General features: G+C 37.3%; 1 non-coding gene and 1 pseudogene across 1 annotated transcript; both read right to left on the reverse strand.

Annotated features, from left to right (window-relative positions):
• Positions 1 to 22,455: 22,455 nt before the first annotated feature.
• Positions 22,456 to 33,772, reverse strand: LOC104845722 (serine/threonine-protein kinase PRP4 homolog; annotated as a pseudogene).
• On the reverse strand, positions 23,418 to 23,524 carry LOC111750017 (U6 spliceosomal RNA). Its single transcript, XR_002785166.1, has one exon. It is a non-coding gene; the product is annotated as a U6 spliceosomal RNA (small nuclear RNA).
• Positions 33,773 to 72,089: the final 38,317 nt, after the last annotated feature.

Here is a 72,089-nt window from a genome sequence, read left to right on the forward strand (position 1 = left end):
CCTCCACTATAGTGAATCATGTCTACTACTACTAATGCTTTTGTGTTGTTCCCGTTCAAATTAAATCTCTGCTAACTCTGTGTAACTAATAGAGTTTTATGGAAGAAACATTGCTTGCCCTCTGAGACTGGGTCATCAGAAGCATTACAGCTGCTGCCTTGGTCTCGGCACCCTTGGGAAACTTCGTTTTAAAACCTAACCATCACGTTGTGAGATGACTAAGGTCACATGGAGAAGCTCCATAGACAACTAAGAGCAAAACTGAGAGTTACTCTTAATTGTGATTCATGTGAGCTTGGTCAACTTCAGATACTTCAGCCCCAGTTGAGATATGCATTTGCATGATAGACCCCAAGTAGACCCACACACCAAAATCTTTTTACCTTATTCACAGATGTTATTGCTGAGACTGCAGTAGATACCTTGTAGCCAAGAGGTGGAGAGCACCAAGGCAGAAACAAATATAATAAGAAAGGCAGAATTAAAATACAGCATAAGTAACTGAATCAAGAAGCAATATTCTAATTATGGACTTTCTTGTTACATCAAAAAGATAGTTTATATTCATTTAAGATTTTGTTACATGCAGCTAAACCTGTCCCTAGCTGATTAAATTTCAAAAGGATATACCCAGACTCCTTGGTATGGCAAGTGAACACTTTCATGGGCCACTGTTACCTATATTTCAAGCTTTATGTTTCAAAATTCCCTGATTGCCTTTCCTTTAACTGAACTGTTTTCTAAATTGTGTAACAACATATAATCAGAATGTTCTTTTTAAAATATAGTTTTGTGTAAGTTAGGAAAATTCTGATTTCTTTATATCCCTCTTGAAATCCAGAGTATACATTGGCATGCAGACTCCGAGAAGTCCTTTGGTAACAAAATCTGCTTGAATGTATTGAGCTCAATGTTTCCCAAATGCATGTAATCATATAATTCTTATTCAAGTAACACCTTGTAACACTATTCAGCATGAGTATTATATGAGAAATGCATTATGAAATGCTGTGTGAAATCTCTCACAGTACCCTAAACATGCACTTTCTTTCACTTCAGTGCTTTGCTTAAAGGGTTGCTATTATCTTAAAATAAATTTTTATTTTTATTTCATCCAGATAACTGCTTCTTATGTATAAGGTCAAATGCTACTGGCCTTATGCAAGCTCCTCTGACTTGTATGACAAAGACTGATTCAATGGCAAAAGGGCTGATTCTGTCCTCAAGAGTCAAGCCTATTTTTAAAAATAATCTTGGAATTGTCTCAAGTATGGATTGCTTTGCAGAACATGACATAAATGCTGGTTATAATTACAAAGTCCTGAAACCGTACAAGGCTAAGCAGCAAATTGAAGTTTTACATAAATGGCATTACTTAAATCATAAATCTCCCACGAGAACTTTTTCTCTCAGTCCATTAATCCCCAGTCAAGAAGATCCATAGTTCTTTATCTGATAATAGTCTGGACATCATAAACACCATCATCATTGAACCAGTTACAGCACAATTACTCTGCTTTAGGATTAATGTTTAGTTCAGGCTTAATGTTGAATTTAGGCTTAATGTTGAAATGGTCACTCTTGGGTTTTTCATCTCATTTCACCTGCTCAAAAAGAGAACAATGTGTACCTACTGAGAAAAATCAGCCTATGCAGTTTTGTTGCTTGTCTTACTTAATTCTTGCCTCAAACCTGTACACAACATCACAATCCGTATGTGATGAGCTCTATAATATTTGATACTAAATTCGATTTGTTATGGCATTGAAGACTGCTGTAATTTTCTTTTAGGAAGATAATTTGTAAATTATCTAGAGACCTAGTAATTCTGTGCTACTTAGTTTTGGAATGAACTGATCATATCATTTCATATTATTCAGTTCATTTTTATTTACATACTCCCACACACCAACAGTACTATTAATCTATTTTATCGATGAAATGTCTGAAAACCAGATGGATCAAGTGTCTTTAAAAACCACAGTTAATAACTATGAATTCACTATTTGATTGCATACCTGTGATAAACTCAATCAACTATGATCTTAACTCAAATTCTCTTCTCTATCGTAATGAGTCAAGAGTCACCAAAATATGGTTTATTAGCATTAATGCCATATTATTTAGGATTATACTAGCTATTGTTGAGCTTTCATCATGTTCAGGTATTCCATTAAGTATGCAGTACCTGCAATTCATGTATCTACCCTGGAATGATAGTTTCATAAATTAGCAAGCTGATACTGTGGTTTCTTCAGGGTCAACCGCTGGTAAGAGGTAGAGTTGGGTTGAACTCTAGTGTCTGTGGCCTTTGTCCTATTTCACATTAATTTTTATTTTTCCACTAATTATTATTAATTGCTGTAGAAAAGAGAAACATTTCTCACTGCTACTGAAATAATCAAAATGAGTTTCTATTAACATATTTTTTCTTCATGTTGCTCTTTACAATTCATTTCACAGTCCTTCTACATGGATTTGATTTCTGGCACAGAAGACAATTTTCTCATAGGTTTGCACATTTCTGGTTTTCTTACCTGTTCCAATTGCTTTGTCTTTCCAATTTTTTTTTTTTTATTTCTGTACTTTTATCTCTTGCTATGATTTCTCCTGTCCCATTTCTCTCACCATGTTTTTTCCTTCAATTTCTTGGATTTATAGGTTAATATTTTACATTGCCCTGTGAATATTTTCCTCTCAATGTGGACAACTTAATATATAATCTTATCAGGATTTAAAACAACCACTCACAACAGATAGAAATTCAGTACAGCCTAGAGATGTTGGTTTTGTGTCTTGATCCTCACATGAAAACATACATGTAGCAAAGAAGATTATGTAGCTGCTAGTAATGGCAGGATTGGGTCTCTTCCTGCAGTCTAAAATCCAGAAAATTCTCTAGAAATATAGAGCCTGAAGGTGAATTAAAGTGAAAAAAAACAAATGGGAGCAGGGCAAATTAGGTAGATCACTGCCAGGTAAGGAAAAAAAGAAAAAGACTATTCTGTAGTCATGAATTAATGGCAGAATCGGGAAAAAAAAAAATTGTTGCGGGGCAACTGTCTGGATCATTTCTATTCAGTAGGCAAATTCCTCAAGGTTTCCAAATACATTATAGCCCACTCCAAATGCTGGACAAACTACTTATCACCATTGATCAAAGATGACTTTGAGGATGTCCTTCAAGTGCCTCCGAGAGCAATTTGAAACAAGTGCCACTTCCTGGTTCCCTTGTGTTTCTTATGGCTGTGAGTGAACATCCATAATATGAATTCCATTTTAATTTTTCTGTAAGGGATCTTATTTATAGGGCAATTTCCAGTATAGTGTCTTGTCTCTATGAAATGATTGCCAACTCAGGCAGCCGTTAAAGTTTACTGCTTAGGCCTTCCTTCAAGGTACAATATGAATATTACTTTCAAAAGTAATTTGGAATACAGAGGGAGAAGTGCATGTTAACTCTTTACCAACATCCTAACTTTGACAAGGAAATTCTCACCTTTTAAGCTGGTGTTGTGATTTTCTAAGGTAACATAAAATGCAGCATTAAAATTGTTTTTTTACTGACCTTATTTATAATTTAATGATGGTCTCACCTTCAAGTGAGCACTACCTCACAGAACCTTAGTTATTAATTGAGGGAAATGATCATTTCATTTCAATTCAGCTTCAGTGCCACTATGGTAGCCCTCACCACACACTGGGATAAACTACATAAGCTGTCACATTTTAAGTGCTGGCTCTTCTTTGAGAAAGGCGTATAGCCACTGGCCAGCCTGTCTCCAAACTCCTACACACAATTAAATGATGTGATTCCCCATCTCTAACCTCGTTAGTAAAAAGATTGTATTCAGAATGGAAACTGATCTTTTAAAGTTCAAACCTTTTCATCTAAAAGTTTCAGGGAATATCTCACTATATTGCAATATTGCCTTAGATCCTGAACATGATTTCCCATGTAATGCTAGTTGCATATGCCTCATTGTTCCTGTTATAAATATGTGACTGATAGAAATACAGTTTTTTCGTACAGCCACCTAACAAATCTGGCTCGATCTTTTCCTAGATGAAGAAAGGTCTTCTATCACTATTCTAACTGGAGAAGAAGAAAGCTCACTGGGATGACAGTTTCATTGTAGGGCACATGGTGTTCCAGTTTTTGTTTTGTTAAATAAAACACCCCACCTTGTTAAACTTGCATCCTGTGTTGCTTGCTATGAACTCTGGATTTGCATGGACTATATACAATTGTAATTTTATCTCATAGCCCTTAAAGATATATTTAGACAGTATCTCTTATTAATTGTGTCAAGAGTCCACATGTTGGTGGCTCAAAAAAAGGATTGCAGTGGTATATGTGATGCGATTTAGAGCTCTTTGGAAATAGACCTTAAAAAGACTTTCTGGTGAATTGGATGCGGTGTATATGGATGAGACGTGTCACACAAATGAATAAGATTTTTGGCCTGAGTATGTGAAGAGATTGTGGTTCTACCAACTGTAAGTAGTTTTTTTTTCTTCTTCTTCTTTTCCCCCTACTGGAGAAGTGGTATATGTATAAGAATAATACGTAAATGATATTGTCATTTATTTAGGTATCGGTCAGTGAAAACACCTTTTTGTTTGAATCTTAGGCAATACGATACACACCTTTCACTATAAAATGCCAAATAATCAACTTCCCTGGCTAACTTGAACCAGCATTGTGGGCACTGAACTAAAATTTTTGCGATCAGGAAAACATGCCCTGGACTTTAATTCAAGAGCTTATAGCCAAAAGAATCATTAGTATCGGTAGTAGATTATCGTTTCTGCCAACAGTGGCAACTGTATTGAGTTTAAATTCTTAAAGCAACAGTAAAAGAGAACCCTGGGCCATGCAAGCAGTTTACAATCAGTTGCTCACCTAAAGGTTGGTGGTTAAAATCTACCCAGAAGCGAGAAGGCTGGTGATCTCCTTCCATAAAGATTACAACCAAGAAAAACCTATGGAGCATTTCCAGTCTGTAATACATGGGGTTGCCATGAGTCAGAATAGACTTAATGGACACAGGTTTGTTTGTTTTTCGCTAAGCAACAGTAGAAATAGTCTTAGCAGCAACTTCCAGGTTAAAGGGCTAATTGTGTCATCAGTACAGTGACAGTAGTAGTTGCTGGGTGCCATAGAGTTGATTCTGATTCATAGCAACTCCATGTGACACAGTAGAAATGCACCATAGGATTTTATTGGCTGTAATCTTTATAGGAAGAGATTGCAAGGTCTTCTCTTCTGCAAATGCTGAATGGGTTCAAACCGCCAACCTTTCGGTTAACACTTGTGTTATCACTGGTCCTTCTGACAGTGGAAGAAGCTACAATATCTAGAGCTCTGGCACCTTGGCCAGGGTTTTCCTGCTAAGCCAATGCTTTGGTGATTTTGGTCATGACCCCAGGCTGTGTAGGTTCCAAGAATAGTTCTCTAGATATCCCAGCAATTACGAAAGTCATCCAAAATACTTTTATTGTTACTTTTTTGTATGCTTTAATCCACTAGAGACAACTTTAGTTGTTTACAATTAGAAACTTGGGCTAACACAAAAATTGGAATCAGGGTTAAAGAGCCTAAGGTAAGTAAGAGAAACCTACAATTATTATCTACCCTGTTGACACTGATGGTAATGATGACCAGCTACTATATTAAGGGATAGCCCCCTGAGTAGTGAATACTAATATTCTCAAATGGTACCCCGTGAGGTAAGACAGGGCCAAGATGGCAGAGTAATAAGACACATCCTAAGGTCCCTCTTACGCACCCCCCCCCGCAAAATAAGTGAATTGATTATATATGACAATCGAGGAGTCCTGAACATCAAAGGCAAAGTTGAGGAATTGGACTGAGCGGCAGTTAGAGGGAGAGATGGTTCAGAAGCAATGAGGAGTTGTCAGACCTGACCTGGTGGGAACTGGTGACCCACAGACTGGCTACATTGGTACGAGTGCAGTGAGGCAAGCAATCACATTCTGGATTCACTTTCCACATCAGGAGAGACCTAGTGGTGAAGGGTCCACTCATATCTCCAGAATCAGTGAAAAATTGCTTACAATTGGCAAAAGATAAGTACTTGCATCTAATCTACCCCTTGGAGCAAAAAAACACCCCTTTGGAAAAAAACTCTCATTTACCTGACTCCTCCCCATTTCAGCGATAGCCGCTTTCCCTGGGCCGGAAGTAGGACCTGTCCTGTACTCTGAGCCATTCTTCCAGCCTTGGAGGAGGAACAAATTAACGAAAGGTGAAAAAATAATCTGCTGGCTCCCATAAACTGGGAACTCAGGGTAGAAATAGGTCCTTTGCCTACGCACAGGCATAAGGGGTTGAAGCAGAAAATAGACATTTAGTGATGTCGTAGGAAGTCCCTGGCTTTTAGTTCATTTAGTTCATTTCTTGATGCAACAAAATATATATATCTACACATATATGTAAACCAAAAAGCCAAACTCGTTGCCGTCAAGTCGATTCCGACTCATAGCAACCCTACAGGAGAGAGTAGAACTGCCGCGTAGAGTTTCCAAGGAGCGCCTGGTGGATTAGAACGGCCAACCTTTTGGTTAGCAGCTGTAGTACTTAACCACGTATCTTATGGCTGTCAAGCCAATCCTGACTCATGGTAACTAACCCTATGCGCTACAGAGTAGAATTTCTCCATATGGTTTTCTTGACTGCAATTTTTTTTTTTTAATAATTTTTATTGTGCTTTAAGTGAAAGTTTACAAATCCAGTCAGTCTGTCACATATAAGCTTATATACACCTTACTCCATACTCCCACTTACTCTCCCCCTAATGAGTCAGCCCACTCCCTCCTTCCAGTCTCTCCTTTCGTGACGATTTTGCCAGTTTCAAACCCTCTCTACCCTCCTATCTCTCCTCTACACAGGAGATGCCAATACAGTCTCAAGTGTCCACCTGATACAAGTAGCTCACTCTTTGTCAGCATCTCTCTCCAACCCATTGTCTAGTCCCTTCCATGTCTGATGAGTTGTCTTCGGGAATGGTTCCTGTCCTGGGCCAACAGAAGGTTTGGGGACCATGACCACCGGGATTCCTCTAGTCTCAGTCAGACCATTAAGTCTGGTCTTTTTATGAGAATTTGGGGTCTGCATCCCACTGTTCTCCTGCTCCCTCAGGGGTTCTCTGTTGTGTTCCCTGTCAGGGCAGTCATCGGTTGCGGCTGGGCACCATCTAGTTCTTCCGGTCTCAGGATGATGTAAGTCTCTGGTTCATGTGGCCCTTTCTGTCTCTTGGGCTCATAGTTATCATGTGACCTTGGTGTTCTTCATTCTCCTTTGATCCAGGTGGGTTGAGACCAATTGATGCATCTTAGATGGCCACCTGTTAGCATTTAAGACCCCAGACGCCACACTTCAAAGTGGGATGCAGAATGTTTTCATAATGGAATTATTTTGCCAATTGACATAGAAGTCCCCTTAAGCCATAGTCCCCAAACCCCTGCCCTTGCTCCGCTGACCTTTGAAGCATTCAGTTTATCCTGGAAACTTCTTTGCTTTTGGTCCAGTCCAGTTGAGCTGACCTTCCGTGTATTGAGTATTGTCCTTCTCTTCACCTAAAGTAGTTCTTATCTACTAACTAATCAGTAAATAACCCTCTCCCACCCTTCCCCCCTCTTAACCACAAAAGAATGTGTTCTCAGTTTATACTATTTCTCAAGATCTTATAATAGTGGTCTTATACAATATTTGTCCTTTTGCCTCTGATTAATTTCACTCAGCATAATGCCTTCCAGGTTCCTCCATGTTATGAAATGTTTCACAGATTCGACACTGTTCTTTATCGATGCGTAGTATTCCATTGTGTGAATATACCATAATTTATTTAACCATGCATCCATTGATGGACACCTTGGTTGCTTCCAGCTTTTTGCTATTGTAAACAGAGCTGCAATAAACATGGGTGTGCATATATCTGTTCGTGTAAAGTCTCTTATTTCTCTAGGGCATATTCCGAGGAGTGGGATTTCTGGGTTGTATGGTAGTTCTATTTCTAACTTTTTAAGAAAACGCCAGAGAGATTTCCAAAGTGGTTGTACCATTTTACATTCCCATCAGCAGTGTGTAAGAGTTCCCATCTCTCCCCAGCCTCTCCAACATTTATTATTTTGTGTTTTTTGGATTAATGCCAGCCTTGTTGGTGTGAGATGGAATCTCATCGTAGTTTTAATTTGCATTTCTCTAATGGCTAATGATCGAGAGCATTTTCTCATGTATCTGTTAGCTGCCTGAATATCTTCTTTAGTGAAGTGCATGTTCATATCCTTTGCCCACTTCTTGATTGGGTTGTTTGCCTTTTTCTGGTTGAGTTTTAACAAAATCATATAGATTTTAGAGATGAGGCGCTGGTCGGAGATGTCATAGCTGAAAATTCTTTCATAATCTGTAGGTGGTATTTGTACTCTTTTGGTGAAGTCTTTAGATGAGCATAGATGTTTGATTTTTAGGAGCTCCCAGTTATCTGGTTTCTCTTCGTCATTTTTGGTAATGTTTTGTATTCTGTTTATGCCTTGTATTAGGGCTCCTAACATTGTCCCTATTTTTTCTTCCATGATCTTTATAGTTTTAGACTTTATGTTTAGGTCTTTGATCCACTTGGAGTTAGTTTTTGTGCATGGTGTGAGGTATGGGTCCTGTTTCATTTTTTTGCAAATGGATACCCAGTTATGCCAGCACCATTTGTTAAAAAGACTATCTTTTCCCCTATTAACTGACACTAGGCCTTTGTCAAATATCAGCTGCTCATACGTGGATGGATTTATATCTGGGTTCTCAATTCTGTTCCATTGGTCTATGTGCCTGTTGTTGTACCAGTACCAGGCTGTTTTGACTACTGTGGCTGTCTAATATGTGCTAAAATCAGGTAGAGTGAGACCTCCCACTTTTTTCTTCTTTTTCAGTAACGCTTTACTTATTCGGGGCTTCTTTCCCTTCCTTATGAAGTTGGTCATTTGTTTCTCCACCACATTAAAAAATGTCATTGGAATATGGATCGGAAGTATATTGTATGTATAGATGTATTTTGGTAGAGTAGATATTTTTATTATGTTAAGTGTTCCTATCCATGAGCAAGGTATGTTTTTACACTTACGTAGGTCCTTTTTAGTTTCTTGCACTAGTACTTTGTAGTTTTCTTTGTATAGGTCTTTTACATCTTTGGTAAGATTTATTCCTAAGTATTTTATCTTCTTGGGGGCTACTGTGAATGGTACTGATTTGGTTATTTCCTGTTCGATGTTCTTTTTGTTGATGTAGAGGAATCCAAGTGATTTTTGTATGTTTATCTTATAACCTGAGACTCTGCCAAACTCTTCTATTAGTTTCAGTAGTTTTCTGGAGGATTCCTTAGGGTTTTCTGTGTATAAGATCATGTCATCTGCAAATAGAGATAATTTTACTTCTTCTTTGCCAATCCGGATGCCCTTTATTTCTTTGTCTAGCCTAATTGCTCTGGCTAGGACTTCCAGCACAATGTTGAATAAGAGTGGTGATAAAGGGCATCCTTGTCTGGTTCCCGTTCTCAAGGGAAAGGCTTTCATGCTCTCTCCTTTTAGAATGATGTTGGCTGTTGGCTTTGTATAGATGCCCTTTATTATGTTGAGGAATTTTCCTTCAATCCCTATTTTGCTGAGAGTTTTTATCATAAATGGGTGTTGGACTTTGTCAAATACCTTTTCTGCATCAATTGATAAGATCATGTGTTTTTTGTCTTTTGTTTTATTTATATGGTTAATTGTTTTTCTAACATTGAACCAACCTTGCATAAAAAAAATAAAAAACCTTGCATACCTGGTATAAATCCCACTTGGTCATGGTGGATTATTTTTTTGATATGTTGTTGAATTCCATTGGCTAGAATTTTGTTGAGGATTTTTGCATCTATGTTCATGAGGAATATAGGTCTGTAATTTTCTTTTTTTTTGTGATGTCTTCACCTGGTTTTGGTATCAAGGAGATGGTGGCTTCATAGAATGAGTAGGTAGTATTCCATCCTTTTGTATGCTTTGAAACACCTTTAGTAGTAGTGGAGTTAACTCTTCTCTGAACGTTTGGTGGAATTCTGCAGTAAAGCCATTTGGGCCAGGGCTTTTTTTGTTGGGAGGTTTTTGATTACCATTTCAATCTCTTTTTTTATTATGGGTCTATTTAGTTGTTCTACTTCTGATTGTGTTAGTTTAGGTAGGTAATGTTTTTCTAGGAATTCATCCATTTCTTCTAGGTTTGCAAATTTGTTAGAGTACAATTTTTCGTAATAATTTGATATGATTCTTTTAATTTCAGTTGGGTCTGTTGTGATGTGGCCCATCTCGTTTCTTATTCGGGTTATTTGTTTCCTTTCCTGTATTTCTTTAGTCAGTCTGGCCAATGGTTTATCAATTTTGTTCATTTTTTCAAAGAACCAGCTTTGGGCTTTGTTAATTCTTTCAATTTTTTTTTTTCTGTTCTCTATTTTTTTTTTAATTCATTTCGTTCAGCTCTAATTTTTATTATTTGTTTTCTTCTGGTGCCTGATGGATTCTTTTGTTGCTCACTTTCTATTTGTTCTAGTTGTAGGAACAATTCTCTGATTTTGGCTCTTTCTTCTTCACGTATGTGTGCATTTATCGATATAAATTGACCTCTGAGCACTGCTTTTGCTGTGTCCCAGAGGTTTTGATAGGAAGTATTTTCATTCTCGTTGCATTCTATGAATTTCTTTATTCCCTCCTTAATGTCCTCTATAACCCAGTCTTTTTTCAGCAGGTTATTGTTCAGTGTCCAAGTATTTGGTTTCTTTTCCCTAATTTTTCTGTTATTGATTTCCACTTTTATGGCCTTGTGGTCTGAAAAGATGCTTTGTAATATTTTGATGTTTTAGATTCTGTAAAGGTTTGTTTTATGACCTAATATGTGGTCTATTCTAGAGAATGTTCCATGTGCACTAGAAAAAAAAGTATACTTTGCCGGTGTTGGGTGGAGGGTTCTGTATAAGTCTATGATGTCAAGTTGGTTGATTGTAGCAGTTAGGTCTTCCGTGTCTCTATTGAGCTTCTTACTGGAATTCCTGTCCTTCTCCAAAAGTGGTGTGTTGAAGTCTCCTACTATAATTGTGGAGGGGTCTATCTCACTTTTCACTTTTGTTTAAGTTTGTTTTATGTATCTTGCCGGCCTCTCATTGGGTGCATAAATATTTAATATGGTTATATCTTCCTGGTCTATTGTCCCTTTAATCATTATGTAGTGTCCTTCTTTATCCTTTGTGGTGGATTTAACTTTAAAGTCTATTTTATCAGAAATTAATATTGCTACTCCTGCTCTTTTTTGATTGTAGTTTGCTTGATATATTTTTTTCCATCCTTTGAATTTTAGTTTGTGTCTCTAAGTCTAAGGTGTGTCTCTTGTAGGCAGCATGTATACGGATTGTGTTTCTTTATCCAGTCTGAGACTCTGTCTCTTTATTAGTGCATTTAGTCCATTTACATTCAGAGTAATTATAGATAAGTATGTTTTTTTTTATGTGTTTAATGCTGTCATTTTGATGCCTGTTGTGTGTGTTGTTGACAATTTCATTTTTCCACTTACTTTTTTGTGCTGAGACATTTTTCTTTGAAAATTGTGTGTTCCTCATTTTCATAGAATTTGACTTTATGTTAGCTGAGTTGTTATGTTTTTCTTAGTTCTTATTTTGAGTTATGGAGTTGTTATACCTATTTGTGGTTACCTTAGTATTTCCCCTTTTTTCTAAGTAAAAACCTAACTTGTATTGTCCAATATCACCTAGTTTCCCTCTCCATATGGCAGTTCTATGCCTCCTATATTTAGTCCCTCTCTTTGATTATTGTGATCTTTTACATATTGACTTCAATGATTCCCTGTTTTGAGCTTTTTTTTCTTTAAAATTAATCTTAATTTTTTTTTTTTTTTTTGATTTCCCTATTTGAGTTGATATCAGGATGTTCTGTTCTGTGACCTTGTGTTGTGCTGGTATCTGATGATATTGGTTTTCTGACCAAAGAATTTCCTTTAGTATTTCTTGTAGCTTTGGTTTGGTTTTTGCAAATTCTCTAAGCTTGTGTTTATCTGTAAATGTTTTAATTTCACCTTCATATTTTAGAGAGAGTTTTGCTGGATATATGATCCTTGGCTGGCAGTTTTTCTCCTTTAGTGCTCTATATGTGTCATCCCATTGCCTTCTTGCCTGCATGGTTTCTGCTGAGTAGTCTGAACTTATTCTTATTGATTCTTTTTTGTAGGAGACCTTTCTTTTATCCCTGGCTGCTTTTAAAATTTTCTCTTTGTCTCTGGTTTTGGCAAGTTTGATGATAATATGTCTTGGTGATTTTCTTTTTGGATCAATCTTATATGGGGTTCGATGAGCATCTTGGATACATATCTTTTCGTCTTTCCTGATGTCAGGGAATTTTTCTGCGAACAGATCTTCAACTATTCTCTCTGTATTTTCTGTTATCCCTCCCTGTTCTGGAACTCCAATCACATGCAAGTTATTCTTCTTGATAGAGTCCCACATGATTCTTAGGGTTTCTTCATTTTTTTTAATTCTTTTATCTGATTTTTTTTCAGCTATATTACTGTCAATTCCCTTGTCCTCCAGAACCCCACCCTGCACTCCAATTGCTCAGGTCTGCTCCTCCTACTTCCTATTGTGTTGTCTAATTCTGTAATTTTACTGTTAATCTTTTGGATTTCTGAATGCTGTCTCTATGGATTCTTGCAGCTTATTAATTTTTCCACTATGTTCTTGAATAATCTTTTTGAGTTCTTCAACTGCTTTATCAGTGTGATCCTTGACTTTTTCTGTAGATTGCCTTATTTCATTTCTGAGGTCGTCCCTGATGTCTTGAAGCATTCTGTAAATTAGTTTTTTATATTCTGCATCTGGCAATTCCAGGAGTGTATCTTCATTTGGGAAAGATTTTGATTCTTTAATTTGGGGAGTTGTAGAAGCAATCATGGTCTGCTTCTTTATGTTGTTTGATATCGACTGCTGTCTCTGAGCCATTTCTAAGATATTGTAGTGATTTATTCTATATTTGCTCACTGAGTCTTATCTTGTTTTGTTTTCTTTCAATATATGTAGATGGGCTACTAGATTGTGCTGTCTTGATTGTTGTAGCCCTTGAATCACTTATGTCCTATTACCAGCTGGTTTGGGCTGTTACCAGATATATAAGCCTAACAGTCCATTCACTATTTTTGAGTAGAATCTCATTTTGTGTCATCAAGTGTGTGGTGCAGACTGTCGCTTATCCACCTAGAGAAGTTGTGGTGATAGTTGTGTGCACCAGATTCCAGAAGCAGCAGGGGTTCACACTCCAGGGGGGGGCAGGATGCTGACAGGCTTCCCCCAAGTGCCAGTGAGGTAGGTGTGTCTCTATTCCTAAAGCACTTTGGTGGGTGTGCTCTGCAGCCTTACCTTAGCCCCCAGTGCAAGTACCTATACAGATTGGTAGATATCACCCTCCTTAGACCCCTAAGGCAGGAGGCTAGGTAGTCTGGGGGATCTTCAGCCTTCAGTTCACTGCTGTGGGTCAGTGAGGGCTCTGTTGAATATGCAGAGATATCAGACCTGGGAAAACTTGTCTTTCCAGTAATCAGCTAAAACAATTACAGTCAGATCCCTATCAGAATTGCCTTTGAATTATGATAGCCACCTTGTTCCCTGTAGGGATGAAAGCCCAAGACTGTGGATCACATATGTTTGGCTGGAGCTGGTTCTGTATTTTAGTCCAATTATGGAAGGATTTTTGGTCCCTGGGTTTTTTATAGCTGCTTCTCTCAGGCCAGGAGAAAGGGTTAGGAAAAGACGAAAAAGAAAAAGAAAAACCACAGCACACTTCACTCTCTGGCTCAGGAAATTCCAATGTTAATGAAGCCGCCTGGGAAAGGGAGGGGAGGGTTCAGATAAATAGGAGAGAGTAGCACCCCGGAATACAGACAAAGTTACTTATCTTGTTTGTTGATGACTGTTTTCTCTGAGATTCTGGAGGGGTGTGTAGCCTGTGTGTGTTGTCTGGGTCGAGATTGCCCCCCAAGGGTCAGGCCCGCGTCCCGTGCTTGTGCTGTCTCAGAAGCCATGGTCAGTTCCTCTGCTCCCAGTCCAAAGCCCAGCACCAAGGTTCCCCAGCTGGGACACTGCATTCCAGGCTCCAAAACCAGTCGCTGCCTCCTGGTGCTTTCTGCTCCTGTCAGCTGCATCACCACGCTGCCTGGGTGCACTGGTTGGGCTTCCACTGAGATCACTTCTGGGGGCTAGGTCTGCGTCCCGTGTTTGCGCCGTCTCAGGATGCCGTGCTCAGTCCAAAGCCTGGCGCCAAGGTTTCCTGACTGGGACGCTGGCTCCAGGCTCCGAAAGCAGTTGTTTCTTCCCCGTGGTTGTTCATTCTCAGTCTCTGTCACCAGGTCAACTCTTTAGATCTGTGTTTGATGGTCATGGTTCATAGATTATCATGTATGTGATAGATTCACTTGTTCTTTGTTGCAAGAGGGATCCGAGGTAGCGTCTACCTAGTCAGCCATCTTGGCCCCCTCTTGACTGTAATTTTACAGAAGTTTTCCTTCCATGGCAAAGCTGAATGGGTTGAAACCTCCAGCTAATTCTTTAGGTTAGCTTTGAAGTGCAAACTTTTTGCATTACCCAGGGATATTATAGCCCAGTCAGTTTCTGTAATTTGTATGGATCCAATGAGATTGAGAGTCATAACCCATAGTCCAAGCCCCAGATTTTAGTTGTTGGGGGGGGGGAAAAAAAAGCCTAGATGCCTTGATGCTTGGAGTAAAAGGAAGTTGGTAACTTGAAGGAGGACCCCACAATAACATAGCAAACATATTATCAAATTCCTGTACTAAGTTGTCTGTAGTCATTTACTACTGTCACCATGTATTAAGAAAAGAAAACAACTATATTACTTGGAGTTATTATACAGCGACTCCGAGGACTCAGAATTCCAACTGAATCCACCATTCAGAATGGGGCTTTATGAGGGTTAGTTAATATTTGCAGTTTTATTGTTCATTTTCCTCATGTAAGTCTCCATGAGGCCAAGATACACCCCTTAATCATTTCAACTTACATTTGTGTTTGTACTAAAGAACGTACACATTATCCATATCAAAAAATTGGCATGTGCTTTACAAGCATTTGCCATAGGAAGAATGAAGCAGAAGCCCCTTGAACTTCTCTTTCCTATAAAATTATAAAGCACACATAATGCTTGATATAAGGTGAATGGAAATCTTGAAACATCCCCTTTTAATATGCTTGTTTGGCCAGTGGAGAAGACAGTTGGATCTTGGAGAATGGAAGTATAGTATTCTAAGTCAGCAGCTGTCAAACTATGGTTCATGGCCAAATCCAATCCCCCAACTTTTTAAAATAAATATAGTGTTATTGGAGCACAACTATTGTTATTAGTTTACATATTGCCTGTATTTTTTTGCACTATAATGGCACAATGGAGTAGTTTCTGCAGTTTCTATATGGCCTGCAAAGCCTAAACTATTTACCATCTAGCCCAATATAGAAAAAGTTTGTCAACCCCTGTTTATGATTAATCAATGATGACACAAATACCTGAGATATAGATTAATAGCAATTTATATTAGCATTGGCTATTATCTTGACAGAGTGATCGGGGATTGGGAAGAATAATTTGGGGACATTTATGACAAAAAGATTTGGGTATTAGGGTGATGACCTAATTAGAATGAGTCCAAAATATAATCATATATTTTTTACATGAAGCATGATGAAATTACCAAAAGTCTCTATCTGAGGAACAGGATCCTAACAATCAAGTAGATAACGTGAATTGCCTTGTGAATATCAGACAGGTTCATTTCCAGCTACCTGGTTCTGATGCAGTGGTATTTCCTTTAGCAATGAATAAAGGCCAATCTTATCAGTGCTGACATAGCTAACTGTAAGCGCTATCTTACCTTCCAGAAATAAAATCCCTGAAAGCACCATTGTCTGGAAGGCTCAGTCAGTCATTTATTAGCTATATTAAGTAGACTCTGTTGGTCAAGGATTTCCTTTTACTTGGATCCACAATCAACACCTATGGAAACAGCAGTCAAGAAAACAAACGGTGTATTGCATTGGGCAAATCTGCTGCAAAAGACGTCTTTAAAGTGTTAAAAAGCAAAGATGTCACTCTGAGGATTAAGGTGTGCCTGAACCAAGCCGTGGTGTTTTCAATCGCCTCATATGCATGTGAAAGCTAGACAATGAATAAGAAGTCCAAAGAAGAATAGCCATCTTTGAATTACAGTGTTGGCAAAGAATATTGAATATACTATGGACTGCCAGAAAGACAAACAAATCTGTCCTGGAAAAGTACAGCCAGCATGCTCCTCGGAAGCAAGTATGGTGAGACCTAGTCTCATGTACTTTGAACATGTTATCATGAGGGACTAGTCCCTGGAGGAGGATATGATACTTGGTAAAGTAGAAGGTCAGCAACAAAGAAGACCCTTAAGGAAATGGATTGACACAGTGTCTGCAACAATGGGCTCAAACATAGCAAAGTTTGTGAGGATGGCGCAGGCCTGGGCAGTGTTTCGTTCTGTTGTACGTTGGGTTGCTATGAGTCAGAACCAACTCATTAGACCTAACAACAACAATGATGGCATTGGGCTTCTATCATGATTTTGGCAATATACACTTATTTAGGGTTTATATTTGTTTTCCCTTTTGTCACTGCTTTTCTTTGCATCCTTTTTTGTTTGACTTCCCTAATCACTGATATTTTATAAAATGCATCATTTCTATGACCCAAGAATTCACTTTATAACAAAAACAGTGATCTAATTACCTTAAAATTTATATGTGTTCCATAACCCACAAACTACTAGCATTCTAGAAAGATGGACCCATTTGTGGTTCTAAGAGACAAGACCTTGTCAGTTTGGAGCTCCATCCATATGAATCTCTTTCTTTCTTTGACAGAGTAAATGGCCTGGTAACCAGGTTATGAAAGAGGGACTGTGGCTTCTCAATAATTGCACCAAACGATTTCACTGTAAATGTTTTTCCTGGAAATTACAATGCTCAAGGGAAAATGCCTCCATCTGCAGAATCAACAAGGGGTTCATTGAACTGGAAACTGAGACCATATTGCTGGCCATTTTTCGGTTTCAATCTCTCTCTCATTTTTTTTTTTTTTTTTACAGCAAATAGGCAAGACCAATATAAAAAGGGGGAGAGGAGGTTTTTGGCTGATGTGATCTATTTTGACTTTAAAGGAGAAATAGGTTTGCTACTGCACAGAGAGGAGAGATAATAGTATGAATAAACATTAGGAGATGACCTCTGGGTATTTCAGTCTTGCCTGTCTAGTAGTAAAAGCTAATGGAAAAAATAAGCCAGTCTTTACAGGAAGAACCACAGAAGGTCAGATTTCTCCAAAGTGAAACTTCAATCATATTATTACATAAAAAAATAAAAACTATAATCAGGTAACGATTGAGCTAAAAATAAGGAAACATGGAATGGATAGTGGCTGTAACAATCATAAAATACAGCTTCACTACCAGCTGATAGAATTAGGTTTAATGAAGCTTCTTGTGTTTTCTTCTTTGCTGAGTCAAAAAAAAAAAATTATCTTAGCTAATATATTTTTCAATTTCTTAGTCATCAATAGTATGTATCCAACCAAGCCCACTGCCGTCAAGTCGATACGGAATCATAGAGACCCTGTAGGACAGAGTAGAACTGCCCCATAGAGTTTCCAAGGAGCACCTAGTGGATTCGAACTACTGACCTTTTGGTTAGCGTTGTATTTCCTAATCACTATGCCACCAGGGTTTCCAATAGTATATATAATGTATTATATATAGTTAAATTATAACTTAATCCACAGGCTACAGAATATTGTGATGGGGCTATGACAGAACTAGAGATCCAATAATCATCACTGAGAGAGCCTTCATTTAGAGTTAAGTGCAACACTTATCTGTCTTTGTTCTTTCTTCCACTTTTGCAGAACTAGGAAGTGTGTTTTCAATATTATGAAACATTTTAATTATGTTAGATAAGACATATTTTTATACATAAGCTTGGGAAAAAGCATGTATGTTTATGTCAGAAGGTCAATGGTATGGACCATAGAGTGTGCTTTTCCTTTTTATTTCTCTTTCTTTTCTTTTGTCCTGTTCTTTTTCTTTCTTCCTTTCTTTCTTCTTCTTTTTATTAATGTCCACATTAAATGTTTGGGAAATCCCTCACCTTATAACTCTAAATTTGAGGTTGAATATCCTTTTCACTATATAAGTGGAAAAGTCCATCTAGGCACTTTCCTAGAACCACTTGCAGAATGAGCATGAACACCTAACCTTGTAGAGCCTAACTATCATGCGCCCTAACCCTGGGCTTCAAGTTAAGAAAAAACAAAAACCTTGTGACACGAAGACTCTAGGACCACGGTGATTCCATTCTCAGAACAATGTAAGTTCCAGCAAGATTGCTTCCTTAGGTGACAGCCTTGGTGGTATTAATGGTGGCATCTAGACGTGCATTCCCACTGACGTCTCTGGGTCAAGCTGCAGCATTTAGTGCTGTGGGCAGTAAAGCAATTTCTTCATGGAAACATTCTGAAGGGACATTTTAGTTCTTATTCAAAGTCACGTGTTGACCAACCTTCCCAGTAATTATGTTAACTCTCTAAATGTTCTTAATAAATCTCCTTTCTCCTAATTTTAGCTAGAGGTAGTTTCTCTCATTTTCAGCCAACGAGTGCTATTGATTTATAAAAACGTGGACAGAGATTTGATTATTAGTTTTGATCATGTTGTTAAGAACAATCTCAGTTGTCTTTGTGAGCATGAATGTCTAGTTGTGGGTGAAGGAGAGAATGAGAGTTATGGAAATAGAAATTGTGAGCATAGGCAAATATTTCTATGAGTTTGGCTGTAAAAGGGATATAAACAAAGGGAAAAATCTGGAATGGAGTAAATATAGGGTGATATTTTGTCGTCTTTCTTTTCCAATGAGAACAATAAAAATTAAGTTAGGCAAAGTATTATTGCAAGAAAAAAGGAAAACCTACAATAATGAAGTCTTAAATGGTGAAATAATTAAGTACAGAACAAAAATGAATGAGTAGATTATATAAAGAAGCATGGGGAAGTATTACTGTAACGTAAAGAAGACAGAAGGTATACAAAAAATGGCTAAAGAGGTTAGTGAAAATGACGATGGGAAAATTAGGTAGTTTTCTTCTGATTTCATATATTTTTTCTGTGAGGCATTTAACATGGCCATTGGCTGAACAGGAAGAGGAAATGGGGGTATAAGAAATATTAGGAGAAAGAAGGTGAAAAAAAATCAAATAATAGAAAAAAATAATTTACTCTGTAAGACATGATAAATCATTTTTTTTTCCAAATGATTGTATTTGCTATTCCACAAAATATATTCTGTTTGCTTGAGGAAATCCCTCTGAAATGGACTCATGTCTTTTCTTTCTGACTTAAAAAAAAAAAAAAATTGCTTAGCACATTGCCATTAGCATTGTTATTCCATCTCTCACTTAGTGAAATATTTATTAAACAAATGTGGCACGATTATATAAAGCAACATGGGATACATAAACAATAAAGAAACATGAGATTTATAGGAGAGATAAAACAAATATTCAGAAAAATTATGAGTTTATCAATGTGACCCTAATGCTTCAACTTTTGAAACACAGTGTTTTCTGAATAACTGTTTCTGTACATGGTTTTAGATTATTTTGTATGGTGTGTCCTCCACATTTTTCCCACAACACCTCTTGTTTCAGGTTGAATTTTTAGAAGCAACGTTAAATGAAAAAAAATTTATTGGATTTATGTAGGAAGCTTAATTGCAAAAAGTAATGAATATTTTGATTTGTGTAATAAGTCAGTAACTATCAATAATAATAATAAGAGTAATAATAACTACTTCACCTTCTAACAGATAATTCTTAAATTTTGATATTTTCTATAAAGCTTACCTTTATAAACAGCTAACCTTGCCAGGAATCCTCGTGGCAAAACGGTTAAGTCATCAGCCACTAACTGAAAGATTGGCAGTTTAAACCCACCCAGTGGCTTCTGGCAGAAGAAAGACCTGGAAACTGCTTCTGTAAAATTTACAGCCAGGAAAACCCTATGAGGCAATTTTACTCCATCACATTGGGTTGCGATAATTAAAAAATGACTGGAGGGCACCTAACGACCACAACAACACATATAGCATATCCAACGCCCTCCTGCTGAATGGCCTGATGTAAAGAACTGTTCTCTAGCAGCAAGTTACATGCTGCAGTTGTTTTCCGCATGCTAGTGAGTAGAATATGTCAATGAACCATCATCCTTGCTCTGCTAATGATGGTATAAAGAGAACCATCTTGTTATACCAACACGACATGATTGTACAGAATAGCTGCCAAAAGCATTTGACTAAGCAAGGTAAAGTGCTTTTTCCTTTCTCAAAAGCCATGCTAGTTTTTCTCTGCAAAAAAAAAAAAGCATGAAATTGGATAGTATAGTCACAACTTACAATTGAGAAGGCACTTGGTTCTTCAGAAAATCTTGTTATCTAGACATTATTTCTATAGCTTTTTCTTTCAGTGTATGTATACACCAAATTTTTATCATTTTTATTGCAAACCTGCGATTTTCTCAGAATCACAGTAGGTGAAAATAGAAGAATGAAAGCAGTGCAAAAAGAAAAAAAAAAAACTCTGCCTCTGTATACTGAAGATATTTTCTATCATATTCATTTTTACTTAAAAATGAGCAAGATATAAAAACTTATAATAAATATATGAAACAAAAATAAATCACCATTTAAGTAATTGGGAATGAGATTGATCGTGGTCAAAATCTGTATAACAATTCAGATGCATTTTGAAAATGAAAAAAACTTAAAACTCTAAACCCAGTGGCTTTGTAAATTTCCTAAGTAGAAAGTCTTTAATCAATGTAATCAATACTTGCTATTCCAGCAACTAGAATGAACAAATAAAAACCAATGGAATGATCAGAGATCAATTTTTAAAACCTAAGGCTGTGTTTACATGACCAACTTAAGACATTTTTAAAATAAGAGGTGAGAGGAGAGTTAACTAGGAAATTATATTTTTTTTAGTATGATGATTTCTTTTGACCACATATTTTCAGAAAATAAAAGCATGGTGTTTTGTAACAATTTGATTTTAAAAAAAAGCGTATATTTTTTCAAGTCAAATTTCAAATTTTGGAATTAATTTTTTTTTTCACATTCCTCAGTAATTGGTTACCCCTTCGCATCAACATGCAAACCTTATATCTTGCATCTTAAAAAGTAAAAAAAAAAACAACAAATCGATTTTCAACTCACTTTCCTTCCAGTCAAGGTCCCTGGGTGGTGCAGTGTTTGCACTTGGCTACTAACCTAAGGGTTGGTGGTTCGAACCCACCGACAGATGCTGAGGAAGAAAGGCCTGGCAATCTGCTTCTGCAAAGATTACAGTCAAGAAAATCCCATGTAGCAGTTCTACTTTGTAACACACATATTTGCTATGAGTCAGAACTGACTCGGTGGCAATGTGTATTTTTTTTTGTTGTTGTTATTTTCCTTCCAGTCATTATCTCATTTCTTGCCTTCCTCTCATCTAGAAAGAATTGTATATATTTGCAATCTCCAGATCCTCTCCTTCTACTCTATTCTGAATTGCCTTTGAACTTCACCATTCTATCAAAATGCTACATCATTGTCATTAAGTACATGCCCCATCCATGGCATTAGACACAAGTTTTTTTTTTTTTTTTTTTTTTAATGGAGTTCTTTTTTTTTTATTTTTTAATCTTTTATAATACAGAAACCTTAGCTCATGTCTTCTGGTTGTCATCATCTTCCACCGAGCTGCACCTTGTATTTATTTCAGTAAATCTAAACCATGAAGAGACGGGTTTTAAGTTCATAAGTGGCATATTATCTCATCTATCACCTTCCTGGCTGGAGTTCATTTCATGTCTTTAAATGAAGCAAAACCAACCAGAAGAACGCTGCTATTCTGTTTTTCCATTCTTGAATGCAGCAAACTGTGCATACTTGTTGTAATTAGGTGCCTTGTAAAGATGGTGAAGCTGGTGTGTCAGCAAATCAGACCCTTTGGAGAAGGCCTCGAAGGGCCTGTGCCCTGTTTTCCTTTTTCTCACATTTAAAAGCAGCTGCTTTTATCAAGAGTGAAAGGTTTATGCCTTCAGTGTACTGAATGTTGTACATAACCTGCTTTAAAAGAGGAGACCATCCCTGCAGTCAGGCTTAAGAAGGAACAGACCGCTTTCAGCACTCACTAAACCAAGGGCATACTGGTGTGGCCTGCACACACAAATTAATAAACTGTGAAATTTCTTCAGTCTTTGTATTTAATTACTTAAACCCTTAGAGCTTCTTCAGCTCATTTAAATTTTTTTTTTTTTTTTTCCTGAATGAAGGCATGCCGTAGGGCCTCGATGACTCTAATTTGTTTAGCTGGGTCCAACATTAGGATCCAGTCCAAGAAGTCCTTTAGCAGATGCCTTTTTTGTGTTGGTCTTCAGGTAGTCGCTGGCATCCAATCAAATCAGCCAATAGGTTCTTTAGTTGGATTAATTGGTGCTCACGTCAGTAACTTTCTCCCTCTGTGTTACTTTATTAACTTCGATGTACGTGAAGTTGACATTTTGATCAAAATGTTGGTCTTTGAATACTCCTTTTGGAATCATCTTATTTGCCATCTTTCCTTTAGAGATTCGTGGCGTGCTTCAACATATGGTTTATTGGTTTTGCCAGGAAATAAAAATTCTCCAGTATAAAGTTCATTTAAGGTACAACCTGTAAACCATATGCCTATACCTTAGGCATAGCTTTCACCTATAATGCTTTCAGGAGCATGGTAAAATCTACTGACAAGATATGGCAGTATATTGTTATCTGCAACGTGTTAACACTGACCCAAACTTGCAAAGCTTTAAAATAGTTTTTGTTTCATTAACCAGGGTATTGTCTAGCTGAATATCTGCAAGTAAGATATTGCATCTTTTAAGGAGTTTGAATGCCAAAAACAACTGCTGACTATAGGATCTTATGGCTTTAATATGAAGACCAACATCCTTACCATATTTAATACCTCTCGTGAATTCGTACTTAGAGGCTCAAATAAGAGACAGTGTTGTTTGGAATAAAACTGTCTGAAACTTCTCAGCATGATCAGCATCAATAATTTTTTTCAAGAACTCGAGTTCTTTCGAACCAGTTTTTTGCATGAGCTTGTTTCTGATCATCTTTACAGCCACTTCCTGGTTGGCTCTGGTGTTATCTCTGGCTCCTACAAAACGTTGCTGAATATGCTTTGACCAGCGTAGCCATATACATTGTAGCAGAAATATGGACTGCTTCACTAGTTTGTGTGTCATCCTTGAGCAGGGGCCATGCTAATCTCTACTATATTGTTCCAACATTAGTATACATGCTGCCAAAGGGAGCACTAGACACAGTTTTTAATCCCTCCTCCTTGAAACCCTGTGTACCACTTGCACTCCACATCTCCACACTATGAATTTTGTATTACCTCACTGATTGCTTCCTCATAGGCTCTTTGGTTTCTGCATGTGAATATTGTGCTTTTATATATATATATATATATATATATATATATATAGTACTTTGAATGTTAAATTGCTTTTTACATCTTTTACGGGATTTCCTTTTATCTCTTCTTTCCAACATAGCTCAATTATCTACTATCTGAAACAGATAATTGTTGTTTCTTCTGTTTTTTCTTTAAAGACTTCTATTTATCCCATCTCAACTCTAAGCTGAAGAAACTTTCTATCTTATTTTTCAAATTTATCTAAAATATTTGTTGCTGTACCTTGCAATTTACATAAACGGTATCAGCTTTTGCTAAATATTTTTAAGATCTACCCATTTTCATTCAAATATTAAAACATTTTCATAATTTCATTTGGTACTATGCATACTTCAGAGTAATAATTGCCTATATTTTCCTAAATATTAATATGGCAAAGGACTTACATCTACACTCATCACTGATACTAAAGGAGATGCCAGGTGATTTCACATGCTGGAACTTTCCTACTTTTTAGTTGAAGTTTCTGCTGATCTGTTTTGGGATGTTTTACCTAAAATATTATTGTCATTAAGCTATGAAGTTATATAGCTTCTTTGTAAGATATTTTGACGGTTTGGGGAAATTTGTTTGCTTGTTTTATTTTCTTTTTATTCTGTAATAATATGTGCCATGCATGAATTTGTCGTACAACACTCAGACATAAGAAACTTCATCTTATCTTCAGAACTCCATTGTGTGACCACCTTTCAGAGATATAGCATATACTCAGGTTCAGCTTAGCTTTATTTATAAAAGCCACTTTTTTCCCCTGGGTCCTGAAAGAAACCTCTGAGCTTACGTGGCACCAGGTAATCAAAGATGATTATGTCAGTAGTAAATATTATAGTGATTCTGTTAAAAAACAAAACAAAAGGACAACAATAACACTATTTTTCAAGATTTTAGAAATCTACCTAAAATATTTTCTCCATTATTTATAGTGTCAGTTAAGCAATTTACTTCAATGTTCTCAAGGCGGTGGGCATATTTAGCAAAAAACAAAAAAATAAAAACATGGCCTCCACATTCAGGAAGCTATTTCTGCACCTACTCTCCTCACTCTGGGGTGGCTGTTTACAAACAGGACCCCCAAAGAGTAAAACCTCCTAGCCTTCATTCCCTCATATAATCCACTCCAACTGACACTGGTATGGTCATGGGACTTCCTTTTGGTCAATACGATATGATACAGACTGATTTTGTGTGATTAAGACTGAGGCTATGTCATGAAAAGCCTTGCAACATCTCTAGGCTTCCTGGAACACTGGTTTTTGTGATGACACCTCTCGGAACACAGCTACTATGCTTTTAGAAGCCAGTTCAAGTGCAGAGATATAATATAGGTGTTCTGACATCACAATTAGCTTCTAGGCAACAGTCAATTCCTCCTGGCTGTAGACTTTAATCCAGCTGTCTTCTGACTACAACCTAGGCAAGAACCATTCAGCTAAGCCCAGTCAGATGGATTGACACAGTGGCTGCAACAACGTTCTCAAGCATAATAATTGTGAGGATGACACAGGACCTGGTCACGTTTCATTCTGTTGTACATAGGGCTGCTATGAGTTGGAACTGACTCAAAGGCACATAACAACAGTTAATCCTAAGATATTTTTAGATATGTGCAATATTTTATTGTGTTTTTGGTAAATTAGGTTCCCATTTGACAATTTCCACACAAATTGTGATATTAGTTACATTTTTCACTGTGTGTCAACATTCTCTTTAATTGTGTTTTGGTTTCCCACTTCCAGTACCCTAGTTTCCCTGGTACCTTTATCTTCTCATCTTTGCTTTAGAGTAACTGTTGACTTTTTGGGGAATGCAGAGAGTTTTTTAGTACAGTATCATTATTAAGGATAATACCCTTTATTTTGTGTGCCACTCTACCATTTTGCTAAAAGGTGATCTTGAGATACAGCTTTGGTTCAAGGTTTTGAGAGTGTCTCAGGGTGATAGTCTCAGTGTATCCTCTGGTATTAGCTAGTCCAGTTACTCTGGACTTAAGAATTTGAGTATTTTTCTACATTTTCCTCCAATTCTATCCAGGATCATCTATTGTGACCAGGGTCAGCGTGGTCAATGGCGGTAGCCGGGTACCCTCTAGTTTTTCTGGTCTGGGGGTAGATGAGGACATGGCTCCTATAGGCTCTCAGCCTTGTAGATTTGTTTCTTCTTTGAGATTTTTGTTACCTTCTTACCTGCTGAGTAGAGACCAATTGTCGTATCTTAGATGGTTACTTGCAAGCCCTTAAGACCCCAGACACTACACACTTCACTAGGGTGCGGAACGTGAACTTCATGAATTAAATTATGCCATTTAACTGAGTTGTCCCATGAGACTATGGTCCTAAGCCTTCAAACACAGAAAACCATCTCAGAAGGTGTTTAGTTATGTCTGACATGTCTCTGTAGTTGTGTTTTCAATGAATATGTGTACCTGTACACAAATAGCTGTATTTACATGTACATATAGATACTTGTATCTGTTGGCACATACATATACACCTGTACCTACCCATATAACTATATGCTTTACCCATCTATATGTGATCATATATGGAGTTTTTGCCTTCTTATATATATCAAATTCTTTAGTACAGGCACTCTTTTCTCTTGAGTGTTTCTCAGCAATGCCATTTACTTTGGTCATGCTATGCTCAATATACCCACATTTGGTGTCACTTTTCCCATCACCAAAAATAACCACTATTTACAATCTAAAACATGCTTCTACCTCCCTGCTCTTCCCCTGGTAATCACCAATGAGCATTGGTCTCTTTACATTTATATATTCTTGCCTTTTTACGGAAGAGGGATCATATAATATTTGTCCTTATGTGTTTCACTTATTTCAACTAGCATTATGCCCTCTAGGTCCATCCATGTTATAATGTGTTTAGTGGACTCATTATTGTTCTTTATGATTGCACAGTATTCCATAAGTAAAATGTACCACATTTTACTTATTCATTCATTTGTGAAGGGGCACTTTGGTTGTTTCCATTTTTTTTTTCTTTTTTGCTATTGTGAATAGGTCTGCAACCAACATAGGTGTACATATGTCTGTGTCATTACTTTTAGGTCTCTAAAATGTATACCTAGAAGTGGGTTTGCTGGATTACATGTTAGTTCTTTTTCTAGTTTTTTGAGTAAGTACCATACCATTTTCCGTAGCAGTTATGCCATCTATTAGAAACACATTACAGAAGATTTTAAAATTTTATTCAACAAAGACTATCTTTGGTGTTTACAACTAGCAAAAAATACATGTGTTCTTTTTTTTATTTAGATGTATCATTATGCAGCTCAAGCATTTACATATATATATATAATTTTATGTCTGATGGATTTTTTTTTGCTGATTATTGATAAATAATTTTCAGTTATGGAGCTTTCAATTTGAATTTCCTTAAATTTTGCTCTGGGAACTTGAAATAAGGAAAATTAGGAATTGCTGAATTTGTATCATCCTGATATCAAACTTGGTGACCTTCAGATCAATGCTTGGTGGATCATAGCAGAAATAATCAGAATCACCTGAAAGAAACAGAATTGGTTCCTAGGTGTATAACATTTGACTATAATTTAATAAGTTTTATAGATATACAATGAATGCATCCTTATGAAATTAAAAAAAAAAAAGATTGACAGAATTTAGGACTAAAGAAAAGACACAGAAGCTGAATTTGGGAATGCCCAAGTATTTTCCTTAATGACAATATTTTTAGCATTATTGTACATTTAAATAACATTTTTGCAGAGAAGAGTTCAAGGGTATGAATTTAAGGGATTAGAATATATAATTGACATTGGTAGATCATCTCTACATTGTACACATGGATTAATCAGTAAATCTTATGTTTTTTTCCCAATTTTGAGTTTTATCAGTGCCGGATTTGATGAACTCTCTTGAAAGGGAGACTGAGGCAATTGCTGGAATCAGTATTAAAAAGTGTCATCATGAATTAGCAAAGTCTGGTGTAAGTGTGTAGATGGATGATATAGATTGGTTTCTACAAATCACATTATGTACTAATTTATCTTATTTCTCCAGTTACCACAGTCACTCACAGTTTGTTTTCTGTGTAAGCCTCCAAAAAACAGAATGTCTTGAGATAGTTATGTATTCAATTGTAAATTTGCTAATTAACATTCTCTATTTAAATGACAATACTTGATCCACCAATGAGAAATGGATGTGTAGTCAGTGTGATGAATCATGGTAAATGTTGCAAAGTCTCAAAAGCCTCTGATAAAAACTCCTGAAATATTCTTACCACCTACTATAGCAGATAACACAAAACATACAGCCTACACCTACAGCAACACTGATTTACACAATCACACTCCATAGCTTCCATTGTACAGATTCTTGTAAATCTTTACAAGCATATACCAGGATTCAGTTTATCCCTCTTTGGAAAATAATTCTTTATTAAAATGTGTACAGCATAAATATTAATATAATTATCCTGATAACAGAATATAGATAACATAAAAGATAGTTATGAATAAGACATCTATTTTAAAAATAACATTTGATGTAGTGTGAATATAAATGGTCATATAAAACAAATGCTGAAATTAACCTCTCTCTGTATTTTCAGCAGAACATTGGTAATACAGATGGGATCATACGGAGGTACATTCATTATCATGTTACTGCATTAAAGCCAGTGCATTTTTTATTTACTTTGATTAGTTTTGGCCTTAGTTGAAATGCTTTGCATACATTTTCTACACAGTGAAATTTAAAATTGAATATATTAATGAATGGTTCTAAATAATGTCTTTAAGATTATCAAGGTGAAAGAAACACCACCATAATTAACCACAAAAGAATGTAGTTATAACAATTTATGATGAAATATGTTAATTCTGTTAATTTAATTAACTTTGATATGAAGAAATTAATATATTTGGGCTCTAAGTTTGTTTGCTTATTTTATTTCAATCAGAAGGAATTGGCCTGATCATTTAGGAGCTTTGACTATTTCTTTTCATTAATTTACCCTGGGTCCTATTTAAAAGTTGTCCATGGCCAGTTTGCGTGTATGTATAGTGTCTTTACATAGACACTATACATGGCTTAATCATGGCTTAATTTAAAGAAATGAGGAAGTATCACTATAAAAGTGTCCATATTTGTAATTTCTAGACACCAGGAATGAATCCAGAAATATTGGGAGTCATCAAAAACGAAATGGAATGCATAAACGTTGATATCCTAGGCATTAGTGAGCTGAAATGGAATGGTTTTGAAGCTTCCATGGAGACCTCCCCCTGCTCCACCACGATTCCCCCCTACCCTCGCAGACTGCCAAGCCATGGCTTCTAACTGTGGTTTGGCCTGACCACACTGCCACCCTAACTGCAGTTTGAATTTGGTGCCAGAATCCCGCACATATGTGAACCAGGATTTTAGAGCATGAGCAGGACCCGAAGAGCTGTGGCCCTCAATCTGTCCTTAGATCTGAATATCACCGAAATGATTCAACATCCGGACTTCCAAATGTGGACATGGGGGGGCTAAGGACAGAGAGATCCGGGGGCCAAACCCAAACCCCAGACGCCATTGGAAATAAAAAGCTCCCCAATCCCTTCAGACAGCGAGCAGGTGGTCTTTCAGCTGCTAAGCCCCCTATTGATCCTTGTTTGTGTAAACAATAAATTTCTACTTTCTCGTTCCCTTGCAACTGATGGTGTAGCATCCACCTTATTTCCAACAGCTAATAAGACAAGGACAAGAATCTTCATTCAGTTACAGTATTGGCCATTTTGAACCATGCAATCATATGGTTACTGTGCCAGGAATGAAAATTTGAGGAGGAATGGCATTGCATTCATTGTCAAAAAGAAGATTTCAAGATTTATCCTGAAGTACAACGCTATCAGTGATAGGACAAGATCTGCAAGCCTACAAGGAAGACCAGTTAATATGACCATAATTCACATTTACACACCAAGCACTAAGGTCAAAGATGAAGAAATTGAATATTTTTACCAAATTCTGCAGTCCGAAATTAATCAAATATGCAATCCGGTGCACAGATAATCACTGGTGATTGGAATATGAAAGTTGGAAACAAGGAAGGATCCATAGTTGGAAAATATGACCTTGGTGTTAGAAACAAGGCTGGAGATTGCATGACAGAATTTTGCAAGACCAACGACTTCATTGCAAAAGCCTTTTTTAACCAACATAAACAGCGACTATACATATGGACTTCACAAGATGGAATACAAAGGAATCAGATAGACTACATCTGTGGGAAGAGATAGTGGAAAAGCTCAATATCGTCAATCAGAACAAGGCCAGGGACTGACTGCAGAACAGACTATCAATTGCTTATATGCAAGTTCCAGTTGAAACTGAAGAAAATTAGAACACGTCAATGAGAGCCAAAGTAAAACCTTGAGTATATCCCACATGAATTTGGAGACCAGCTCAAGAATAGATTTGACACATTGAACACTAATGACCAAAGACCAGATGAGTTATGGAATGATATCAAAGAAATCATACATGAAGAAAGCAAGAGGTCATTAAAAAGACAGAGAAGAAAGAAAAGACCAAAAGAGATGTCAGAAGAGACTCTGAAACTTGTTCTCTCGAACATTGAATAGCTACAGCAAAAGAAATGATGAAGCAAAGGAATTTAACAGAAGATTTCAAAGGGCAGGTCCAGAAGACAAAGCAAAGTATTATATAATAACATGTGAAAAGTACTGGAAATGGAAAACCAAAAGAGAAGAACAGACTCAGCATTTCTAAGCTGAAATAATTGAAGAAAAAATTGAAGCATCAAGTTGCAATATTGAAGGATTCTATAGGGAAAATATTAAATGACTTGGGAAGCATCAAAAGAAGATGGAAGGAATACACAGAGTAACTATACCAAAAAGAATTGGTTGGTGTTCAGCCATTTCAGGAGGTGCCATAGGAGCAGGAACCAATGGTACTGAAAGAAGAAGTCCAAGCTGCACTGAAGGCATTGGCGAAAAACAAGGCTCCACTAATTGAAGGAATGCCAATTGAGATGTTGCAACAAACAGATGCCGCACTGAAAATATTCATCTATGCCAAGAAATTTGGAAGACAACAATCTGGCCAACAGAGTGGAAGAGATCTATACTTATGCCTATTTCCAAGAAAAGTGATCCCACAGAAAGTGGAAATTATTGAACAATATCATTAATATCACACACAAGTAAAATTTTGCTGAAGATTATTCAAAAGTGGCTACAGCAGTATATCAACAGAGAACTGCCAGAAATTCAAGCCAGATTCAGAAAAAGATGTGTTACCAGGGATATCATTGCTGATGTCAGATGGATCCTGGCTGAAAGCAGAGAATACCAGAAAGATGTTTACCTGTGTTTTATTGACTGCGCAAAGGCATTAGATTGTGTGGATCATGATAAGTTATGGATAGCATTGAGAAGAATGGGAATTCCAGAACACTTAGTTGTGTTCATGAGGAACTTGTACACAGATCAAGAGACCATCTTTCAAACAGAACAAGGAGATATTGTTTGGTTTAAAGTCAGGAAAGGTGTGCATCAGGGTCATATCCTTTCACCATACCTATTCAATCTGTATGCTTGGCAAAGAATCTGAGAAGCTGGACTATATGAAGAACAACAAGGCATCAGGATTGGAGGACGACTCATTAACAACCTATGTTATGCAGATGACACAACCCTGCTTGCTGAAAGTAAAGAGGGCTTGAAGCACTTACTGATGAAGATCAAAGACCACAGACTTCGGTATGGACTGCACCACAACATAAAATAAAAATCCTCACAACTGGACCAATAAGCCACATCATGATAAACGGGTAAAAGATTGAAGTTGTTAAGGATTTCACTTTACTTGGATCCACAATCAACACCCTTGGAAGCTACAGTCAAGAAATCATAAGACGCATTGCAATGTGCAAACATGCTACGAAAGACCTTTTTAAAGCATTAAAAAGCAAAGAAATCACCTTGAAGACTAAGGAGTGCCTGACCCAAGCCATGGTGTTTTCAATCACCTCTTAGACATGTGAAAGCTAGACCATGAATAAGGAAGACAGAAGAAAAATGGATGCCTTTGAATTTCGGTGTTGTAGAAGAATGTATCATGGACTGCCGAAAGGATGAACAAACCTGTCTTGGAAGAAATGCAACCAGAATCCTCCTTAGAAGCAAGGATGGTGAGACTATGTCTCATATACTTTGGACATTTTGCCAGGAGGGGTCAGTCCCTGGAGAAGGACATCATGCTTGGTAAAATAGAGGGTCAGCAAAAAAGAGGAAGATCCTCAGTGAGATGGATTGACAGAGTGGTTTGCAAGCATAACAAGGATTGTGAGGATGGCACAGCACTGGGCATTGTTTTATTCTGTTATACATGGGCTCATTATGAGGGGGAACCAACTCAATGGAACCTAACAATAACATCACAGACACCAGGAGAAAGTAGAAAAAATAATGGCCTAGAAAACCTGTTGACAAGCTTCATTGATCTTTTTAAGGTTTTTCCTTAAGTACTGTGTTGTTGTTGTTGTTGCTGTTTTTAATCTTTATTAGTATGAAGCACTTCCCACTTCTTTCGAAGATACTTAATATTCATAAATTGGGTGGATTTTAATTCCTATATGCTTTCAAATTGAATTCTGTTTTAAAATTACACTATCATATCTCTAACTATCTGGGAGAGAAACACAAACTTGTAGGTGAATTTGTTTTCATAGTTGTATTAGACATATACTGCTGAATAACAAACTACCCCAAATAAAAATGTTTAAAACCACAAAAATTTACTTCTCAACACTCTTTTGATTGACAGGGTGTTTTTTTTTTTTTTTTGCCAGTTTTGTTTCACTAGCTCAAATGATTCCATTCATCAGAGGATTGTCTTTGCCAAAAAATGTAAGATGACATTACTTACAATTCTGGCAGTTAGTGCTGGCTACCGGCTGGGATGCCATGGGTATCTACCACTTGGAATCTCCTCATTCAGTAAGCTTTGTTGTTGCGTATCAACAAAATGGCTTTGATTCATAACCTTATATATAACGGAACAAAATGTACAGTCCTGAACTGTCCTCAGAATCATTGCTGTGTCTGAGCTCGTTGTTGTGGCTATTCTGTCAATCCATCTCACTGAGGGTTTCCCTCATTTTTGCTAACCCTTTACTTTACCAACCATGATGTCCTTTTCTAGCAATTGGTCTTCCTTGATGATGTGTCAAAAATAAAAAAAAGTAAAAAAATCTTGCCATTCTTGCTTCTAAGGAGTTTTCTGGTTGTATTTCTTCTATGACTTCTTCTGGGAGTCCAGGGTATATTCAATAGTCTTCTTTAACACCACAGTTTGAATGCATCAATTCTTCTTTGATCTCCCTTTGTCATTGTGCAGCTTTCCCCACACATACGAAGTGATTGTAAAGGGCATGACTTGTGTCAGGTGCACCTTAGTCATTAAAGTGTAATCTTTGCTTTGTAAAACTTTTAAGTGGTCTTTTGCAACAGGTTTGCCCAATGCAATATACTGTTGGCTTTCTTGACTGTTGTTTGCATGGATGTTGATTGTTGATCCAAGTAGGCTATACTGGCATTTTTCTATGGCAGTATCAGAAATGCACTCCAAAGTCTCTTAAGATCTGGGCTGTGAAACTTATATAAAATTACTTGTACATTTTCTTTGTCCAAATCAAGTCACAAATTCTGATTTAATGAGTGGAAACAGAGAGTCCACCTCTTGATGGAGTGGCCTGTTAAATCTCATTACAAAGAGGAATGTGGGCAGGAGCAGAAGGAAGAGATGAGTGGTCATCTTGGCAAACAATTCACCACAATAGGCCTTCCATGTAAAGCCTGAAAAAACCTTCAAAAATTCAAAGAAGTCAGCAAATCACTTGCAGATTTTTAATTGTTTCTCCTTTATGTCATTGAGATGTTTATGTCATTTCATAATTCCAGTAAACTTACTATTAGTCTTCTATATCACTTAATCCGGAATAATTTTTTTTCATGAAGAATAAGCACTTACCCTTTGCCCTCTCATATTAGGCTTAGTCTCTTCACAGTTTAGAGTACTACTTTTCATTGTTAAATCATCTCATAATATTTTAACTAATGTTTATTATCTCAGCAATAAGTTTGTGCCTCATTTACCTTTCAAGAGAAACTATCTAACAGAAGTTAAAATATATACAATGGTTTTCTATCTTCAGCATTCATATTAAGATTCATCTGGAAGTCTGTTAAAAGAGACTCCCATGTCCTGCCCCACTTATTTTTTAGGTATTCTGCCTGAGAATTAGCATTTGTAATAACTTCCTGTGAAATGTGAGAATGGGAGTAATAGTAGTAATGTTACAGCCTGTCTAACTTCACAAGGGTAATGACCAGGATCAGCTGAAAGCTCGTTCCCATAACATACCTCCACATTCTAAGCTTTTTACCAGTTCTGACACCAGCCATCTCTCCCACAGCACTCCCTACTTCTGTTCTAGGCTTGATAATCTCTTGTAATGGCCACACAGAACTCAAAGACCATACTTAGAGTTAAATGATTTATTAAAGAACAGGATATAACTAACTAGTGATCAGGATTGACAGGCTACAGCTCAGGATCAGGGTCAGGAAGCATGCAGTCGAAGTTTACCTTCCTCAGTGCAGGACAGTTCTCTCAGCTCCTCTTAACCATGCAGGCCTCCATTCAGCTTCCTGAGGACAGGCTCCTCTTGGTCCCCTTGAGGACAGGCTCCTCTTGGCCCTCCTCAGGACAGGCTCCTCTTGGTCCCCCTGAAGACAGGCTCCTCTTGGCCCTCCTCAGGACGGGCTCCTCTTAGCCCACCTCCTCAGGACAGGCTCCTCTTGGCCCTGCCATCTGTCATTGCCAGCTCTGTCACTGGGCTGCATTTGGGCCTGTCAGTGACATCTCTGCCACTGGGCCTTTTCCAGGCCTCTGGCTGTCTTCAGTGTTACAACCCTTAACCGTGTTATAGCTCCTTTAGGAGCCTTATCTGCCCCTCTCTCTGCTTCTCTCTTTCTTTCTTCTGCATCTTCCTGCTTCTTTCTGTCTCTAAAGAAACCTCTGAGGGGCTGGCTGCTTAAATACAAACTTCCTGTCAATTTCAAGGCATGGCCTCTCTCATTGGGGCCACAAACTGACCAGTCCCCTCTCAGTAAGCCACAAACACTTCATTTATATATTAGGCTACAACTTACCTTATTTGCATAGCCTATTGCCCAATTCCTTCAAGGTGCACACAGATCACAGGGCAGGTTGCATCCCAGGACAAACAAAATGTATCAGACCAAGTTGTTTACAGCTTACTAGGGAAAAGTCAATGAACTTGGCCAAAAATAACAAGCCCTCTGGGGTAGAAACTAGGCTATAGGCAACTCCTCAAGCTTTTGGAGAAAAATCTCCACAGCTATTTTTTTGAAGAACCAGGGAAAAAGGCCACATAAAGGAACTCATTGCCCCACAATTCTATGTGATGATGATTCTGTTTATACAGAATCATTGTGAAAATTTCTGGTCTGTAAGGAGTAAAAGAATAGTTACTCTAAATATGACTGTAAAAACATTGTCTTCCAAATTTAAGTCCTGGTGATGAGTTTGTGAGTGTGTTTCTTGGTGTGTGTATATGAATTACTTAATTACATAATAAAGAAACTCTTTTCAGATGAAGGAATATCATAAGTCATCTGGAAAATAATTTGAGATGCTTCAGTCATCAAAACAAACAGAAGATAAATATCCAAATAGTATGTAACCCCTTGAAATAGCTTAAGAACTTATTTATATGAGCTGAAGAGTTAATTAATGTATATTTTGTAGCATTATAGATTTTCTGATACAAGTTGCTGCCAGAGAGGGGGAAATATAGGTGGATAGACAGATGATAGATATATAGACAGATAGATAGACAGATAGATACACGCACACAGAGAAGATAGTATGAACCAGTCAGAATGGCAGATTTTTTTTTTTTAATTTGGATAATACCTTCTTTTTACAATAGACTATTCAAAGCCAGAGAAGCAGAAAGAGCAAACTGGATGAGAATTTCCCCATCAACAAATTACTGACAGTTATATTGTTTTAGAAGGTTTTCTTTTATTTCTTCAGTACCATTGCAAATGTATAATATACTATAAAACTGTAATTATTATTATTGGATGATCAAGAAAATATGGGTAAATGGTTTACTAAATGACAAAAATATTTGGTAACTCTCTCTTATATATTGGACATTTATAGTTATAGTTATTTTATTTTCCACCGTTCTTCAGTCTTTTTTTTTTTTTCAGTCAGTTTGTTGTACTGTCATGGCTTGTGTGTTACTGTGAAGCTGGAAGCTATGCTGTCAGTGTTTCAATTACCAGCATGGTCTGCCATGGTGGACAAGCTTAAGCAGAGCTTCCAGACTAAGACAAACAGGAAGAAGGACCTGGTGGCCTACTTCTGAAAAAAAAAAAAAAAGGCCACTGAAAACCTTATGAATAGCAGCTGAATGTAGTCTAATATAGTGCCAGAAGATAAGCCCCTCAGGTAGGAAGGCACTCAAAAATACAACTGGTAAAGGGCTGCATCCTCAAAGTACAGTTGAAATAATGACATAGATGGAGTAAAGTTTTTAGAACATTCATTTGTTGAGGTGGCAGCATTAAAAATAAACACGAACAGCTGCAAACATCCATTAATAATCAGAACAGAGAATGCACGAAATATGACTCTAGGAAAATTGAAAGTTGTCAAAATGATATGGCATGCATAAAGATCAATATCCTAGGCATTAGTGAGCTGAAATGGACTGGTATTGGTCACTTTGAATAGGGCAATCATATGGAAGGCTATGCTGGGAATGACAAATCGAAGAGGAAAGGAATCATATAGTCAAAAAGGACATTTCAAAAGCAATCCTGAAGTACAGTGCTGTCCAGGAAAGGATGATATCCATATGACTACAAGAAAGAACTTACACACCAATCACTGATGCCAAAGATGAAGAAATTGAAGATTTTTACTAACTTCTGCAGTTAGATTTTGATCAGACATTCAATCAAGATGCATTGATAATACCAGTGATTGAAATACAAATGTTGGAAACAAAGAAGAATGATCAGTAGTTGGAAAATACAGCCTTGGTGATAGAAACAGTGCCAAAGATCTCATGACAGGATTTTGCAAGACCAAAGACTTCTTCGTTGCAAATACCTTCTTTCAACAACATAAATGGTGACTATACCTGTGAGTGTCAACAAACGAAATATACAGGAATCAAATCAACTACATCTGTGAAAAAAGGATGAAGAAACTCAGTATCATCCACCAAAACAAGGCCGGGGCCAACTGCAAAACAGACCATCAATTGCCCAAAGGCAAGTTCAAGTTGAAGCTGAAGAAAATTTAAAAAAGTCCACGAGAGCCAAAGTATGTCCTTGAGTACATCCCTCCCGAATTTAGAGACCATCTCAAAAGTAGATTTCATGCGTTGAATACTAATGACCAAAGACCAGATGAGTTCTGGTATGACATCAAGGACATCATACCTGAAGAAAGCAAAAGGCAATTAAAAGGACAGAAAAGAAAAAGACCAAAATGGGTGTCAGAGGAGACTCTGAAACTTGCTCTGGAACTTAGAGTAGCTAAAGCAAAAGGAAAAAATGATGAAATAAAAGAGTTAAACAGAAGATATCAAAAGGTGGGTCTAGAAGACAAACTGAAGTGTTATAATGAAATGTGTAAAGACTTGGAGTTAGAAAAACAAAAGGAAAGAACATTCGTAGTATTTTGCAAGCTGAAAGAACAGAAGAAAAAAATTCAAGATTTAAGTGACGATATTGAAGAAATCTACGGGCAAAATACTGAACTACGCAAGCAGCACCGGAAGAAGATGGAAGGAATACTTAGGGTCACTGTACCAAAACTAATTTGTCAATGTTTAACCATTTCAGGAGGCAGCTGATGAACCAGAACCAATGGTACTGAAGGAAGAAGTCCAAGCCGCACTGAAGACACTGGCAAAAAACAAGCTTCCAGGTATTCACGGAATACCAATTGAGATGTTTCAACAAATGCATGTGATGCTGGAAGCACTCACTTGTCTATGCCAAGAAATTTGAAAGAAAGCTACTGGCTAACTGGCTGGAATAGATACATATTTGTGCCCATTCTATAGAAAGGTAATCCAACAGCATGTGGAGATTATAAAAAAAAAAAAAAAAATCATTAAATCACCCACAAGTAAAATTTTGCTGAAGATAATTAAAAAATGATCGCAACAGTACCTCTACAAGAAACTGACAGAAATTCAAGCTGGATTCAGAAGAAGACATGGAAGGAAGGATATCATTGCTGATGTTAGATGGATCTTCTCTAAAAATAGAGAATAATGCAAAGATATTTACCTATGTTTTATTGACTATGCAAAGGTATACTATGGATCATAACAAATTATAGATAACATTGTGAATAATGGAAATTCCAGAACACTTAATTGTGCTCATGTAAAATCTATACATAGACCAAGAGGCAGTCATTCAATCAGACCAAGGGAATATTGCATGGTTTAATGTCAGGAAAGGTGTGCATCAGGGCTGAATCCTTTCACTCTGCTTATTCAATCTGTATGTTCAGCAAATAATCTGAGAAGCCGGACTATACATGAAGAAGAAAAGGGTATGAGGAGTGGAGGAAGACAGATTAACAGCCTTTTTATATGCAAATAATACAACCTTGCTTGCTGAAAATGAAGAGGACTTGAAACACTAATGAAGATCAAACACTACAGCTTTCAGTAAAGGTTATACCTCAACATAAAGAAAGCAAAAATCCTCACAACTGGAAACAATTAGAGACATCACAAAAATGAAGAAAATATTGAAGTTATCAAGGATTTCTTTTTACTTGGATCTACAATCAATGAAAGCAGCAGTCAAGGAATCAAAGGATATATTGCATTGCACAAATCTGTTCCTGCAGATTTCCTTAAGGTGTTTAAAAAGCAAAGATGTTACCTTAAAGGTGCACCAAACTCAAGCTCTGGAGTTTTCAATAGCCTCATGTCCATGCAATAGCTGGACAATGAATAAAGAATATGGAAGAAGAGTTGGTGTTTTTGAATTAAGGTGTTCACAAAGACTACTGAACACACAGAACTTGAATATTCATGCATTGCCGGAAGAAGGAAGAAATCTGTCTTGAAAGAAGTACAACCAGAATGCTCTTTAGAAGCAAAAATGGAGAGACTTCATCTCAAGTACTTTGGACATGTTATTAGGAAGGACCAGTCTCTGGAAATGGTTATCATGCTTGGTGAAGTAGAGGATAAGCAAAAAATAGGAAGACTCTAAGAGAAATCAATTGACACTGTCTGCAACAATGGGCTCAAACATAGCACCAATTGTGAGGATGGTGCAGGGCTGGGCAGTGTTTTGTTCTGTTGTACACAGGGTTGCTATGAGTTGGATGTGATTCTATGGCACCTAACAACAACCACTGTTTTATTTTATTTTTTGCAATTAACAAAAGTTTGTGTTTTTTTTTTTTTTTGCCAAAATAAGAGTGTTTAAATTTTTTTTTTAATAGAAAAGTATTACTATATTTTGGATTGTACATAAATAACAGGTGCCATTACAGGGAGCCTATTTAATATATTATTGATTAGGTGCTAAATTAAGTAGGACAAGTTATAGCCTGAAGATGATGTATAAGGAGCATCACATGACCAGTTTTCAAAGTTTCACGGAAAAAGGCTTACCTAAAGTGTACAGGCACCTTTGATTTTGGAAAATTTTTCTCTTCTTGCATACACAATTGAATATATTTGCCTGCCTCTTGTATTGCATCTTTGAAAAAGGTGAAGGCAATAACAAATTAAAAAAAAATGCTTGCACATTTACATTAATAACAAAATAGAAATCAAATCAGTCATGGAAAAATACAATTACAAATTTGACTTTATATCATGAGATTCTTCCCTTGTTAAATAGGGTAATTGAATTTATGCCCCATAAGCACAGGCTCGAGGAAAAAAAAAAAAAACCCATATTAGAATTATTTATTTTGTTAGTGCATAATTATATATTTAGTGACTTTAAAAATTTATGTAGAATATACATGTCTAAGTAAATATTAGAGTTTATATATAATAGAATATATATTTATATGTATAAATATTAAGAAAGCATGCTTGTTTAATGTTCTGCTAAGCAACAGACCCAATAATCTCTGGTTTTATATATGCAGAGAGACATAGAGCCAGGGACAGAGAGATTTTAAAAAATTAGCTCATACGATTGTGGGAGCCAGCACCCCCAACAACCATAGGTCAAGAAGCAGACTGGAAACTCTCGCAGTCTTGTGTCTGAATCCAGTAGGCCAGGCAGTGGACTGGAAATTGTAGCAGGGTGTCTATTTACAGTCCTGATGCAGAAACCTCCACTTTAGCTCTTAAGGAATTCAACTGATTGGATGAGTTCTACCCACATTACAGAGTGTCATGGATTGAATTATATCCCCTCAAAAATGTGTGTATCAACTTGGTTGGGCCATGATTCCCGGTATTGTGTGGTTGTCACCCATTTTGTGATTGTAATTTTATGTTAAGAGGATTAGGACTGGATTATAACACCACCCTTACTCAGGTCACCTCCCTGATCCAACTTAAAGGGAGTTTCTCTGGGGTGTGGCCTCTACCACCTTTTATCTCTCAAGAGATAAAAGGAAAGAGAAGCAAGCAGAGAGTCTGGGACCTCGTACCACCAATAAAGCAGCACCAGGAGCAGAGCTTGTCCTTTGGATCTGGGGTCCCTGAGCCTGAGAAGCTCCTTGACCATGGGAAGACTGATGACAAGGACCTTCTTCCAGAGCCAAGAGAGAGAAAGTCTTCCCTTGGAGCCGATACCTTCAATTTGGACTTTTAGCTTACTTTACTGGAGGAAATAAATTTCTCTTTGTTAAAGCCATCCACTTGTGGTATTTCTGTCACGGCAGCACTAGATGTCTAAGACACAGAGGGTAATCTACTTTATTTAAGGTCAACTGGTTTAAATGTTACTTACAAGTTAAATACCTTCATTGTGGCATCTAGACTACTGTTTGACCACAAAACTGGGCACATGTCCTAGCCAAGATGACACATAAAATTAACCATTATACATGTTGAAGCTCCTATAGATGTAGCCATATTAAGTAACCCTCACATAACTGTGTTAAAATAACCAGACATTAATTCATATACGATACATCTAACTGCTTTTACTTTAAAATTAATGGATGAAATCTTGAGAAACTAATTTTATTTCTAATGTGAGTAAAACAAAAAAAATTTCTTTTAGAGTATTTAAATTGGACCAAGTTAAAATTAAAAAAGAAGGAACTAAAATAATAATAATAAAATAAAAATTAATAAAAAAATTATATATATGTTGTCATTGTTAGGTGCTGTGTAGTTGGTTCTGACTCATAGTGACCCTATGCACAACGGAATGAAACACTACCTGGGCCATAACCATGCTCATAATTGTTCTCGTGCTTGAGCCCATTGTTGTAGCCACTGTGTTAATCCATCTTGCTGAGAGTCTTCCTCTTTTTCACTGATCCTCTCATTTACCAAGCATGATGTCCAACCGCAGGGACTCATCCCTCCTGATGACATGTCCAAAGTATATGAGATGTAGTCTCACCATCTTTGCTTCTAAGGAGCATTCTGGTTGTACTTCTTCCAAGACAGATTTTTTCTTTCTTCTGGCAGTCCATGATAATCAATATTCTTTGCCAACACTACAGTTCAAAGGCGTCAGTTCTTCTTCAGCCTTCCCTATTTATTGTCCAGCTTTCGCATGCATATGAGGCAATTGAAAACACCATGGCTTGGGTGCACCTTAGTCTTCAAGGTGACATCTTTGTTTTATAACACTTTAAAGAGGTCTTTTGCAGCAGATTTGCCCAATGCCATGTGACATTTGATTTCTTGACTGCTGCTTCCATGAGTGTTGATCGTAGATGCAACTAAAATGAAATCCTTAACAACCTCAATATTTCCTCCATTTATCATGATGTTGCTTATTGATTCAGTTGGAGGAATTTTTTTTCTCTGTTGGCTTTTTTTGGTTTAAGGATGGCTCAGATTAAAAAACATATAATAAAATAGAAAATAACAAATGTTCGTGAGGATGTGGGAAAATCAAAAGCCTTATCCATTGCTGGTGGGAATGAAAAATGTTAGTCATTGTGGAAAGCAATGTGGCGATTCTTCAAAAAACCAAAACCAAAACAAAACAAAAACATTGCCAATGAGGTGATTCTGACTCATAGTGAACCTTTAGGACAGAGTAGAACTGACCCATAGGGTTTCCAATGAGCAGTTGGTAGACTCAAACTGCTGACCTTTTTGTTTGCAGCCATGACTCTTAACCACTGCACCATCAGGGCTCCAGAACTACCATATGAACCAGCAATTCTACTCCTAGGTGTATACACAAGGGAACGGAAAGCAACAATTGAAACAGACATATGGTCTTTGTTTCTTGAATACGCCAACCTCTTTTCTCCCTTAGAGTCTTTGACTCTGCAATTTTCTTTTTCTGAAAAGCTACCCATACAGCTGGCACCTTCAAATCACTTAGGTCTCAACTCAGATGCCATTTCTTCAGAGAAGTTTTTCATAGTTTTTACTTGTAATAACACCCCTCCCACTCAGTCATCCTCTTTATTTTTCTTTCTCTCTCACACACACTCGAACACACATATACACACACATAGACATATGACACTAGTTTTGTATCACTTATCACAATCTATAATCATTTCATATAGGTCTAAATTTACTTATTCATTTTCTGACATAGAATAAGTGGCCAATAACTTTTTTGTTGAATGTATGAGTGAGTAGCCAAAATAATAATAATAAAAAAAGTCTAAATACTCTTTCTCCTCGTGTCTGTCAGTTTGTGGTACTGTGGTGACTTGCATGTTGTTGTGATGCTAGAAGCTTTGCCACTGGTATTTCAAATACCATCAGGGTCACACTTGGTGGACAGGCCTCATCTGAGCTTGCAGACTAAGAAAGACTAGGAAGAAGGACTTTTGAAAAAACTGGCCAGTGAAAACACCAAGGATAGTAGTGGAGCATTGTCTGATATAGTGCTGGAAGATGAGGCTCTCAGGTTGGAAGGCACTAAAATACAACTGGGGAAAAGCTGTGTCCTCAGAGTAGAGTCAACCTTAATGACATGGGGGGAGTCAAGTTTCTGGGACCTTCATTTGCTTATGTGACATGACTCAAATTGAGAAGAAACAGCTACAAACATCCATTAATAATTGGAACGGGGAATGTATGAAGTACAAATCTAAGAAAATTGGAAATCATCAAAAATGAAACAGAATGCAAAAGATTGATATTCTAAGCATTACTGAACTAAATGAACTAAAATGGACTGGTATTGTCCATTTTCAATCAGGCAATCATATGGTCTATTATGCCAGGAATGACAAATTGAAGAGAAATGGTGTCACAGTAATTGTCAAAAAGAAAATTCCAAGATCTATCCCCAAGTAAAAAGTTGTCAGTGATTGGATAATATCCATAAGTCTACAAAGAACATCTTTTAACAGCATTATTATTCAAACTTACCCACCAACCACTAAGGCCAAAAATGAAGAAATCAAAGATTTTCACCAACTTCTGGAGTCTGAAATTGATCAAATATGCAATCAAAATCATTGATAATTACTGGTAATTGGAATGTGAAAGTTGAAAACAAAGAAGGATTGACAGTTGAAAATTATGACATTGGTGACAGAAACAACACCGGGGATCTCATGATAGAATTTTAAAAGATAAAAGACATTGTCATTACAAATACCTTTTTTCACCAACATAAATGGTGACTATACAAGTGGCACTCCCAAGATGGAATACACAGGAATCAAATTGACTACATCAGTGGAAAGAGATGAAGGAAAAACTCAATATTATCAGTCAGAACAAGGTCACGGGCAAACTGCAGAACAGACCATTAATTGCTCACATGAAAGTTCAAGTCGAAGTTGTAGAAAATTAAAACAAGTTCACAAGAGCCAAAATATACCCTTGAATATATCCCGCCTGAATTTGGAGGCCATCTCATGAATAAATTTGACTAACTGAACACTAATGAACTAAGACCAAACAAGTTGTGGAATGACACCTAGGATTTATACAAGAAGAAAGAAAGAAGCCATTATAAAGACAGGAAAGAAAGAAAAGGCCAAAATGGATGTCAGATGAGATTCTGAAATTTGTTCTTCAATATCAAGCAGCTAAAGGGAAAGGAAGAAATGATAGAATAAAAAAGCTAAACAGAAGGTTTCAAAGGTAGCTTGAGAAGACAAAGTAAAGTATTATAACAAAATGTGCAAAGACCTGGAGTTAGAAACCCAAAAGGGAAGAAAATGCTATACATTTATAAAGTTGAAAGAACTGAAGAAAATATTTAAACTTGAGTTGCAATATTGAAGGATTCTAAGGGGAAATATATGACACAGGAAGTGCCAAATGATGACGGAAGGATTACACAGAGTCACCAAAAATAATTGGTCCAAGTTAAACCATTTCAGGAGGTAACATATAATCAAGCACTGAAAGTACTGAAGGAAGAAGTCCAAGCTGTACTGAAGGCATTTTTGAAAAACAAACCTCCAGGAATTGATGTAATACCAAATGAGATGTTTCAACAAACAGATGCAGCACTGGTAGTGCTCACTCATCTATGCCAAGAAATTTGGAAGAGAGCTGCCTGTCCAACCGACTGGAATAGATCTATATTTGTACACATTCTGAAGAAAGGTCATCAAACAGAATGTGGAAATTATCTTACAATATCATTAATATCACAAGCAAGTATGGTTGCAGCAGCACTTAGAGAACTGCCAGAAATTCAAGCTAGATTCAGAAGAAGACATGGAAGGAGGAATATAATTGCTGATGTCAGATGAATTATGGCTGGAAGGAGGCAATATCAGAAAGATGTTTACCTGTGTTTTGTCGACTATGCAAAGGCATTTCAGTGTATGGAACATAAGAAATTATGGATAGCATTGAGAAGAATGGTAGTTCCAGAATACTTCATTGTGCTCACGAGGAACCTGGACGTAGACCAAGAGGCAGTTGTTGGAATAGAACAAAGGGACAATGGGTGGTTTGAAGTCAAGAGTGCGTCAGGGTTGTATCCTTTCATTGTACTTATTCAGTGTGTATACTGAGGAAATAATCCAAGAAACTGGACTGTATGAAGAAGAACAGGGCATAAGAATTGGAGGAAGACTCATTAACAACCTGTGTTATGCAGATGACACAACTTTGCTTGCTGAAAGTGAAGAAGACTTGAAGCACTTACTGATAAAGATCAAAGACCACAGCCTTCAGTATGGATTACACCTCAACATAAAGAAAACAAATGTCCTCACAACTGGTCCTATAAGCAACACCATGATAAATGGTGAAAGGATTGAAGTTGTAAAGGATTTCATTTTACTTGGAACCATAATCAATGCCCATGAAAGTAGCAATCAAAAAATCAAATGACACATTGCAATGGGAAAATCTGCTGCAAAAGACTTCCTTAAAGTGTTAAAATGGCGAAAGATGTCACTTTAAAGACTAAGGTGTGCCTGATCCTAGCTATGATGTTTTCAGTAGCCTCATATGCATGTGATTTCATTTTACTTGGATCCAAAATCAACATCTATGGAAGTAGCAGTCAAGAAATCAAAGGACGAATTGCACCAGGCAAATTGGCTACAAGAGATCTCTTTAAAGTGTTAAAAAAGTAAAGATGTCACCTTGAGGACTAAGGTGAACCTGACCGAAGCCGTGATGTTTTCAAATGCCTCACATGGCATGGAAAAGCTGGTCACTAAATAGGGGAGACTGAAGAAGAATTGACACTTTTGAATTGTGGTGTCACTGAAGAATATTGAATATACCATGGACTGCTGAAAGAATGAACAAATTTGTCTTGGAAGAAGTACAACCAGAATGCTCCTTGGAAGAAGCAAGTATGGCAAGACTGTGTCTCACACACTTTGGACATGTTATCAGAAGGGATCAGTCCCTGGAGAAGGCCATCATGGTCAGTAACAGAGAGGGTCAGTGAAAAAGAGTAAGGCCCTCAACGTGATGGATTGACACAGTAGCTGCAAGGCTGAGCTCAACCATAGCAGCAGCTGTGAGGATGGTTCAGGACTGGGCAGTGTTTTGTTCTGTTTTGCATGGAGTCGCTATGAGTTGGAACTGACTTGTTGGCCCCTAACAACAACAACAACAACAACAACAACAACAACAACATATGCATATGAAAGCTGGACAATGAATAAGGAAGACAGATGAAAAATTCAGGATTATGATGTTGATGAAGAAAAATGAATAAGCCATGGATTGCCAGAAGAATGAACAAATCTGTCTTGGGAGAAGAACAGCCAGAATTTTTATTAGAAACAAAGATGCAAGACTTCGTCTTTCATATTTTGAACATGTTGTCAGGAGAGACCAGTCCTGGAGAAGGGTATCATGCTTGGTAAAGTAGAGGGTCAGTAAAAAAGAGGAATACTCTCAATGAAATGGATTGACACAGTGTTAGCAACAATAGGCTCAAGAATAAGAACAATAGTGAGGATGGCCCAAGACTGGGCAATGTTTTGTGTTATGTATATGGTAGCTGAGAGTTGGAACTGACTCAAAGGCACTACAACAAAAAAAAAAAAAAAAAAAAAAAAATTTCTTTTTTTTTTTTAAGGCAACAATTAATCTTTATTCCACATGTAGACTTAGCATATCCAAAATCAACAATTTCTTTACAGGTCCACATTCAATCACATGTATTTATATAGATAATAAAGTGAAAATAGCTAGCATGTTCTCTTTCACATATTTATTTTATCAGTAGTTTCTTCCACTGTCACTGATTAATGACTGTGATTATTATTTTAAAAAACAAAACAAAACAACAACAACTAAACAAACAGGTTTGTGTAGAATATCTATTTTAACTGGTAACCTCAGTGAAGAAAATCAGTTTTTTTTTTTTTTTTGAGCAATGAAACCTAAATAATTTAGAAGTGATGGAAATGGTAAGATTCATATATGGCCAGATCACAACAAATTGTGGTATGAATAGTAAGCCTTGTGTATTTTTACTGTTTTCTTATTCACCTTTTTCCACTTCTTAGTTCCTTTTTTTACTTCAGTTAAGATCACGTGTCATTTTCTGAAGTTTTATCTGTATTTCTCCTATCTCAGTTTTTGGTCATTAATTTGCAAAATCAAAGTGACATATATATTCTCCTTCCATTAATGACTTTACTGTAGCCATAAATTAGAATGGTCACAGTGTTTAGATATTAAAAAATTACATTCTCCATAAATAATACAATAAGAAGTTATGTGTAGAAAATCTCTGGTTTGGAGCATATTATTTTTCCTTTCTTACACCATAATTATTCCAGTGTCTTCACTTTTCTAAAGTTTTAAAAGTTGCTCACTTCCAGGTATTATTATGCATAAGGGATTTTATTGCTTTTTCCAATATCGCTCAGCTGTATCAGTGAAATGCAGTTATTTTGATCAGGAAGAAAACATCAGATGCATTAGTGTGTATACCTAAAAAGGAATAGTGGTGACATTTAACCAAAGATTAATGGAAAATTAAATGGGGCACCATTTGGATTACTCAAAAAAAGTGCTGTATGAAAGTAAGGTTTTGAGTGATTGGCTTTTAATGTCACAGGTTTCACTGTACGTGAATAAGTGTTAAATATAAAGAATATATTATAATAACATTTTGACTAAATACATACATAAATGCTTTCTTAAAATGTTTTAGTGTTCTATGTAATACCTTTATGGTACACTTAAACGTGAATATTTAAATGTTATTCTTACTTGCATTTGATAATAAGACAAATGTTATAAAATGTAAGAATACATTTTAGAACAAGAATATTAAAAAAATTCTTAGTATTATGGAAGTTATTAGAGCAAGGACTACATCTAGAGACTTAAAGAAAAGTGTAAAAAGTATTTCATTAAAAATTTTTGAACAGTTGAAAATTATCAGAGGCTCACTTTAAGTACATATAATAGTATCAGGATAGAAATATCCAATATGATTTTGAGATATATTTAAAAGACTAGAAATGAAAGGTCCTGAAATTAATATTTCATCCATATCCAGCATTATCCTGCCATTGTGTGAATTATATTTCACATGGTGAAACTGGCAAGCATCCCAGAAGGAGATAAAATAATGATTCAACTTAGTTATTTTCAGGAAAGTTGAAAGGAATTTGATTTGGTGACAGGATTGGAATAGAATATCATGCAATGGCAAGGAGCAAAATTATTTCTCAGAAGCAAGGACATTTGGCAAAAATATAGGAGGATAAGCTAAATCTTGTTAGAACAGAAAGACATCAAAATATTGGAGATATCATGTAGAAACTGAGGGGTAATTCCTGTTTCAAAATTATCTTAAATCTAGAAGGCCAAAGATTCTAGAGCATGAAACTGAAAATCATGTCAAGAACACATAGAAGTTATGTAAATGAATGAATTTTAAAAATAATTAACTTTAGTGTTCATTTTTTGAGAAGATATATAGCATGTATATATGTTATTGCTGTTACATGCCACGAAGCCAGCTCCCACTCATAGCAACCCTATGTAAAACACAAAGAAAAGTTGCCCAGTTCTGTGCCATCATCACAATAGTCAGTTTTTCTTTTTTAATTTATTTTAATTGAACTTTAGATGAAGGTTCACAGAACAAACTAGCTTCTCATTAAACCTTTAATACATACATTGTTGTATGACATTTGTTAACAACTCCATGACATGTCAACACTCTCCCTTCTCAACCTTGGTTTCCCTATTTCCAGCTTTCCTGTTCCCTCCTACTTTTCAATTCCCACCCCAGGGCTGGTACACCCCTTTAGTCTTGTTTTGTTCCATGAGCCTGTTCAATCTTTGGCTGAAGGGTGAACCTCAGGAGTGGCTTCATTACTCAGCTGAAAGGGTGTCCAGAGTCCACACTCTCAGGGTTTCTCTAGTCTCTGTTAAGCCAGTGAATCTGGTCTTTCTTATTGAGTTAGGATTTTGTTCTACATTTTTCTCCAGCTCTGTCCTGGACCCTCTACTGTGATTCCTGTCAAAGCAGTCAGTGGTGGTAGCCAGGCACCATCTTATACTGGCTTCAGTCTGGTGGTCCTAGAGTGTCCTAGGTGGCTGCTCACAGGCTTTTAAGGCCCCAGACATTACTGAACAAAGTAGAATGCAGAACATTTTCTTTAAAAACTCTGTTAGGCAAACTGAGCTAGATGTTTCCTGAGACCATGGTCCCCACAGCCCTCAGTCCAGCGATTCAGTCCCTCAGGGAGTTTGGATGTGTCTTTGCAGCTAGCACGGCCCTGCCTCATATAGGTTGTGCTGTCTTCGCCAGTATTGTGTACTGTCTTACCCTTCACCAAAGTTACCATTTATCTATTTAGTGTTTTTCCATCCCCACTGCTCCCCACCCTGATAACCATAAAATATTGTTTCTTTTTGTATGTAAACATTTTCATGATTTTTTACATTAGTGGTCTCGTTCAATATTTGTCCTTTTGTGATTGACTTATTTCACTCAGCATAACGTCTTCCAGGTGCATCCATGTTATATGATGCTTCACAGATTCACCTTGTTCTTTAGGGTTGCATAATACTCCATTCTGTGTGTGTACCACAGTTTGCTTATCCATTCATCTGTTGATGGGCATCTAAGTTGTTTCCATCTTTATGCTGTTGTGAACAATGCTGCAATGAACATGGGTGTACATACATCTATTCGTGTGACAACTCTTATTTCTCTAGGATATATTCCTAGGAGTGGATTGCTTGATCATGTGGTATTTCTATTTCTAACTTTCTAATGAAGCAGCATACCATTTTCCAAAATGGTTGTATCATTTTGCATTCCCACCAGTGGTGCATAAGTGTTCCAAACTCCCTGCAACCTTTCCAACATTTGTTATCTTCTGTTTTATTGATTCCTGCCAGTGATGCTGGGGTGAGATGGTATCTCATTGTGGTTTTGATTTGCATTTCTCTGATGGCTATTGATCATGAGCATTTTCTTATGTGTCTGTTGGCCGTTTGAATGTCTTCTCTGGTGAAGTGTCTGTTCATATCCTTTGCCCATTTTTTAATTGGATTATCTTTCTTTTTGTTGTAGAGGTATTGGATTTTCTTGTAGATTTTAGAGATTAGACCTTTGTCTGATTTGTAATAGCCAAGTTTTTTTTTTTTTCCAGTCTGTAGGTTCTCTTTTTACTCTTTTGGTGAAGACTATTGATGAGCCTAAGTGTTTAATTTTTAGAAAATCCCATTTATCTAGCTTATTCTCTGGAGCTTGAGTATTGTTGGTTGTGATTTGTATCCTGTTAATGCCGTGTATTAGAGCCTCTAGCATTGATCTTATTTTTCATTCTACTAACTTCATAGTTTTGGGCTTTATATTTAGGTCTTTGATCCATTTTGACAATAGTAGATATGTTTGAGTCTATTGTTATAGCCATTATGTCAATCCATCATGCTGAGGGCCCTTTTTATTTTTTTCTCTGACCAAATCCTGGTGGTGTACTGGTTAAAAGCTATGGCTGCTAACCAAAAAGCCTGCAGTTTGAATCCACCAGGTGTTCCTTGGAAACTCTATGGGAGAGTTCTTCTCTGTCCTATAGGGTCGCTATGAGTTGGAATTGACTTGATGGCAATAGGTTCTTCTACTTTACCAGCATGATATCCTTCTCCAGGGATTGGTCTCCCTGATAACATGTTCAAAATAAATGAGACAAAGTCTCTCCATCCTTGCTTCTAAGGAACATTCTGGCTATGTTATTTCCAAGACAAATTTGTTCATTCTTCTGGTAATCCATGGTATGTTCAATATTCTTCAGCAATACCATAATTTAAATGCATCAATTCCTCTTCAGTCTTTCTTTTTCATTGCTGAATTTTCATATGCATAGAAGGTGACTTAAAATACCATGGCTTAGGTAAGGAGCACCTTAGTCCTCAAAATGACATCTTTAGTTTTCAACACTTTAAAGAGGTCTTTTGTAGCAGATTTGTCCTATTGCAATACCTGTTTTGATTTCTTGACTGCTGCTTCCATGGGTGCTGATTGAGAATCCAAGTAAACTGAAATCCTTAACAACTTCAATATTTTCTCTATTTATAATGATCTTGTGTACTGGTCCACTTCTGAGGATTCTGCTTTTTTATGCTGAGGTGTAATCCAGGTCTCAGCTGAGCTTCCAGACTAAGCAGACTTGGAAGAAAGACCTGGTGGACTACTTCTGAAAAAAAATTAGCCAGTGAAAACCTTATGAATAGCAGTGGAACATTGTCTGATATGGTGCCGGAAGATGAGCCTCTCAGGTTGGAAGGCACTCAAAGATGTCTGGGGAAGAGCTGCCTCCTCAAGTAGAGTCGACCTTAATGACAAGGAGGGAGTCAGGTTTTCAGGACCTTAATTTGCTGATGTGGCACTACTCAAAATAAGAAGAAACAGCTGCAATCATCCATTAATAATCAGAACATGGAATGTACTAACTATGAATTCTAGGAGAATTTAAAATCATCAAAAATGAAATGGAGCACATAAACATCAATATCCTAGACGTTAGTGAACTGAAATGGACTGGTATTGGCCATTTTGAATCAGACAACCATATGGTCTACTATGTCAGGAATGACAAATTCAAAGCGTGAGGATAGAGTTCATAGTCAAAAAGGACATTTCATGATCTATCTGAAGTATAACCCTGTTGTTACCAAACAAAAAGGTAAGTTCTTGTCCAGTGCACTCAGACTTACCTGTTACCTTGACACCAGTCTTTGAGAAAGAGAAAGTAACTTCATTGCCACGTGCAGAGCAAGGAGCTAGGAGCAAGCTCCTCAGATCCAGCTCACCAAGCTATGGGAAAACAGGGCTTATATGTGATTTGGGCAGCAAGATGGCGGCCATGAAGGATACTGTGTAGGGAAAATTCTAGAAGACGACCAGGAAACAGGAAGTGATGTAGTTCTTTTTGAAACTCCTGCTTTGGAATAGGGTCCAGGTGATGATTTTCCTTCTAATTCATTCCTTCTATTGCCATGTCCTCTGTTGAGGTGAATTATTGGTCACAGCAGACCTTTCTGCACATGTGCAGGAAGCCAAATCTGGCTTGGGATAGTTTGAAGGCTAATGGAAACTTACTGACATTCATAGGGTCAGGTTACACCATCAGTGATAGGATAATATCCATATGCCTACACAGAAGACCAGTTAACAGGACTATTTTTTTTTTTTTCAAATTTATGCACCAACCACTAAGGCTAAAGATGAAGAAATTGAAGATTTTTACCAACTTCTGCAGTCTGAAATTGATTGATCATCCAATCAAGATGCATTGATAATTACTGGTGATGCAATGTGAAAAGTTAAAACAAAGAAGAAGGATTGGTTGTTGGAAAATATGGCCTTGGTGATAGAAATGATGCCAGAGATCCAATGATGGAGTTTTGCAAGACCAAAGACTTCTTCATTGCAAATACCATTTTCAACAACATAAACAGCGACTATACATGTGGACCTTGCCAGATAGAATACACAGGAGTTAAATCAGCTACATCTGTGGAAAGAGATGATGGGAAAGCTCAATATCATTAGCCAGAACAAGAATAGAGGCCAACTGTGGAACATACCATCAATTGCTCATATGCAAGTTCAAAAGCTGAAGAAAATTAGAACAAGTCCACAAGAGCCAAAGTACAACCTTGAGTATATCCCACCAGAATTTAGAGGCCATCTCAAGAATAGTTTTGACTCATTAAACATTAATGGCCGAAGACCAGACCAGTTATAGAATGACATCAACAACATCATATATGAAGAAAGCAAGAGGTCATTAAAAAGACAAGAAAGAAAAGACCAAAATGGATTTCAGAAGAGACTTGAAACTTGCTCTTGAATATCCAGTAGTTACAGAGAATGGAAGAAATGATGAAGTAAAAGAACTGAACAGATTTCAAAGTACACCTAGAGAGGACAAAACAAAGTATTACAATGAAATGTGCAAAGACCTGGAGTTAGAAAGGCAAATGGGAAGAACAGACTCGGCATTTCCTAAGTTGAAAGAACTGAATTAAAAATTCAAGCCTTGGTTTGCAATACGAATTCTATGGGCAAAATACTGAACCACACAGGAAAAATTAAACGAAAATGGAAGGAATGCACAGAATTACTGTACCCAAAAGAATTGGTTGACATTCAATCACTGAAGGAAGAAATCCAAGCTGCACTGAAAAAAAAAAAAAAACAAGGCCCCCAAAATTGACAGAATACCAATTGAGATGTTTCCATAAATGGCTGCAGCTCTGGAAGTGCTCACTCATTTATTGCAAGAGATGTGGAACACAACTACCTGGCCAACCAAGTGGAAGAGATCTATATTTATGCCTATTTCAAAGAAAAGTGATCCAACCTAATGCAGACATTATCCAACAATATCATTAATATCAAACATAAGTAATATTTTGCTGAAGAACATTAAATAGCAATTGCAGCTGTACATCAACAGGGAACTCCCAGAAATTCAACCCAGATTTAGAAGAAGACATAGAATGAGGGATATCATTGTGATATCAGATAGATCTTGGCTGAAAGCTTATAACACCAAAGCATGTTTACTTTTTTTTATTAATATGCAAAGGCTTTTGACTCTGTGGATCATAACAAATTATGGATAACATTGTGAAGAATGGAAATACCAGAACACTTAATCATGAGGAGCTTGTACATAGATCAAGAGGCACTCATTAGAACAGAACAAGGGGATACTGCATGGTTTAAAGTCAGGAATGGTGTGTGTCAGGATTGTATCCTTTCACCATATTTATTCAATATGTATGCTGAACGAATAATCTGAGAAGCTTGACTATATGAAGAAAAATGAAGCATCAGGATTGTAGGAAGACATTTAACAACATGCTTTATGCAGATGACACAAACTTGTTTGCTGAAAGTGAAGAAGTACTTACTGATGAAGATAAAAGACTACAGTCTTTAGTATGGCTTACACCTCAATACAAAGAAAACAAAAATCTTCACAACTGGACTAACATACAACAACATAATTAACGGAGAAAATATTGAAGTTGATAAGGGTTTCGTTTTACTTGGATCCACAATCAACACCTATGGAAGCAGCAGACAAGAAATCAAACAATGCATTGCATCAGGCAAGTCTGTTGCAAAAGACCTCTTTAAAGTGTTAAAAAGCAAAGATATCACTTTGAGGATGAATGTGCACCTGACCCAAGACATGGTGTTTTCAATCACCTCATATGCATACTAAAATTGGACAAAGGATAAGGAAGATGAAAGAAGAATTGATGTCTTTGAATTGTGGTGGTGACGAAAAGTATTAAACATACTGTGAACTGTGCCTTAGTTATCTAGTGCTTTTATAACAGAAATACCAGAAGTGGGTGGTTTTAACAAATAGAAATTTATTCTTTCACTGTCTTGGGGGCTAGAAGTCTGGATTCAGGGTACCAGCTCCAGAGGAAGGCTTTCTCTCTCTGTTGGCTCTGGGGAAAGTCATTGCCATCAATCTTCCCCTATTGAGGAGCTTCTCAGCGCAGGAACCCTGGATCCAAAGGATGCGCTATGCCCTTGACTCTTGTTTCTTGGTGTTATGAGGCCCCCATGTCTCTCTGTAGCTTGAGTTTTTTATGTCTCAAAAAATTTTGATTGAATATGCAACCTAATCTTGTGACTTGAGTACTGAATCGTTAATATAATCATCAAATAATTGCTGTTAATCCTGCCTCATTAACATCATTGAGGCAGGATTTACAAAACATAGAAAAATAACATCAGAAGACAAAATGGTGGATAACCACACAATACTGGGAATCTTGGCCTAGCAAATTTGACAGATATTTTGGGGGGATACAAGTTAATCCATGACAGGCTTCCAGAAAAATGAACCAATCTATCTTGGATGAAGAAAAGGCAGAATTCTCCTTAGAAGTGAGGATGGGGAAACATTGTGTCACACACTTTGGATATGTTATCAGGAGGGTACCAAACCCTGGAGAAGGACATCATGATTGGTAAAGTAGAGGGTCAGAGAAAAAGAAGAAAGCTCTCGAAAAGACTTATCGATGCAGTATGGCTGCAACAAGGGGCTGAATCACAGTAAGGACTGTGAGGATGGTATAGGACAAGGTAGCATTTTGTTCTGTTGTACCTAGGGTCACTATGAGTTGGAACCAACTTGATGCCACCTAACAACAACATACATATATATGTATTTATTCAATTTAAAATTTAATGTTATAGAGACACAGAGACACATCATTTTAAATTTTTTCATTCTTTTATGGAAAAATATATAAAGATCATATCCAAACAATAAACTATTAATTTTAAAGGTATCAACCCCACGTGTCTGTCAGTTTTTTGTGCCGTGGAGGCTCGTGTGTTGCTGTGATGCTGGAAGGTACACCACCGGTATTCAGATACTAGCAGGGTCACCCACGGAGGACAGGTTTCAGCTGAGCTTCCAGACTAAGACAGAATAGGAAGAAAGACCCAGCAGTCTACTACTGAAAAGCATTAGGCAGTGAAAACTTTATGAATAGCAGTGGAACATTGTCTGATATAGTGCTGGAAGATGAGCCCCCCAGGTTGGAAGGCACTCAAAAGATGACTGGGGAAGAGCTGTCTCCTCAAAGTAAAGTTGACCTTAATGACATGGATGCAGTAAAGCTTTCGGGATCTTCATTTGCTGATGTGGCACGACTCAAAATGAGAAGAAACAGCTGCAAACATCCATTAATAATCGGAACCTGGAATGTAGGAAGTATGAATCTAGGAAAATTGGAAATCGTCAAAAATGAAATGGAACGCATAAACATTGATATCCTAGGCATTAGTGAGCTGAAATGGACTGGTATTGGCCGTTTTGAATCAGACAATCATGTAGTCTACTATGCTAGGAATGACAACTCGAAGAGGAATGGTGCTGCATTCATCCTCAAAAAGAACATTTCAAGATCTATCCTAAAGTACAACGCTGTCAGTGATAGGGTAATATCCATATGCCTACAAGGAAGACCAGTTAATACGACTATTATTCAAATATGTGCGCCAACCACTAGGGCCAAAGATGAAGAAATAGAAGATTTTTATCAGATGCTACAGTCTGAAATTGATCAAACATGCAATCAAGATGCATTGATAATTACTGGCAATTGGAACGTGAAAGTTGGAAACAAAGAAGGATCAGTAGTTGCAAAATATGGCCTTGGTGATAGAAACAATGCCAGAGATTGAATGACAGAATTTTGCAAGACCAACGACTTCTTCATTGCAAATACCTTCTTTCACCAACATAAACAGAGACTATACACAGGGACCTCACCAGATGGAACACGCAGAAATCAAATTGACTACATCTGTGGAAAGAGATGATGGAAAAGCACAATATCATCAGTCAAAATGAGGCCAGAGGCCGACTGTGGAACAGACCATCGATTGCTCATATGCAAGTTCAACCTGAAACTGAAGAAAATCACAGCAAGTCCACGAGAGCCAAAATATGACCTTGACTATATCCCATCTGAATTTAGAGACCATCTCAAGAATAGATTTGATGCATTGAACACTAGTGACTGCAGACCAGACAAGTTGTGGAATGACATCAAGGACATCATCCATGAAGAATGCAAGAGGTCACTGAAAAGACAGGAAAGAAAGAAAAGACTAAGATGGATATCAGAGGAGACTCTGAAACCTGTTCTTAAGCGTCGAGCAGCTAAAGCAAAAGGAATAATTGATGAAGTAAGAGAACTGAACAGAGGATTTCAAAGGGCCTCTCGAGAAGACAAAGTTAAGTATTACAATGACATGTGCAAAGAGCTGGAAATGGAAAACCAAAAGGGAAGAACACGCTCAGCATTTCTCAAGCTGAAAGAACTGAAGAAAAAATTCAAGCCTCGAGTTGCAATAGTGAAGGTTCCACGGGGAAAATATTAAACAATGCAGGAAGCATCAAAAGAAGATGGAAGGAATACACAGAGTCATTACACCAAAAAGAATTAGTTGATATTCAACCATTTCAAGAGGTGGCATATGATCAGGAACCGATGGTACTGAAGGAAGAAGTCCAAGCTGCTCTGAAGGCATTGGCAAAATACAAGGCTTCAGGAATTGATGGAATATCAATTGAGATGTTTCAACAAACAGATGCAGCGCTGGAGGTGCTCACTCATCTGTGCCAAGAAATATGGAAGACAGCTTCCTGGCCAACTGACTGGAAGAAATCCATATTTATGCCTATTCCCTGGAAAGGTGATCCAACTGAATGTGGAAATTATAGAACAATATCAGGGTGGTGGTGGTGAATCATTAATATCACACGCAAGCAAAATTTTGCTGAAGATCATTCAAAAATGGCTGCAGCAGTATATCGACAGGGAACTGCCAGAAATTCATTCCAGTTTCAGAAGAGGACTTGGAACCAGGGATATCATTGCTGATGTCAGATGGATCCTGGCTGAAAGCAGGGAATACCAGAAGGATGTTTACCTGTGTTTTATTGACTATGCAAAGAAAGGTATTCTACTTTGTGGATCATAACAAACTATGGATAACACTGCGAAGAACAGGAATTCCAGAACACTTAATACTGCTTATGAGAAACCTTTACATAGATCAAGAGGCAGTTGTTAGGACAGAACAAAGGGATACTGATTGGCTTAAAGTCAGGAAAGTTGTGTGTCAGGGTTGTATTCTTTCACCATACCTATTTAATCTGTATGCTGAACAAATAATACGAGAAGCTGGACTATATGAAGATGAACGGGGCATCAGGATTGGAGGAAGACTCATTAACAACCTGCGTTATGCAGATGACACAGCCTTGCTTGCTGAAAGTGAAGAGGATTTGAAGCACTTACTAGTGAAGATCAAAGACCACAGCCTTCAGTATAGATTACAGCTCAACATAAAGAAAAAAAAATCCTCACAACATCATGAGAAACGGAGAAAAGATTGAAGTTGTCAAGGATTTCATTTTACTTGGATCCACAGTCAACAGCCATGGAAGCAGCAGTCAAGAAATCAGAAGACGCATTGCATTGGGTAAATCTGCTGTGAAGGACCTCTTCAAAGTGTTGAAGAGCAAAGATGTCACCCTGAAGACTAAGGTGTTCCTGACCCAAGCCATGGTATCACATCTTATGCATGTGAAAGCTGGACAAGGAATAAGGAAGACTGAAGAAAAATTGTCGCCTTTGAATTGTGGTGTTGGCGCGGAATATTGAATACACCATGGACTGCCAAAAGAGCAAACAAATCTGTCTTAGAAGATGTACAACCAGAATGCTCCTTAGAAGCAAGGACGGTGAGACTGCATCATACGTACTTTGGACAAGTTGTCAGGAGGGATCAGTCCCTGGAGAAGGACATCATGCTTGGCAAAGTACAGGGTGAGCAGAAAAGAGGAAGACTCTCAATGAGGTGGATTGACACAGTGGCTGCAACAATGAGCTCAAGCATAATGATTGTAAGGATTGCACAGGACCAGGCAGTGTTTCGTTCTGTCGTGTGTAGGGTCGCTATGAGTCAGAACCGACTTGACAGCACCTAGCAACAACAACAACGAAGGTATTGATGCTAACAACCCATACACATACATATATATAAAAAATGCTTTTTAATATTTAAAAATTGATACAAATGCTAAGCACATTTTGATCATATATTCTTAGACTTCATTTTGTAAGTGAGATTTATAAAATTCACAAAAGTTGAAATGTTTTGTGTCATTGAGTACCGGTGTGTATTTCTCTCATGGATGTTGTTAGTTTTCATCAGATCCTCAAATGGAAATCTATGAACTAAAAACATTCAAGAGCTGTTAATATAGATATGCTATTTATTACAAGAGTGGATACAATGTATTTTAATCGAACTTCTGTTTGATATCATCAATATATAAGCAATTTTTATAGTATATATATTATGTATGCATATATATGTATATAACTCAAAAAGACTATATATAGTTATAATTAAAAACTTGATATCAAACTCCTCCTGCATAATAGTATATATTAGATGACTATATAATATTGTTTGTTTAATATAGTGCTAATATTTCACCTTTGTTTACATCTTTGTCTTATCAATTTCATCTTTTTATCTTTAAGCACATTCTAAGTAATAACAAGTTACTGAATACAGAAAACAATAAACTGTGTCCTTTCTTTTATACTTTATATGTAATATTTTCCATCAATGCATTTATTGTTATTTTTGTGTAAGTTTGTGGCAAATTGGAAATATTTTGAAAGTTTATTTTTATATTTCAATTAATTACATCCTGGTTATAATAGCTATTAATACTCCTTAGTTTAAAGAACTTAGAAATTGAGTTGTGAATGTTTGAATTGTAAATCTTTGAACTATGATTTAGTGAGAGTCGAAAATTTGGTAATCCAAAGTGATCAAAAGATTGATGCTTATACTCAGAATTACAGAAGTATTAATGGAGATTTTTTTTCATCTATTTTTGCCTTTCTCACTTCATTCTCACGTATAATCTGAAGACTCTTTCCCTTTCCTAGTCTATACAGTCATTGTAAGTGAAACAGGAAAGAAAGAAAAACAAACTGGCTGATTTCAAGGAAATATACAGGTATTTTGGGGGGAAGCTTCCTTGCAGAGTTAGCCTATTGACCTTAAAAAGGCTAGAAATAGATGCACCTGAGGAATGAGAAAAAGGGCAAACCGGAAAAGAAAAAAGACAACATAGGGTGGAAAATTGAAAGAGAACTTCCCCTTGCAGAGAGTAAGGGTATCATGGAAGCCCCCTGAGGATTTGAGACCTGATCTTGACAACCCCATCCGTGGTGGAATTAGTTTCACCTGCTGAAAACTAGTAGGCCTACCTGAACAGACAGTAGAGATTTTGGACAATCTGAGTAGGAAAATGGTCAGCATCACCATTAGTCTTATAACTTGTAGAACATCTAAAACAAGTTTTTTAATGCAATACTTAGTAAGTCTGATCATCAGAATTTTGACTACAAATGCCTGTAAGAGCCCACCACTGTCTGAATACACACAAACACTGTTTACATATATCACACTGTAAAAATGGCACGGGAGCGGCATCTGACCTCCTCTAACAACTTCACAAGGGGGAAGGAAAATCAATATCAACAGCCCAAGGCTGATTCCTATCAGGCAGAGGTCATACATGCCTTCTCTCTCCACTGTCTTTACCAATTCTGACACCAACCGCCCCTCCCACAGCACTCTCTACTTCTCTGCTAGGTTCGATAATTCATTGCAATGGCCACATAGATTCACAGGCAATACTCACAATTATGGAGTTTATTAAGGAAGTAACAAGTTGCAATTCAGGTTCAGGGATGCTCAGGATACAGTCTTCCTTCAGGACAGGTTCTTCCCAGCCATGCTTCAGACAGGCCTCTCCCTGGACCTCAGCCTTTGCCCTGCTTAAAGGAAAGTGTTAGGAAGTTCTTCTAGCTCTGCCCATAAGTGCCTGGAGGCAACCACTCTGCCAGTAAGCCTTGCCCAAAGACACTCAGATCTACATTCATGGGCTGGCAAATTTAGCTCCACCAAGTGTTAGGAGGCACCCTACTCCTCCATCAAGCCTGCTGTACAAAGATACCTTTATTGCTCCTTGGTCTGGGAAGCCCACCGGGCACTGTCCTGCCTGTCTGTCCTGCTGTCATTTCTCTGCCACCATGTCTCACCATCTTCAGTGTTACAGCTCTCTCTCTGTCTCCTGGTCCAGGAGCTTCTCAGTGTAGGGATTTGGGGTCCAAAGGATGCACTCTTTGCCCCTGGCTATTCTTCCTTGGTGGTAGCGGGATCCTCTCATTTCCAGCTTCTGAGACAGCTCATTTCAAGCCCAGCAGGATGGCATAACTGGCTAATTTCCTTGGTGGGCCACGATTACCCTATTTCCATAGTCGCACCCAATCACTTGGGTGGGAGTCACAAGACCGTGGTGAGAAAGGCCACACAAAATGATCCATCCCACCGCACACACTAACAGCAGGTCTTTTATTCAGAATTATTTGAAGAAAATACAACTGTTATTACCAAACATTAATTTCATAGTACAAAATAAGAACATTATTCAATTTATAAAATAACATGCTTAAGCAAAAATAATTAACTTATTAAACCTTAAATGCAAGACCGCCTGTCTCAGCTATTAATTTAAAACTTTTCTTCATGAGATGTTATTGAAACACTTAAGTAAATGCTATTAATGCTTGTCTTTCATTCTGTTCTTTCCCTGGCCTTAGGTTAGAGAAATGTCTTATTTATGTTCTGTGCTACCCTAGTCCCACCTTGATTTGTATACAAATAGTTAATACATTAATAGGATGTATGCTGACAAGTTAATAGCACTAAGCAATTTCCACTTAGAAATCAGCTTCTTATTTTCTGAAAGCATAATATAAAGGGGATGCAATTATCTGTAAAATATTGTATTAAAGGTGATTGCTACATAGCAAGAGGACAAATTGAAGAGTAATTGCATGCACATGAGATATTTTCTAACAATGTTCAATCTTTTACCTATATGGAGTAAAAAGAAAAAAAAAACTCTCCAAATATTTCCATCATTACATGTAATTTTTGGAGTTACATATCTTTTCACATACTTTTTCATATTTAACCAACTTTTAACAATATGTCTTGCACAGCTTTAAAGTTATGTAAATATTTGTGCATCGTCTTCAAGCTTCAGGAGATTTTTCAAGTTCATGATACAATTCTCTTTATTTAGCTTGATCTTTCCATTATAGAAATGTACTTAGATCTTAATAGTTTGAGAATCATTTTTACTCCTTCCTATCATTCACAATATCTAGTCAATGGGAAAGTATTGGCTGTTTTTCAGTCTTTGGATCTTTTGCCCAATTTGTACAATTCATAACAACATGTGATTCAAGGTAATGTTGGTGGCCTAAGAATATAAAATTCAATAAATAGATTTTTTGGAAACCCTGGTGGTGTAGCGGTTAAGTGCTATGGCTGCTAACCAAAAGGTTGGTAGTTCAAATGCACCAGATGCTCCTTGGAAACCGTGTAGGGCAGTTCTACTGTGTTCTATAGGGTCGCTACAATCGTTTAAATTACAAACATAAGCGATGTAGGACGTGAAACAGTATCTCAGTACTCATATGAGAATGAACTTGTTCTTCCTAGATTGTGATTTGCTAAATCCTTCCCTTAAAAAGAATCTAACAAATCATTTATATGTTCTAAATCTTGTAACTCATGGATCCAATGGCTATTTTAAAGGGCTGTGAGTTTTGGTTTTTGTAGATTCTGACATCTAGATAATGCAAGAATACCTTGGAAAATCAAATTATTTCAGTTATACTAATTTACCTTCCAACATTATTATAGTTATCTTTAACATAATATTTAAACTTGAAAAATAATGAGAACATATTTAAATATTATCACTTAATTTAAGTATTCAAATACAGGTCAGCAATCATGGGGCTACAATTCCAAAATCTGTGTCTATGTAAGTCTGAAGACAAAACACATTCTGTGAGAAAGTTTGACATGAACTAGAATAAGGCTATTTATAGCCTTTATTTCATTCATTGTGAATATTCGTTTATTTCACTGTAGAAATTGTATTATTTTTAAGTTGGGTGTGCTTTTCTATTCTTATGTAGTGTATATGTAATATTTCCAAAATGTGAAAAACTCTGAAGCCCAAACTTGCAGGATATTTTTCTGTATGGATCATACAAGAGATTATTTATCTCTATGAAAATAAAATTAAAAAGTAATTAAAAAATTAAATGTATATATTGTACTAGTTAATGTAATGCATGCGTCTGTACCAAACAGACCTCTTATCTTCAGTAGTTTAACAAGAAGAAGTTTCTATTTTGTCCATATAACTTTTAAAGACTGCTGTACCTAAGCAAGCAATTTCCCAAAATATCATGATTTTGGATTTCAGGTTGCCTGCAATGGATCTCTCAACTCCTAGGTCTCTGTCATCAACTGATTGCATGGGATGGAGTGGATAGACAAGAAACACTGATTTCTAAGAGCTTTCTTCTGGAAACAATACTTATCACTCACTGTATCTTATATTCTGTAGTTGAAAACTAATCTTATGACAACATTGGATGCAGTTGTTGTTATTGTTAGGTTTCTTCCAGTTGCTTGCAACTCATAGCAACCCTATGTACAACACAACGAAGCACTGCCTGGTCGAGAGCCATCCTCACAATTTTGCTGTTTGAACCCATTGTTGCAGCCACTGTGTCAATCCATCTCATTGAGTTTTACCTTTTTTGCTGACCCTCTTTTTTACCAAGCGTGATGTTCTTCTCCAGGGACTGGTCCCTCCTGATAACATGTCCAAAGTATGTGAGACGAAGTCTTGCCATCCTTGCTTCTAATGGGCATTCTGTTTGTACTTCTTCAAAGACAGACTTGTTTATTCTTCTGGCAGTCCATGGTATGTATATTCCACTATGCTTCTCTCAGTTTGTTGTACAATGGTGACTTGTGTGTTGCTGTGATATTGGAAGCAGTCCCTGGTATTTCAAATAGCTGCAGGGTCACTCTTGATGGACAGGTTTCAGAGGAGCTTCCAGACTAAGACAGACTAGGAAGATGGACCTGGCAGTCTACTTCTGAAAAAAGAAATGGCCAGTGAAAACCTTTGGCATAGCAGCAGAACACAGATGCAATAAGGCATGGGAATATAGTCCCTGGATGAGCAGCCACTTTCAAGAGACACATCTATATTATGAAAAGGTGGGCACAAATTTTAGTAGATAACAATCTCTGTCTCAATTACTGTTCAGGTAACCACTTACAGTTTTGAATTTTAATTTCACATCTTGAATTATATTTCACAAACTAGAATTTAATTTTTTTATTTTCATTTTTTGTATAATTAAATGGAAAAATAATTTTTCCTATCTTAAAGAACATTACAAAAGTTATGCTTCTGTCTGCCTATCTATCATCTATCGATCTATCTATCATCTATCTATCTATCTATCATCTATCTATCATCTATCATCTATCATCTATCTGTCTATCATCTATCTATCTATCATCTATCTATCTATCATCAATCATCTATCTATCATCTATTTCTTCCTGTAGCTGAAGGCTCTTTTACCCCCCCAATTTTTTTTTTCAAGATGGTACTTTATTTAATTTTTATTTATAGGTGGTTTGGGATTTGGAATTCTTAATTCTTTGTTAATTTTAATTCTTTATGTTTTACCATCAGACATTATTATATCCTCTATATTCCTTGATGTCAAATGAACAAAATATACACATATACCTCTCTCCTCCTCCTCTGGCCAGGATCTAAACAAGACAGCAGAGAAAGTAATCAGGGGAAGCATTGCACAGGGACCGAGCGAGCACTGAACAGAAGGATCAAGTCCTATTTAATCACAGCAGGCTTGCAGCATGAAGCCGGTCCAAGCTGTTCAGGGGGAGACTCATTATGCATATATCAAGTTCAGAGATTTGAATAATTACTTAATTTGAATGTTACAATTACTGAATTGGGGCTGCTTTATGATTTAAACATACTGGAAGATTTCTGATTTCTAGTTATAGAAATATAAACCAAATACCATCACTAAGTTCTTGAAAACTGAAATAGATACATAGATATGTGTCTATACACATACACACATATATATACACTTTTATGTACATTGTATATAAATATATATACACACACACACACATATATGTTTATACACAGTCATTGGGGACCCACCAAGGCAGCAACAAATTAAGGAGCCTCTAGAGAGAAGAAAAATATAGCAGAACTTGACATATTGCAACACTTTTCTTTGTAAAGCCCTTCGGGAAACAGAAGCTGAGAAGAACACAAGAGCCAAGGGATTTCAGAATTATTCCATACATATTAGAGAATGAATATTAGAATTCAAGGTCCGTTAAGGGGAAAAGTATCTGGTAATTACCTCAGAATTTTAGTTGGGACACTTAGGTATGTTGCTTTTGATGTTAGGTGCCTTGGAGATGGTTCCTACTCTTAGTGACACTATGTACAACAGAACTAAACAATGCCTGGTCCTGTGTCATCCTCACAATTGTTGCTATGTTACAGCCCATTGTTGCAGCCACTATGTCTATCCATCTTGTTGAGGAACTTCCTGTTTTTCACTGACCCTCTACTTTTCCAAGCATAATATTCTTCTCCAGGAACTGGATGATCCTGATAACATGTTGAAAGTTCATGAGAGGAAGTCACACCATCCTCACTTCTAAGGAGCACTCTGATTGAACTGCTTCCAAAACAGATTCATTTGTTCTTCTGGTGGTCCACTGTATATTCAATATTCTTCACCAACACCCTAATTTGTAAGACATCAATTCTTCTTTGGTCTTCCTAATTCATTGTCCAGCTTTCTCAAATATATAAGGCAATTGAAAATGCTTAGTCCTCAAAGTGATATCTTTGCTTTTTAAGAGTTTAAAGATGGGAGGCGGAGCCAAGATGGCAGAATAGACAGACCCTTCCGTGGAGCCCCTTTTACAACAAGGACCCGAAAAAGCAAGTGAAACGAGTATATTTATGACAAGCTGGGAGCCCTGAACATCAAAGGCAAGCTTAGACAATGAACTGAGGGGCAGGGGAAGGAGGAGACCGTTCAGAGGCAGAGAGGAGTTACCGGACCTGAATCGCCGGCAGCCCTCAGGCACCATTCCTGGAGCAGCTGTGGAGGCAGCAGCGGGCTGGTCCTAGCATTTCGGCTGCAGTTTCCTCAGGGAGAAGCAGCCAGCCACACAGCCCACTCACACCTCCGGAACCTGAGGAGAAGGGAGCTCTCGGCAAAAGCTAAGTACTTGCGTATATTTTACCATGACCCACCCACCCCCAAGCTGGCTTCAGTGGCTGAATCCCTAGGCCTGAGATGGACCCTGGTGAGCACCTGGAGCTGTCCTCCTGGCCTTGGGGAAGGAAAAAATTTGCAACTGGGGGGAAAAGATAATTTGCTAGCTCCATTAACTGGGGGAACTCAGGACAGAAGCTGCTCCTGTCCTGGTATAAACCATCCATGGACCTTGAGCACCTTTCCCTTCTGCATGGACCTGTGCAAGCCTATTTTGGGAGAATACGCCCTTGTTGGCAAACTCCAGCCATTTCAGAGGTGCAGTGGAGAGGTGGGTGCTTGACATTTTGACATTGCTTTGCCTATTAAACAAGGTCCTCACCTACCCACAACAGGGACCTAAGGAATGGTAGCTCCACTCAGGTCACCCAGCCACCCACGACAGGGGTCCAGGGATAACTGGTACCTCCCAGTCCTTATGACAAAAATTTTGGGTGCCCATGGTCCCTCTGCAGAGCCCACCCACCAGCACTCTAGGAAGCAGAGACATGTTTTCCTCAGAGACACTTGGGGGTTGGTTCTCAGCCCCCTGCCTTGTTCAGAGCATAACCCCCTGCTGCAATCAGATATGGGTATACACACAAATAACCTCTGCCCCTCTAAGACCGTAGGACAAAGCCTATACCACACACTTGATATCAGCTACCTGGAAACCTGAGCTGAATTCATATAAGAAAACTGAATGGACTCCTAGGCTGATATACCTGATAATAGCTCTAGCCTGCTGGGGACAGGACACCAGAGGTCCAAAGGCAAAAATAATCAAGCTAGCTCACTCAAGCAACCCACAGGGGTATGCCAAAACAAAACAAAGCAAGCAGCTACAACACAGTAAGCAAGCACAAACTAACACAATAACTTATAGATGGCTCTGAGACAACAGTCAATATCAAGTCACATAAAGAAACAGGCTATGATTACCTCAGCCGGCTCTCAAAACAAAGAATCCAGGGATCTTTTAGATGAAAGTGCATTCCTGGAATTACCAGATGCAGAATACAAAAGTTTAATATACAGAACCCTTCAAGATATCAGGAAGGAAATGAGGCAATATGCAGAACAAGCCAAGGAACACACAGATAAAGCAACTGAAGAAATCAGAAAGATTATTCAGAAACATAATGAAAAGTTTAATAAGCTAGAAAAATCCATAGACAGACAATAATCAGAAATTAAAAGAATCATATCAGATTACTATGAAAAACTACACTCAAACAAATTTGAAAATCTAGAAGAAATGGATGAATTCCTAGAAATACACTACCTACCTAAACTATCAGAACCTTTGGGACACAGCAAAAGTGGTGCTCAGAAGCCAATTTATATCAATAAATGCACACATCCAAAAAGAAGAAAGGGCCAAAATCAAACAACTATCCCTACAACTTGAACAAATAGAAAGAGAGCAGAAAAAGAAACCCACAGGCACCAGAAGAAAACAAATAATAAAAATTAGAGCTGAACTAAATGAAATAGAAAACAGAAAAACAATTGAAAGAATTAACAAGACCAAAAGCTGTTTTTTTGAGAAACTCAACAAAATTGATAAACCATTGGCCAAACTGACAAAAGAAAAACAGGAGAGGAAGCAAATAACCCTAATAAGAAATGAGATGGCCGGTATTACAACAGACCAACTGAAATTGAAAGAATCCTATCAGTTTACTATGAAAAGCTATACTCAAACAAATTGGAAAATCTAGAAGAAATGGATGAATTCCTAGAAACACACTACCTACCTAAACTAACACAAACAGAGGTAGAAACAGATACATGAGGAAATGTTCACAATCACTAGCCATTAGAGAAATGCAGATCAAAACTGCAATGAGATTTCATCTCACTCCAACAAGGCTGGCATTAATCCAAAAAATATGAAAGAATAAATGTTGGAGAGGCTGTGGAGCGATTGGAACTCTTCTACACTGCTGGTGGGAATGTCAAATGGTACAACCACTTTGGAAATCGATTTGACGCTTCCTTAAAAATCTAGAAATAGAACTACCATAGGATCCAGCAATCCCACTCCTTGCAATATATCCTAGAGAAATAAGAGCCTTTACACGAACAGATATATGCACGCTCATGCTTACTGTAGCACTGTTTACAATAGCAAAAACATGGAAGCAACCAAGGTGCCCATCAACAGATGAATGGATAAATAGATTATGGTATATTCACAAACTGGAATACTATGCATCGAAAAGGAACAGTGAGGAATCTGTGAAACATTTCATAACATGGAGGAACCTGGAAGGCATTATGCTGAGTGAAATTAGTCAGCTGCAAAAGGACAAATATTGTATAAGACAACTATTATAAGAACTTGAGAAATAGTTTAAACTGAGAAGAAAACATTCTTTTGTGATTACAAGAGGGGGGAGGGAGGGAGAGTGGGAGAGGGGTATTCACTAATTAGATAGTAGATAAAAACTACTTTAGGTGAAGGGAAAGACAGTACACAATACAGGAGAGATCAGCACAATTGGACTAAACCAAAAGTAAAGAAGTTTCCTGAATAAGCTGCATAGCAGGGCCGGGGGTCTGGGAACCATGGTTTCAGGGGACAGCTAAGTCAATTGGCATAATAAAATCTATGAACAAAACATTCTGCATCCCACTTTGAAGAGTGGTGTCTAGGGTCTTAAACACTAGCAAGCAGCCATCTAAGATGCATCAATTGGTCTCAACCCACCTGGATCAAAGGAGAATGAAGAATACCAAGGACACAAGGTAATTACGAGCCCAAGAGACAGAAAGGGCCGCATGAACCAGTGACTACATCATCCTGAGACCAGAAGAACAAGATGGTGCCTCGCTACAAAGGATGACTGCCCTGACAGGGAACACAACAGAGAACCCCTGAGGGAGCAGGAGAGCAGTGAGATGCAGACCCCAAATTCTCATAAGACCAGACTTAATGGTCTGACTGAGACTGGAAGGACCCTGGGGGTCATGGCTCCCAGACCTTCTGTTGGCCCAGGACAGGAACCATTCCAAAAGCCAACTCTTCAGACATGGATTGGACTGGACAATGGGTTGGAGAGGGATGCTGGTGAGGCGTGAGCTTCTTGGATCAGGTGGACACTTGAGACTGCTGGCATCTCCTGCCTGGAGGGGAGATGAGAGGGTGGAGGGGGTTAGAAGCTGGCGAAAAGGACACGAAAGAGAGAGTGGGGAGAGAGGGCAGACTGTCCCATTAGGGGAAGAGTAATTGGGAGTGCGTAGGAAGGTGTATATGGGTTTTTGTGTAAGAGACTGACTTGATTTGTAAACTTTCACTTAAAGCACAATAAAAATTATTTTAAAAAAAGACTTTAAAGATGGTAACCCTGGTGACTTAGTGGTTAAGAGCTAAGGTTGGTAACCAAAAGGTTGTCAGTTCGAATCTACCAGGCGCTCCTTGGGAACTCGATGGGACAGCTCTCCTCTGTCCTATTGGTTTGCTATGAGTTGGAATTGACTTGATGGCAACGGGTTTGTTTGTTTTGCAACAGGTTTGCCCAATAGAATACACTGTTTGATTTCTTGACTGTGATTTCCATGGGCATTGATTTTGGGTCAAAGTAAAATGAATTCTTGACAACTTCAATATTTTTTCCATTTATCACAATGTTGCTTATTGATTCAGTTTTTTTTTTTTTTATATCAAGATGTAATCCATATTGAAGGCTGTAGTCTTTGATCTTCATCAGTAAATTCTTTAAGTCCTCTTCACTTTCATCAAGCACGGTTGTGTCATCTGCATATGACAGTTTGCTAATGAGTCTTCCTCCAATCCTGATGCCTTGTTCTTCTTCACATAGTCCAGGTCCTGGGATTACTTCTCAACATACAGAATGAATAAGAATAATGAAATGGTACAACCCTAAAGAAAACTTTTCCTCATTTTAAATCACACAATATCCCCTTGTTGTATTCAAACAAGCTACTCTTGGTTATGTACAGGTTCCTTATGAGCACAATTAAATGTTCTGGAATTCCCATTCTTTGCAACATTATCCATAATTTGTTATGATTCACACAGCCGAATGTCTTTGAATAGTCAATAAAACACAAGTAAACATCTTTCTGGTAGTCTTTGCTTTCAGCCAAGATTCATCTGACATCAGCAATGATATCCTTCTTTCCACATCCTCTTCTGAATGCAGCTTGAATTTCTGGCAGTTTCCTATCAATGTACTGTGGCAATCATTTTTGAATTATCATCAGCATAATTTTACTTGCATATGATATTAATGATATTTTTCTATAAATTCCACACTCCCTTGGATTTTCTTTCTTTGGAGAAGGCATGAATATGGATCTCTTCCAGTCAGTTGACCAGGTAGTTATCTTCCAAATTCCTTGGAATAAATGAGTGAGCTTTCCTAGAGTTGCATCTGTTTGTTGAAACACCTTGACTGGTTTGTAGTCTATTCCTGGATCCTTGCTTTTTGCCAATGCCTTCGGTGAAGCTTGGGCTTCTTTCTTCAGTTCCTGATCATATGCTATCTCCTGAAATGGTGTATTGTCCCACCTATACTTTTTGCTGCAGTGACACTGTGTATTTCTTTCATCTTTTTTTTTTTTTTGATGCTTCCTGAGTTGTTCAATTTTTTGCACCTCCCATTGCCATCAAGTCTATTCTGACTCATGGTGACCCTATAGGACAGAGAAGAACTACCCTACTGGGTTCCAAGGAGTGCCTGGTGGATTCGAACTGCTGACTTTTTGGTTAGCAGCCATAGATTTTAACCACTACACCACCAGGGTTTCCTTTTTGCTTCTAGAATCCCTCAATATTGCAATTTGAGTCTTTAATTTTTTCTTTAGTTCCTTCAGCTTGAGAACTCCTGAGTGTGTTCTTCCTTTTTGGTTTTCTAACTCCAGGTCTTTGCTCATTTTATTAAAATACTTTACTTTGTCTTCTCCGGCTTCCCTTTGAAATCTGTTCAGCTCTTTTACTTCATCATTTTTTCTATTCACTTCAGTTATTCTACATTCTGACTTAGGTATAAATCCTATTATAAAAAAAAAAAAAACTCTAGCTATTCCTTGAAGAAAGCTTGTTTGTCCTCATATTTTTCTTCCTACTCTGTACCTAGTCATAAACTTTCACTTTCTATATAATAAATAATAAGCATTTGAAAATATGTGAAGCAATCATCTCTAGCCAAAAGAAAAGATGATCATTGTATATGACAAAGTACACTGTTGTAATTTCCTAACATTGCCATAAAAAAAAAAATCACAAAATATCAGCTTTAAAAAGTAGAAATTCATTTTCTCATAGTTCTGAAGACCATGAGTTCATATCAGGGTCTTGTCCACATTGATTACTTCTGGGGACTTTGAGAAAGAAACTGTCATGCCTTTCTCCTTGTTTCTGGTGGCTGCTGGCCATCCTTGATGTTCCTTTGCTGCTTGTAGATGCATCTGTGTCTGTCACCACATGGTCCCTGTCTTCCCCTAGTGTGTGACTCTGTTCCCATGTCTCTTCTTCCCTTTTATGAGACACCATTCAGAAGGGATTAGAATTAGGACCCAAACTACTGTGGTATCCATTACCATTGACTCGATAACAACTCATAGTGACCCTATAAGACAGAGTAGAACTGCTCCACAGACTTCCCAAGGAGCTCCTGGTGGATTCATACTGCATGGTTAGCAGCTGTAGCACTTAACCACTATCCCACCAGTGTCTCCACTACTCTGGCAGAACTTCTTTAACTGTTAACGAAAGAAAAATCCGATTTCCAAGAAGATCACATTCAGAGGTATGGGATAAGGACTTCAATGTATCTTTTCAGGGGTACAATTCAATCTATGACATATATTTCAGTGTATATCAGTTTTCTTATACCTGTGTATAACCCTGAAATCTGTTGTCATCATTTTAATGATCTGCAGCATCCTAGCTTCCATGTATTAACTCTTGCTGGGTGTTATGGATCTCTTTTTACCCTCCATTTGAAGTGTTTCATTTATTCCTGAGAACTCCTGTTTGAGATTGTTGCTGTTAGTTGCCATTGAGTCAATTCTCACTCATGGTGAACTCATGTATGCAGAATAGAATTTCTCCAAAGTGTTTTGAAGGCTGTGACCTTTTGGAATCAGATCACTAGGCCTGTCTTCCCAGGCACCTCTGGGTGGTTTTGAACTGCAAACTTCCCAATGAGAGGTAGACCTTAACAGTTTCCACCACCCAGTGACTCCATCTATTTGTGGTAGGTCCCTTTATTATCTGATCATTTTAGATAAAAAGGCTGTAGTTTGAGTGTTTAAGTAAATCTACCAAGATCACACAGCTAGGAAGTAGAAGAACCAGCAGTCACATCCAGGTGACTTTGATACCAACAGAACATGCAT

The sequence above is a fragment of the Loxodonta africana genome, chromosome 2 (genome assembly GCF_030014295.1).
Source record: "Loxodonta africana isolate mLoxAfr1 chromosome 2, mLoxAfr1.hap2, whole genome shotgun sequence".
Classification (NCBI taxonomy): Eukaryota; Metazoa; Chordata; class Mammalia; order Proboscidea; family Elephantidae; genus Loxodonta; species Loxodonta africana.